Below are 65761 nucleotides of genomic sequence, written 5' to 3' on the forward strand. Positions count from 1 at the left end.
AGCGCCAACAGGTGAATTCTGAAGAGATGAATCCACGGGCTCCATGACCAAGCTGTCAAAGATGTTGTCAAACAGAGTTTACTAAGCTGGTAAGTGAAAGCTCTGTTTAAACTTAAGTTCATTGATGTTAAAATCTAATCTTTAATTTTCTTAAGATGCTGTATTACTATGGGCGCCTTGAAGTATCAACCCATGCATCAGAAGAGACAAAGGCTACCCGATGGCTTCTTCAGACACTTTTCACCAATAAGCTTGCCCGAACAATCAGCTGGGAAGGAACAAAAGAGACAAAAATAGCTCTGAAGCCCACTAAAATTTGCAAGCTCATGCTTTGTAAGTAATCGCCTTTATTCCACTTCCAGATAGCACACAATTATCTTTAGCGTTAGTGCAAAATTAATAAGCTGGTGCTTGATGTCAGAGTCTGTGTGCCCCTAATGTCTGCCAGTGACTCATCTTGTGGGGGGTAGAATTTACTGCTAAACATTAGCAGGGCCACAGACCCTTGCATGAAGAAAATGTGTATTCTGGGGACTTCGCCAATATACCAATTAAGTTGTGCACATGGCAATAACAAATGACTTTTTCTCATTGTCAGGTATTCTGAAGAAAACCTTCAGCAAATCCAATCTGATCATGGCAACTGGCCAAATTCAGCGTTGGTTCAACACTAGTTCTCAAAGAAAAGTTGAGAGCAGTAGTGGCGACAGCAGTGATGAAACAACAGAATGACTGATTCCTAATTTTTGTTAGTTTTTATTTTGCTTTATTTGTATGCTCCAAGTCATGTTTTATTGTGATTATTATGATACACATCAATTCAGTGTTCCTGGAGCTGTGACATGAGTTTTATTTTGTTGACTTTTGGGTGATCTCAATTTTTCATAACATGTATGTTAATGATTATTATTCTTAGTTTGTGATGGTATACATCAATTTACATTCAATGTTCCTAGATGAGCTGTGATATTAGGTTTTTGTTCTTTTTTGTTTAAGCAGCTATGAGCAACAGAGTGACTGTTTTCTTCTAGTATCCTAGATGTCTATATCATTTAAGGTTTACACTTCGTTATGTTTTTTCTTCCAGGCAAGTTATTTTGCTAGTTTATCAAAGAAAACTGTTTAAGCACAAATTTGCGCTTCTCAAATGTTTATTATTGTTATCATAATGAATGATCCTGGAGCTGTTTAAGTTCTTAAGTAAAGAAGTGTAATAAATACTGTTTCTTTTGAAATTACTTTAGAATTTTATTCCCTTGTATTCCTGCACAAGCTCTTTTAAAATTAGTTTTTAATCGTGAAGAGAGGCGCCCTCGAATGGAAAAATTAACATGATGTCAAAGTGATATCCAACTGACATCTCAAATTATTTAAGGGGGGGAAGTCAAAATGACATCAAAATGATATAACTGGAACATCAAAATCTGGTCCATTTTGATGTCATTTTGACTGGTTGTGTCGTGACCTGCATTAGATAGCAATATGATATCATTATGACTTTTCTGTTCTCCTTGGGAATGGAGACAAACTACAGTACTTCGAGCCAGATTTGTTAAAAATGTTACAGAAGCCACAACATTGAACAGAGTTCATCCACACATTCTAGACTCACTTTAAAAATGTAATACAGCTACAAGATACACCGTATTGATGTTCAATTTAAATATTTCAGAGCCCAAAATGGTATATCGACACATTTCAAAATCAAAATCATAATACAAACAAAACATTCATAGACAACACTCAACAGAACACAACACATTCAAAACACACTGTAGATAGTTAATTCCACTATTTGGCTGGCTTGGACATAGGAGTCTGACTAATGGAGAACTTTCATTTGCCGCTTACAACCAGGTTGGCACATAGAACTAGATAAATTATCACAAGAAGGTGATGGAGCCCTTCAAAAGAGAAACCCTAATCTTCTATGGAAAATTGACAGAGCAAAGGAGGCTGAATTCAGACTAGACTTATGGCTTTTAAAATCATACAACAAACAAACCATTCATTGAGACTATGGATTGCTAATGCAACTTTTTGACTGGCTTCTGACTAATGGATTTAACTTGGCGCTTACACTCAATTTTTACAGTAGAGACAGTTGAGGCAAATCTTAATAAATTGAGAGTTTCATTCTGACATCTCTTACAAACCTACATATTGATAGCTGACAATGTTCACTGATTGAAATCTTACCATGCAGAAAAATATTAATATGAAGTACAGTTATAAGTCCAGAATCAGTTGATAAGTTCAGTATAGATAGACACTGCACGAAACAGGCAACGCATTACTGTCAATGTGATTAAAAAGCATTACAAAAAACCATGGAGCACTGAAGTGGAACATTCGGTTACCATCACTACACTAAAACTTAATGAAACATATCATTTATCACTTAAAAACCTCAGTCTTGCTTGAGATCTTGAAGAACATGCATGTCTTTGTGCAGAGCACAATTATAATAAAATTTATCACACGGTTCGGACATGAACATAACATGCAAATGAGGATGAGTCAATTGAGTCAAGGGAATGGACTCTTGCCCTCTGAAAGACGGATCACACACTCTGATGTTAACTCTTGTCGTAAAGCAACCTCCATCATTTCAGAATTTGAATATTTCTCTTTAACAGCCTGAAAGAAAAAAGATAATTTTAACATCAAAGGTAAGATTATAGGCCCAAATTAGCTCCAAGATTCGTGTGGCTACTCACTTCATATTTCCAGGTTGAGGATTGCACAATCACAGCAGCCAAAGCCTTTGCACATTCTTCCACCTCTGGCAACTTGTATGAGGAGCAGTGTACCATCTCGGCATCCCAATTCTGCGGGCCAGTCTTTTTGTTCAACTCACAAATGCTGCAATGCAAGGAGAAAAAGTAGTAGTAGAAGTCGCGAGGCAAAGAAAGAAAAGGCAGCAAATTTTTAAAAATCCTACCACAGAGAAATGTAGAGGGCAGCAGCAGCAATAAGAGAGGGCCGAACGTGGCAGAGAGAATACTCCATCATGGCAAGTTCAAGGAAGAACTTGGAAAAGCAGTGATGAATGGGCTTGGCCTGCAGCAGAGAAGCAATGTAATTCGCAAGGTTTGCTTCAAGGTAAAACAATCAATATTATCATGAAAGATGTATACCTCCACAACTTTGCTAAACCGGCGAAGGAAGGTAAGAGAAGTAGGACGACTGAATTGGAATTCCAAAGTCTCAACAATCCAAGCCTCCACGTAAAGAAGGTCTTCCTTGTTGTAAATGTTGAGGACATTGAGAATTTCAAGAAAAAAACTTGAGTCTGGCATATTCGCTTCCTCATGCTTGCAAGCCACATACATGGCAGCCACTCCAAACAGCTGGAAGTACTTTATGCGAAGAGTTCGGACAACCTAAAATTTAAAAAAAAAGAAGTTGAAAATTGGGTGAAACAGGACAGGAATAATGGACAATTAATTGTGTAAAACTCACCTGAAGATACCTATCAAGTATTTGGACAGCAAGGTAAAGTGTCTCTTCTAACAAGCCATATTCCGATTGGACATATACAAGCCAATCAACAATTACTGTTCGCAGTCCAGGTGAAATATTTTGTCCATGCAAGAAGCCTTTTTTGATAGGATACTTCTCCTACAGACACAGGAAAAAAATGTCAGTGACATATCTAAGAGCAAGAAAAATATACAAAGAAGGGGAAGAAGTTACCTCTAGGGAGTACAGGTACTCATAGAATTCGAAAACGTAGTCGTCAACAGCCAATGGGTTGTTTTCATCCGCTTTGTCAACGTCCTCAATGAAATCTTCAGGCTGCACTGCAGCATCTTCCTCTGCAAACAGAATCCAGGTAATGACAGTCTAACAGGCACTTACTCCAGGCAAAAACAAGCTTGTGGCCGCTTACCTTTGACAGACGGTTGGGATTGAGGGGCAGGCAGTACAACCGATGCCACTGAGGTGTTACTGACTGTGCACTTGACTCTTGCTGTTATGTTAGGTCTGGGCAGCGGTCTCACAAAATCTTTGGAAGACTTTACATTTATAATACTCCCAGTTGAGTAGGGTCTTTGAATAGGTTTGACAAATTCCCTACACAAACAGGACATCAAGGGAAATTAATTTTATAAGCACGAGAAGTGAATTGAGTATGAAATTGACACTTACTTTTGACCTGGGAGGGCACCAGGCTCCAAAGTAGCCACAGCGGGGGGCACTGCGGGGGGCACTGCGGGGGGCTCAGTGGGGGGCTCGGCGGGGCGGCAGGCCAGCATTATTTCCTCGACTAGTTCGATCTGGAAACAGACACCAATAATAAGTGACCCATTTTGTAGCACCTTGTGAAGCCGAGCACCTCCACAACTCCGTAGGGAGTTGTCGTGTCACAATTTTTGAGAGAGATTTCCCCCTCGGGCGGGACCTTCCCTCCCTCCGCGCCAAGTTTTAAAGGCCCAAAGTTTTCCGCATTCTTCGCCCCAGGCAGGCAGGCAGCCAGACAGACAGTGGCGGGTACCGCGGGCAATAGAAACCCAGTCGGCGCTGATTGGTCAGTTCCGTGCACCACCCGTTCGGGTCTGGTGGCGAGACGCGCGGTCCGCCCGGCCAAGGTGCACAGGTCGCAGTTCGCGCGCAGCGGCGCCTGGTCCGCGCCTGGTCCGCGCCAGCCACGCAGCGTCAGCCCCCGTGCGGGCTGGCGGGAAGGGCCCAGCGCAGCGGCGCCAGTGTGGGTGTCAGCGAGGGTCACCCTGCCCTGTACTCAGTGCTTGTTGGAGAGTGTCGGCTAGTCCCAAAGGCCGATGGCGACGCCCATCGAGCCCAATGATAAGTGATAGGGGCAAGGCGAGGGCCGGGGGCCCTTTCGCCGGGTCCAGTGCAAGTGCCAGTGCCAATGGAACGCGACATCATCACCGGGGTCCGGGACAAACAAGAAGTGACCGTCCCGGAAGGGGTGTTATACTGCGCGCGGGCGCAGGGCAAGGGCAACCGGCTCCTCGAGGCCCTCGCGCACCAGGTGTCCGAGTGCCCCCTCCGGGGCCCGCCCCCGCTGGCGACAGCCCTGAGGCGCAGCGCGGCGGACTATCTAGCCCTTAATGGTAATGGTAATGGGTGTAAAATGTAACACGCAACGGGCGAGCGGGTTGCCTATGCTCGACTCGACGGGCGCGCCGGAATGGAGCGGTGCTGTCAGGGGCGGTCAGTGCGCCCCTGCGCCGCGGTTCACGCGTTTTTACGCGCCATAGCGCCTTCTCGTCACCGCCACGTCTTGACTCAACGGTGCGCGAGGCCGCGAGGCCGCGAAACCGCGAAACCGCGGCGCCAGGACTTCAGGACATCGCGACTTCGCGTCACCGCGGACGCTTAGGACTCCAGGACTTTAAGAATCATGGGCCCGCGACAACGCGAGGTCCTGGAGTCCTGAGGTGATGATGGACGCCCTCCGAGACGACCAGGGGGAGGAGGAGGACACGCACATGCTGTTTGTGGACTTCGCGAAGGCATATGACAGTGTGCACCGCCCCTCCATGTACGCGGCGCTGGCCAAAATCGGGACGCCGCGTGGACTGCTGGACCTAATCCGAGTCTCGCAGGAGGGCACGTCCTGCGCGGTGCTCTTCCGGGGCGCCCTGTCACCGTTCTTGCGCAGTGTCGAGGAAGTCCGGGCCATCAAGAAGGTGCCCTCCATCATCAACGTGATCCGTCGACTCCGCCTCCAGTACGCCGGTCATCTCCACCCCCCCCCCCCCCCCCGCCCGCCCCCGCAAACCTGCGCCGTGTTCGTCGCGCCAGCCCATCCGGTCGGCGGCATCCGGAAACGCTACAAGGACCAAGTGCATCGCGACGTCAAGGTCGTCCTGGTCCACGGCGAGGAGTGGCCAGGAGCGCTTTCAACTGCCAGTGGCCTTCCTTGACCCCTGACTCGCCCCCTCTTACCCCAATAAACCATCCTTCCAACCACCTTCCTCGAGACCCTTCGCCACTGAGACGCTACAACAGCGCTGTACTTACCATCTTGGCGGAGGGCGGCGGCAGGGGCGGCGGCAAGGGCGTGTCCGGGGGGTCATTCCGCCCTCGCGCCCCCTTCAGCACGGCCATCTCTAGCCAATTATCGATGATTCCATTGGCCTGGAGAAAAACACAAGAAACAGTAGAGAAATCAAATTTTTAAACAAGGAAAAAGCCGAGGGGGGTCAACTCTGAAATGTTTTGTACGAGGAACATGTTTCAAAGTAACATGAAGAGAACATGAAGGGAACATGGGAACCCTTCTGAACACCAGGAATATTAGAAATCCCAAGGAACATTCAGAATACCGGGAATATCTGGGCATATCAATGAACGTCTCGGAAACACTAAGAACACACAGACATTGAAGGGACCCTGGTGAAACTTTCAAGTAGGCTTTAAAATAATCCCAGAAATTTGAAACTTTGCTTACTTATTAGATTTATTTTGGTGAATTCCCAAAACAAAATTCAATCCAAAATGTTGAACGGTCTCTGAGGAAAATGCCACTAAAGTGTTTTTGAGAACGTTGAGGAAAAATCTTTCTGCCTCTTTCATTGGGACGGAAAATCGAAAACGGAAACGCGGAAACGCGAAAACGAAAACGCACTGATAAAAATTTTGTAGTAACTTAGCGACACATTTGTCGCTAATTTTTTTAACGACAAGATTTGTTGTGGAACGAATAGCTTGTTAAACCATAGTCGTACAGGAACTAAAGGATAATTTTACAACGACTAACTTGTAAATAACACATCAACAGTCCACTTTCAAAAACAAGTCGTTGACCATGTTGTAAGTCATCAACAAGTATTGTAAGTCAAAAAAGATTTGCGAACAAAATAGATGAATTTTCATAATTCTCTTTAATTGAGCAGATAATTGCAAAAGATGTTGTTTCCACACAAATTGTATCGTTAAGGGTGATAACAAGAATATTGTTCTTCAACGACAAATTGTCGCTGACATGAGTCAACGACATTTGTTTCGCTTTGGTTCATGATAAAATTCTAAGTTTTGGAACGACTAAATTTTCACTCATCTGATTGTTTCTGTACAACCATTTTCTAACAGTGCCGACCCTTCGGCCTGCCGGCACCGCGGCGCAGCACCGTGGCAAGCCGAGGGCGGGCACGGGCACGGCTCCCGAGCTGCGCTCGCGCTCCGCCCAGACGATTGCTGTCCGAACGAGCAATCCATCGGTGGGGTCACACGTTCGGTTCGAGTCCCATTTAGCGACTCTGGAGCTCGAAACGCGTCTAGAATTTTGGCCGCTCCACCGGTCTTCTACGGCCACGAAGAGAGCGCGGATCAACAACAAATTCAACAGACGGGCCAAAAGCTTACCTGTAATACTCTGTAGAACTGCCCACTCGGCGCAAGTTTGGTAATCTTTCTTTTCAGAGCTTTGCCCCTATTTGTCGGTTCTTCCTTTCCCTCCAGCCGCCCGATCTGGTTGAAAATGGTCACTAGGTCAGTACTGAAGATTTCATTGAACGTCCTTTTTTTACGTTCTAAAACTCTCTTAACCGCATGCACCACTAGGGGCACCACATGGTCTGGGTTGATCTCGACAGATTGGGCTCGCTCCATCGCACCGCACAGAAGGTGACTGACTGACAGACGGCGAAGGCCCGCCGGCTCGCCGGCGGCATTCGCTGGCTGCCAGCTGGCTGCGTCCGGCGGGCCTTCGACGTCTGTCAGTCAGTCAGTCAGTCAGTCAGTCAGTCACCTTCATCACCTGTGCGATGAAGCGAGCCCACCCCGTAGATATAAACCCAGACCATGTCGTGCCGCTGGTTTTGTATGCGGTGAAGAAAATTTTGCAGAATGGAAGCAGGACGTTCAATAATATTTTTAGCTCTGAACTTGTTACAATTTTTAATGAGATTGGCCGGCTGGAGGGGTACCAAGACCCTACGAATAGAGGCTTTCGAGACGGCCCCATTTTTTCTTGTCAACTTGTGCATATCTTTGACATGATAGCCCAGTGCGAGGGGCAAAGGATTATAAGTGTCGAGGTAAAGCTTTGAAGAGGAAGGTTACCAGTATGTGACGAAAAAAAATCTCTACTTAAATTAACGATACAGTACTTGAATGAAGCATAATTAATACTTGGTATTACAGTAGCCCCAAACATAGTATGGTGGCTTGTAGTATAAATTATGCTTGAGTTTAGCTGTACTAAATTTTAGTTTACTGGTCTGAAAATAAGGATGTAAAGAGGGCTGGTGTAAGCATCTAGATTCAAGAAAAGGTTGTATTGGGAGAAAACTACTACATCTTGACGCAATTAAAAAATTTGGTTGTAATGAGACTTATTGAGGCTTGAATTAAACAATACAAATGATGAAACAAGAATGATATTCTAAATATTTTTATTGGTTTAAGTACTTACTTCTACTTAGTACAAATGCATTACCAGCCTTAAAAATAAATATTGCAAAGTAAGTATAAAGTTCAATATAATAAATGTACGAATATTGAGATCTCACAGAGTGTATCACACAGGATACCTTAACATAACATACAATTCACCATTTTTGTGAACTGGACAGAAGGTAACCAAGTCTTTTTGATTCACAAAATTCCAGCAATCCCATGAAGTATCCTCCTTAACATGATAGGAATGAAGATGTGAATTGAAGCTAATTGTTACCAAATCCTTTGTTAAAAACCTGACTTCATGGTCAGTGACAGAAATAACTTCAATAGTTCCAAAACAGGGGAAAAACTCATCAAGACCAGTGACTACTACCATTCCTGGCTTGTAAAGAGTTCCATTCAGCTTTACCCAATTTACAACATTCCACGTTGCTATGCAGATCTCCTAATATTTTCAAAACATTATTGTTTACAGCTTGGAAAAGTAAAGCAGGATCAAACTGTTCACCTGACGGCTGATGAACATATGGATCCTCACACTCCAAAGCACGGGCTTCAGTTTTGGGTTCCACAGACACATTAAGTTCACTAGAATCTAAATCTTCTACATTATTCACAAGTACAAGCTTTTTGTTTCCATTACTGACTACAGATACAGGAACTCCTTGGTGACTAGCTAAATGTTTCTTAAAGTACTTCATTCGGTCAAACTCTCTTACACAGCCATTAAATTTAATTTGTATCTGTAGGGTCGAGTGGAGACTAATATGACCTACAAGACCGTCAGCTGTTGCAAAAGATATCTCACAAACAAAACAAGGAAATACTGAGGACTCCATCACAGCAAATGCCAATTAGACTAGTCAAAAGATAAAAAACTAAATTATTAAAAGTAACTGCAAATCCTAAATATCAGTAGGGTAAATTGAACTTAAATAAAGGATTGCATTTCTTTTAGAAAAATTAAACAGACATCAAAGTGAGTAAAAATTCAGCAGTAGAGTTGGGCATCTCTCCATCTCAAGCCATACAAAAAATCATGAAAAATATACCACAGATGTTTAGCTTCAGCAGGGTAGTCGATGCAAGCAGCATGGAAGATTTTGAAGCAGGTGTCAACAGCTTGCAGTACAGTGTTGAAGTGGTAGAGAACTCTGTCAACCACAACGTATGCAGCTGAAATGTTCCAAAACACAAAATATAAGAAAAACAGATAAGAGTTTGTGAAATAAATATATATTTATAAAAAATGGCATGTATTATTTCCACTAGCAAAATTTATGTTTGTTTGCAATCGTAAGAAGTAAAGAGCTTGTTGTAAAGAGCTCTGTTTGATACAGCAATGTCCTTAGCAAGCAAAGTCATAACAAATGAAAATGTTTTAAGTGTTTGACTTGTTTGGTAGGACTGCTGGGGGCACTGGTGGCTAGGTTTTCACTCTTGTTCTGTGCTGTCTGATGGCACTCAGGAAAAGAATTTAAACTAAGCAAACAGGGCTGCACGAGTCCAGCCAAACACACTTTAGGGCATTCCGATTTAATAATTTTGCATGCTGAGGGAATGCTGTTACATAAACCAATAAGCTCACATAAATTTGAACCATGGATTTAAAACATAAAATAATAAAAGTTTCAGAAATATTTCTTACTGTTGTGTTACAAATGAAGGACTCGACCGTTCCCGCACCTGAACCGCCAGGTCGGCGAGGGCTTCCTTGGAGTCCGCGAGCAGCACCAAATCGTCCGCGAACGCCAGAAGAAGGGGTTCCTGGAGGTCAGTGGGGTCCGCAGATAGACGGCGTGCCAATTCCCCAATGGCCGCCTCCAGAGCCAGGTTGAAAAGGAGCGGCGACAAGGGGTCGCCTTGCTTGACTCCAGTCGCCACCTCAAAGAACTCCGAGCGGCGACCGTCGGAACTACGTCGCCAGCTCCCTGGGCAGGGTTTTCTGGCCAGGGCCAGGCGGGCCAGGCACGCTAAGACGCACGTGTCTGTGCCGCTACCTGGGCTACCTCACGGCCTCCACCACCACGGCTCATCGCCCCCACCACCACGGCTTGTCCCCCTACCACCCGGGTTGTTCGAAAAACCCTCGGCACAGCCGCGACTGTGGTGCCATCTCTCGGTTGCTTTGCGGGGCGAGCCTTCAACGGGCTGGGAGCACCCAGGCCCCACCACTAGCCCCACTGCCGGCTTGCCCGGTCTCCCAGCATGCATCTCGGTTGCGCAGACCTATCTTCCATATGACCTTACACTAGACCCCTCTAGCCCCCCGGCCCGCAGGCCCCACCGGACGACGCAGAGTCACCTGGATATCCGCCGAATGTCGGGTGCAGGAGAAGCGGGGGATGCAGGAGGCACCAAGGAAGGGGCTGCGGGGCCCCAGGGCCGGCAGCGTTCACGCCCGCCACGGGACTCCTAGCTAGCACTTGGTGTTCACTTATTTCTCTTGGGGCAGCATAGTACAAAAACTAAAATAAAGAAAAAATTATGATCAGATTTTAAAACCTAAAAAAACACCATCAATAAGGGATTAAATTAAGAACATACCTTTGGCTCTCCAGGGAAAACCTTATAAATCTGTTCCCGAATAATTAAGAAATCATCCAAAGCAGGACTGCAATGCAAAATGGAGGAATCAGTTGACAAGAAAGTGTGCAAGGAAAACGTTGATTTAGAAGATAAATACCTGTTAGTATGGTTAAGAATATACTCTGCAAGTATAGAAGTCAGAAGTTTCCTATTGGATTTAGTTAAAATTCCATCCTTGTTGCCAACAAACACAACTTTTCTAGATTTTGTTTTCTCAAGATATGCTTTTAAATCCTAAATTAATATAAAACACAAGAAATGGTTAGACAGAATGCTGAACTAGGAAAATACTTAACTTCATTTAATGAAAACGCAACTTACAAAGTCTCTGAGAGTGTTCCGGGCTATGAGGGAGTTCCGGGAGGCGTGCGGTTCGATGGAGAGTCCTGGGGCCCTGCGGGACAGGGCCCCACCGCGTGCTGGTAATCCTTGTGGTAATCCATTGGTATGTACGCTGCTGTATGTACCTCATTCTACTCGAGGCGCGCTTGGTGAACCTGCCAAAAAAGACAAAACAATAACTCAAAAAGGCTACACATTGGAATCACTTGAACCACATCGACCTTTAGACTCAGAAGTCGATGAAATAGTCAAAAGAGATTCTTTTTGAAACATTTCATATTCTTCAGTAAAACCAAAGTTAGTATTGCTTGAAACCAATTGAGTCTTGTTGCGGTTTCGAGGAATGAATTGATCATGAGTGCAGTCACGTTTTGTTATAACGTTAATATTACCTTTTAACTTGATGCCGCACTCAAGTTTCATGCGATTCCTCTGCAGGGCTCAGAGAGTATCTCCTTGAAAAGTACCATGATTTAAGGGGGGGTCGAACATGGCGTCAGAATACGTGTACAGCGTTGCCACCCCCTGGTTACATTTAAAATTTTCTCAAGACAAGTTATTAAAAGAGCAGTGCTGGAGCTTGTTTATTTATAATGAAAGAGACTAGACTCTATGCAAAACCATATCTGAGACACCAACCGTATTCTCCACAGCTGTACGAGGGCTCTGCTACACTGCGAATCACATGCGATGAAATACACTGCCAGGTTGGGTCCCAGGGACAGCACAGAATGAAGAAACTGCAGACAAAGATAAAACAATGTCACACAAGGGAACCGATTGGGCATCATTGAAACCCCATGGACAATTTCACTGAAAATTCCATAATGAAGTAAAGGCAAGGTTTTAGAAAAATTTACATTATTCTTGAGTAGAACCAATGCCAAAACCAACAAGGCTATTTCTGCTTGAATGCACGTTGTTTTTACACAGACTTGGTTCAGAAGCCACACAGCCATAATAAAACCGTGACAATGTTTCACACTTTAACGATATTTGGTCAGAAGGTAAATATGTGAATCATTTAAGAAAAATTATTTTGATGTAAAAATGTACAAAATGTATATATGTATATAACTTACCTGGTCATTAGCACTTCCTTCATGGTCTCTGCGACATCTCCTCTATTCAACCGTTCTCCTGACTTGGACTGAGAAGAGTCTCCGCCATGGTGATGGACTCGGAGCGCAATAGGGAACCTACCAACAGGAAGAAAATATTGTCACCAAAAGGCAATCAGACTGTGATATCGAGAAGTTGATTTAAAAGAGGTTTGCAAAGAAGGTTTGGTAAGCAAGGACCGAGCTTCGTCTTTATGTCAGTTATGTAATTCACTTGAGAAGTTTCCAGACAGACTGCAAGGATTCGAAAGAAAAATTTGATGCCTTTATAAGCAGAGGAGGTGTCACATGGGGAGACATCACAACCAACCGTTAATCATAGTTATTGACTTTTTCAGTTCTGTCTTCGTTCTGTCAAAGGCAAATTTACTTGAAATATTGACGAATGTGCAGAGAGGGACCAGGACACATAGCACCAGGCGTAAAAGTAAACGATGTTACTGTACCGTTCCAAGCATGATCGCTGGAGCATGATGAGGAGTGCGGGCCGATTCGGAGTTTTCGATCTCAAACGTTTAAGCACCTGTGACTATTTAATTTAGTTTTCGCCAGCTGGCAATACGAAAACACATGGGAACTGGTAACCTACAAGGAGCACCTCAACCTTTATGACGGAGAGAACTCCGATAAAACCAGACCTTGCGAGGCACTAAAATCGTTTCGCCGGACGATTTTTAATCCAAATTTGCACGCATTTCTTATCTATAACTACGGTTCGGTTAACAAATGTTTGCATCAGTCTTTCTCTAGAACAATCCGTATGTGTCGGTCCAACCTCGACTCCCGGGAGAGGGCGCTGAGCGTTAATTTTCTCTCGATAGAGCATAGGGCTCGTGCATTGGCGTACCGTTATGTCACTGCCGGGTAAAGGACACGAAAACGTTCTCTCGCGAACTGAGTCTGGAGCAGCCGACGCCAAAGAAATTGATCGAATCTTGGAAATAATCTGCCTCTCGAGCAAAACAAAACGCTGTCTAGAAACAGAAAGTTTGGCTCTTTCACCCAAAGTGCTTCAGAGAGCTCATAGAGTAATGAACTCCGTTTATGAGAGACCCCACGGCCACGCTATTCCCCCACTCGCTCGAAGAAAGCAATATGGCGGTACTGGGCGTGACGTCACGTTCACATCCTTTCATACCAACGTACGATACAAAAACGGAATAAAATCGTGGGCATTTTTCTCCCAACGCTGTGTTTTTTAGTTCAAGCTTATTTTCGACAACATCAACTTAGGTACCCCGCTACTTTGAAGAGGAAAGATTGCCTCAGTTAATACAGTTCACAGTAAATGTTTTTATTTTAGTTTTTTGAGTTCTGAGGATGTTTTTCAAAATTCTGGCTGAAATTTCAGCGAAATTTGAGATTTTGGTATTCTTTTTGTTTTTGAGTCAACGAGGTAGTGAATTAAGGCGTGCAGAGGTGGTTTCGCTTCCATACTTGTCAACAACATAACCTCATCACGCACCAGTGCTGGGGCTGGGTGGTGCAAAAGATACATACAAATTGCGCAGAATTCAGTTTTAATTCTGAATAGCAAACAGACAAATAATTGAACAGGAAACCTCTCCTTGATTGACTAGTACATGGTATGATGACAAGCAAGAGAACACTCAAAAATAAATAAATTGACTGGAACGTTTAAAGTTCGGTCACACTAAAATAATAAAACAAAAGAAAGTAGTCAGCAGACAACACATAGTTCAACACTTAAAATATCATGAGAAATGTGGTTTGAATTCTAAACCTAACATACACACCTTGCAGACATACTTAGTATGTTTCCATGCACCAATCAAGGAAATTTCACAGAAGCAAGAGACAAATCCTAACTATTAAATGGTTCACACAACTAGAAAACTAATAAAATACTGAAAACGATAAAAAATGAGTAAGGTATGACGTCTCATCAAAAGATAAGACACAAACAGAAAATGAATACACATTTAAAGAACTGAATCTGCACCTTGAAGGAAGCGGTGAGCCGTGAAGTTATTCCCCTCCCTCCCAACAATCAATATGTAAATTTATGATTAAAAGCTCTCTAAGTTAGGGACCACATCCACAAAAAAGATGGAAGTGAGAAGCTAGGTCCGATCACAGATGTCGTCACAGATGTTACACAAAAAGTGGAACCTCATGGTTCACAAGAGAAAAATAAGAATATAAACACAAAGGTATCACATAAAATATTACAATTCGCAATCTTGACAGATGAAGGCAAAGTTTCTTATCACAAAGATGGTAACTGAGGTTCCACAAGATTTAAGACTTAGCCCATGCTACGAGGAAGTCCAAAGAGTCCCAGGGAAGGAGTTCTCATTGATTTGTACCGCTCACAGCTCAACTGCCACCCGCTGACATTTACTGCACCACTACCTGTAAGAAAATAAAATGGACCAGATTAATACTAAAACTGAGAGTGACAACCAGGACATTCTACATACAAATGTACTCAAGTCTCAATAAAACAACTTACCACTGTGCACCGTGGTGGCTCGACTTTCAGATTAGCTGAGATGGCACGAAGAAAACCTCTGTCTTCCTTGTGGCGGTACAAAACCAAGTTCACGAGCTCCCACTGGCTGTCAACTGCGAATTTTTCAGACAGAATTTTAGTAAACCCTTGAATTAATGTTAGTAGATGGAATTCTACTCACGTGACTCCCATGTGGGAGGCCTGAAAAATAAATATTTAACCCCTACAAACATAAACATGCTGCTCATAGAGCACCCGTCATGAACCTACGCAACATGAAATTTTAAGAGTAAGGTGGAGACTTGCGGGGGTGTTGCACTTACTTGGATCATCCAGAAAGTGAATGTCAACATTCATCTTTGAACCAGAGTCAGGCTTCAAGGATGCCTGCTGAGATGAACCTCCAGCATGCACTCCGGCAGCCGACACTTGATTGAGTCCAAGTATCTGAAGGGGTCTCGGAGTTGACGCAGACAGAGAAGTTTGAAGCTGACATTCACTGGAGTCGAGCTCCCTTCCACACTGATTCTCCTTCGCCATACTCTGAGGCCATTGCTCCACCAGTTCATCAGGAAGGGGACACACTTCAGGCGGGAATTGTGAAGGGACGGCAGAAGTCACCAATGTAGTTTTGACTTTGTTCTTCCTGATTTCGTAGTCACGAAAATGTGCACAGCAAATGAACTTGGCTTTCACCTGTTGGGTGGTGAGGGAAAGCAAGTACGTCGAGCCCACAGCTTTCAGCCATTTCCTGCATCTGAGAGGAAATTGCACTTAGAACAGCATGCTTTTCGAAACAATAAATATAAACAATTTATGTGCGGTTATGTTACCTAGGCAAGTCCGCAGCAGGAAACTTGAACAACTTGACGGTTGTGTTGAACCTGTCCGGAATCTTCTGGTTTACGCATCCTGGGACCCAGCATCTCGCAGTATCATAAGAACCACCAGTCGGCATTTTCAGAAAATGACCAAAAAGTCCTCCAATGTTGATGTGACGATGAGCAGCGCGGAAAAGGACGCTTCTTTCTGTTGCTGGAGCAACTCAAATAACGCAGTGATGCAACCTCGCGCATCACCCCGAACGACTTTCGAGTGATGGTTTTAAATTAACGTACACGATCATCACCTGCCACTTGAAATACGTGTGATCATTTTAAGATTCCAAAAAGCATATATTTGTATTATTTTGACTATTACTGTGGATTAAAAGGTCCGAGAATTGCAGCCTTGTTTTTTATTTAGGTTGGTATGAAAAGATAGGAACGTGACGTCACCCCTGCGCTCGAGCCACCGGCCCCAGCCTATCCCGTGCAGACCCCCTGAGAGAGCTTAGTTGATACTTTCTGAAACTAGGCTTGACAGAAAAGAGGCGCGGCAGTTCAAACGGGGCTGGAGGGTCAGGCCACGATTTACCACCTTTATTCGAACCTTTGAAGGAAATATTGAAGAATTAAGGTTACGGAGTACTGTTTGTGTGTTGAGGAACGAACTCTCAACATAGATCTGGTAAAAAATCATCAGGGTTTTTAAATATTGCTAGTTTTGAGCGTCTGCGGGCGTCGTCTGCTGGTCTCAGTCCGTGAATTTGTCATACTTTCGTACCGCCATATTTCGCGTAATGAACGAGCCCTATGGGCAGTGGGCTCTTTGAAAGTCACTAGCGGTGATGGGACCCAGAACGTTCTCTACTCACTGGGGATCAATCTCGCGGGAAGCTTGAATTTCGACGTCTTTCCTACGATATATCTACGATTTAAGCGGAGGTTATCACTCGCCCACGAATTTATTGGCATTCGTGCCTTACAGGAACATGGATTCATTGAAAATTTTAGGACTTCATCACGTGAAACAAATAAAAGCTATGCAGTTGGAGGTTATGGACGGTTGTGTACTGCTTGTTGCCTACCCAGCAGGCGCTATCGCTGGGGGTCCTATAGTCGAGCCAGCCAAAGGTGGCCCTTTTGGCGACCGTTGGAAATGCGGCGGCTGGCCGAAGCATTGGCGCTGCCGTCGCTCGGGCTACCCCCTCCACATCCCGACCGCCAATAGTGGCCGTTGTTTAGGCGGAACAACGGCTACTATTGGCGGTCGGGATGTGGAGGGGGTAGCCCGAGCGACGGCAGCGCCAATGCTTCGGCCAGCCGCCGCATTTCCAACGGTCGCCAAAAGGGCCACCTTTGGCTGGCTCGACTATACTTTCATTAAGGCCAAAGTTTGATGAAGCAATCTTAACACTCTCCAGCAACTTCTATGCGTGCTTCGATGCCTACCAATGCCCTCTAGGCATCTTTGCAACATTTATCTTCTTTCAGCAGTAAACACCATGCCTTACAAAAAGGGGAGCATTTGAATGATCCCGCTCAATGATCCCCAGTGAAACCTTCACTTGTCTCGATGTGCCCATGCCCTATGGGACTATTCCACCGTTTGCGACTTAGTAAAAGACTGTAGGACTTTTTTTTTATGTAGCTGTGTAAATTTCTCATACTGCGTGATACTGCGCTAGTCTCGTGGCAGGCTGTTTGTGATGTGGTTGGTTGGTTGCCGTGCTTTCAGAAATGTTTCGTTTGACACGTCGCTGATTTGTGTTCGTACGGAAATAGCCGCCGACAATAACAACAACAATTACCAGACGATACTACATTGTAAACAGTAAGTTTCCCGTGATATTTTTATTGACTCAAAGTGCCTGTAGGCTAGTTTTCCTGGTTCTGCAGGGACGGACATGGCCTGACTACTTGTTGTGTTTGGTTATGTTAGCCTTCTCCGCTGTCATTTATGTTCATTCACTGCACATTAAACGCCTTGTGTTGGTTTTTCCCTTGTTAATTTTTGCTTTTTCTAATAGAACGTCGTTGTTTGATGCGGCTTTACACTGCATTTAGATAAGCGTAACACCGCATCTGTTCATGTCAATATCATGTTTTTCCCATTTACTCATCTATCTGCCGTCTTATTGCTGTTTTTAGCATTCTTCAACTTAATGCTCGTCTCCTAATGTGTCAGGGACTGAAAATATTACTACTTAATGCTCGGAGCCCCCCGCCGGCATCGGCCGAATCGGTCTCAATCCTCATTCAAAGATTCAACAGTTCTCATTTCTCATGTTATAAATTTATGATTCTGGTTCTTAAATGTGCCATTTTTATTTTATTTTTCAGCTTGTGAGGCCTAGTCAAGAAACGACAATGGCGAACAGCATCGAGCAACCGTGTTACACCCTGATTGCAGCATCAGAATCAGAGCTTTACAATGAAATGACATTGAAAATGGACTTAATTAGGTGTACATCCGCTTGAAATTGTGTTGTGAATTTACCTATGATACGCAGTTAAACATAGTTAATGATTTCTTCTCTTGCAGAAAAAGGGGATGTGAAAGTTAAAATTGAGGCCTTGAAGAGGGTAATCAAGGTGATTCTGGCTGGCGAAAGAATACCTGGAGTATTGATGACGATTATTCGCTTTGTTCTTCCACACCAAGACCACATGGTGAAGAAATTGTTGCTTGTCTTTTGGGAAATTGTCCCCAAAACAACACCTGATGGAAAACTACTCCATGAGATGATTCTTGTGTGTGATGCTTACCGTAAGGTATGTTTCATGCCAATTTGAGCTCTAGTATACAGCCATACTCTGGGTATTTAAATGTTTTTGTCGCTATTTTTGTTTGTTTATTTTTTTTTCAAACTTTTGTAGGATCTTCAACATCCAAACGAATTTGTGCGGGGATCAACCCTGCGATTCCTTTGCAAACTGAAAGAGCCTGAACTTTTGGAACCTATAATGCCAGCAATTAGAGCTTGTTTAGAGCACAGACACTCTTATGTTAGACGGAATGCTGTTCTTGCCATCTTCACCATTTTCAAGTGAGCTAATGTGCTTCTTCCCTGGAGGGTTCTGCTTGAATCCGATCAGTTCAAAATTTAGATTTAAAACGTAATTTCATGTTTAATTTCCTTGGGTTTGAGTTCTAACAGTTTTTTTCCATGTTAGGAATTTTGAGTTCCTCATCCCTGATGCACCAGAACTTGTTGCAAACTTCCTTGACATTGAACAGGACATGTCATGCAAGAGGAATGCATTCCTTATGTTGCTGCATGCAGACCAAGATCGTGCTCTTTCTTATCTTGCCTCATGTCTTGATCAAGTGTCATCATTTGGAGATATCTTACAGTTGGTCATCGTTGAACTTATTTACAAGGTAAAATCTTTGCTCTAGCATTTTGATCGTTTGAATTCCTGCGGTTTCCATTCTTCTGTAGATAGTATGGTTGTCACCTTCTGGTTGCAGGTGTGCCATGCCAATCCTTCTGAGAGGTCTCGTTTCATTCGCTGTATCTACAACCTCCTGAACTCCACAAGTGCCGCTGTACGTTATGAAGCTGCGGGAACTCTTGTTACCTTGTCTAGTGCTCCAACTGCCATCAAGGTATTATTTAATTACTGGTTTCCCTATTTTACTGTGTGCAATTCTATTGTTGGTTTTAGCAGGACTTTATTCTGGTGTTTACTTTTCCTAGGCTGCTGCATCATGTTACATTGATCTCATTATCAAAGAGAGCGACAACAATGTAAAGTTGATAGTGCTGGACCGACTGATTGCATTAAAGGAGCACCCCACACATGAAAGAGTTTTACAAGACCTGGTGATGGATATTCTTCGAGTCCTTGCAAGTCCAGATATTGAAGTTAGACGAAAGACTCTATCCCTAGGTTAGTGTAGGCACAGATTCTTCTTTGAATGTGATTTTGAAAATCTGTCTATGTTGCTCTTTCATTATGTTATGATGTTTTCCATAGCTTTGGAACTGGTGTCTTCACGCAACATTGAAGAAATGATTTTGGTTCTTAAGAAAGAAGTCTCCAAGACTCATAGTTTAGTTGAGCATGAAGACACTGGCAAATACAGGCAGCTGCTTGTACGCACTTTACATTCGTGTTGCATCAAGGTTAGTCACTTTCCTGCCTGCCCATTATTAAGGTGCAAGCTGATCTTGCACACTTCTCTCACACATTTGGAGTTTCTGTGACAGTTCCCTGATGTTGCTGCAACTGTCATCCCAGTTCTTCTTGAGTTCTTATCTGACACCAATGAACTGGCAGCCTCTGATGTTTTGGTGTTTGTCCGAGAGGCAATTCAAAAGTTTGATCATCTCAGGCCACTTATTATTGAGGTATGGAGTGAAAACATGTGTGTTATCCTTTCTGTCAAAATTTTTACCTCTTTATGAAATTGTCTTATGTGTTATTTTCAGCGGCTTCTTGATGCATTTTCAAGCATCAAGTCAGTAAAAGTTCATCGTGCTGCCCTGTGGATCCTTGGAGAATATGCAGTTTCAGCTGATGACATTCAAACTGTCATGTCACAAGTCAGACAGACTCTTGGAGAGGTGAGCATAGTCAACTTGTTGTTGAGACCCTTATCTGCAGTGGTAAAGCTTTTTTTAAATCACATGAAATGGACAAAAGTCTAACACAAGTCTTGTTTTTTGCAGCTGCCACTTGTTGAAGATGAACTCAAGAGAGCGTCCGGTGAGAAAACTGATGATGATGTTAACACAGGTAGTGTGGCCACTGTTCAGAAGTTAGTGACCTCAGATGGAACATATGCCACTCAATCAGCCTTCAGCGCATCTGTGTTAGTATAATCTACACCCTTCTGCTGTATTATCTTTTCCCATTGAAATCTCTCTCTTCACTATGAATTTTGTTTCCTCAGAAATATGAAAAAAACTGAGGCCCGGCCGCCATTGCGTCAGTATTTAATGGATGGTGATTTCTTCATGGGAGCTGCTTTGGGTACAACACTTGCAAAATTAGCACTGCGGTATCTCACCCTTGTGTCTGACCCAGTTAGACAGAATCGTTTCTGTGCTGAAGCCATGTTGATTATTACGTCTGTCCTGCACTTAGGCAAATCAGGTGGGCAGGAAGTCCTCAAGCGCTCATTTTACCAGTCTTTTAAAACTGTCTTTGTCAACATCGTTTTTCTTTTCTATTTCAGGCCTTCCAACCAAACCAATTACGAATGATGATGCTGATCGCCTCTTTTTATGCCTCCATGTCTTATCAGACCGTTCTCCTGAGATAATTACTATTTTCAATCAGCATTGCCGGAATGCATTGTCCATCATGCTTTCAGCCAAGGCAGAAGAGGAAGCCTCTATTATCAAGGTTTGTTTCTGTCTGATAATTCTTATAAATAAAAGTATTCAACAGGCAAATTTTATCCTGTTTATTTTCAACACAGGCAAAGGAAAAGCCAGGGAATGCAGTGCAGGCTGATGATCCTATTAGCTTCCTTCAACTGTCCTCCCAGCGTGGTGACCAAGCTACGGAAAATGTCTTTGAACTGAGTTTGAGCCAGGCTTTGGCAGGATCTAGAAGAGATGGTTAGTTCATAATAATAGTAGTAACCAAGTGGCCGCTAAGAAATCATACATCACTTTCTTAATCTATCTTTCTTTGGTACTCAAGGAAACAGCAAGGAAATGGGAATGAGCGGTGCCACAAAACTCAACAAGGTTACCCAGCTCACAGGATTTTCAGACCCAGTTTATGCTGAAGCCTATGTTCATGTCAACCAATATGATATAGTCCTGGATGTCCTTATCGTGAATCAAACTGGTATTATAATTTATCCATTGTCATTGCCTGCTCTCTTCTATAGCCATTAAAAGTTATTAATAATGTAATTTTTAAATTATGCTGCAGGCTCGACTTTGCAAAATTGTACTTTGGAACTTGCTACTCTGGGTGATCTTAAGTTGGTTGACAGACCGCAACCTGTTGTTCTGGCACCCAAAGACTTCTGCAATATAAAGGCCAATGTTAAGGTTGCATCAACTGAAAATGGCATCATCTTTGGAAACAGCGACTGTGCGCGTTGCTGGACCAATTGCTGTTCACTCCTGGTGAGTCGCGAAATCCGTTGCAGGTAACGCAGGCTCCTAGAAAACGCTTAGTGGGCTGGAGGCGACCAAAATTCGGGACGCGTGTTGAGCTCCAGAGGCGCTAAACAGGACTCGAACCGAACGGGTGACCCCAGACCCCACCAATGGATTCCTCGTTCGGAGAGCAATCCATTGGTGGGGTCACACGTTCGTTTTGGGTCCCATTTAGCGACGGTGGAGCGTCTAGAATTTTGCCGCCTCCACCGGTCTTCTGGCCCGTTGTGAAAGATCTCACGAAGGTCCGGTCAACACGCGTTAGCTTGGAAAAATCTCCTATAGCATTCTTAGGCGATGCACTGATTTATACTGACCCGTCTTCGAGGGGGGAACACCTTCCCACATTCATTGTACAAAATTTGACCACATTCCACATTCAGGTGGCAAAATCGCCTGTAAGTAGGCAACATGTGTGGCGAAAACGCCAGATATCTTACACATTCTTGCACATTCACACAATCATTGTACGCCAAATTTTACAGTGGCTCACCCCTCGCCCGTCTTTGTCCAGGACTGGAGGCGATGGACGTGGCCGGCAACCCGTACGACGGCGTGAACGTGCCGCTGCCGGCGCCTCCCCTCCTGACGAAAGGCAGTGCCTCCATGTCCATGTCCATGCCGGCGTCGCTTCGTCGGGTGCGATTCGATTACTACAACAGCATCCTGGACTAACACCTGCACCTCATCCTGCAGTGGCATGCGGCCACACTGGAGGTGCGTTGACTTACTCGGGAGAGCACTGCACAGTGGGCCAGAAGACCGGTGGAGGCGGCCAAAACTCTAGACACGTTTTGAGCTCCAGAGTCGCTAAATGGGACTCGAACCGAACGTGTGACCCCACCAATGGATTGCTCTCCGAACGAGGAATCCATTGGTGGGGTCACACGTTCGGTTCGAGTCCCATTTAGCGGCTCTGGAGCTCAAGACGCGTCTAGAGTTTCGGCCGCCCACACCGGTCTTCTGGCCCACTGTGCACTGGCAGTAGCTCGATGTGCACTGACTGACTGTCCCCTCTGTCTGCCAGGACGTGTGCATCATGGGGGACACTCCGCGCGCGGCGACCCTGCTGTCCGCGCTGCCCGCGCTCCACACCCTCAAGTGCCCGCTGCTGAAGGGCATGCTGGCGCTGCTGCAGTGCCCCAGCCTCAAGAAGCTGGCCCTCATCCTGGACCTCAACGCGTGGACGCGGCCGCTGATGTCCGAGGCGGAGGAGCTGGTGCGCAGGGCGGCGACGCGCCTGGAGGAGCTGACGCTGGACTACAACCAGGAGAAGAACCCGGCCGCCGAGGCCGTGAACCTGGTGCTGTGCCTGGGCGCGGACGCGGCGCCCACGTCGCTGCGCAGCCTCGCCTTCGTCCTGGCCGACAGCGACGTGCCCCCGCCGGTGCTTCCGCCACTGGCCGCCGTCCTGCACCGCCTGCCGCTCCTCACCAGCCTGGACGTCAACTGCAAGCCCTCGGACGCCTTCCTGCGCGCCCTGGACGGCAAGGTGGTGCCGGCGCTCACCAAGCTCGAGGTCTGGCTCAAGGACGACGAGGACGAGTGGCTGGACAGCGAGCCGGTCCAGACGGTCTACGAGAGGCGAGTATTTATCTTGGAGAGCACTTGTGTGAAAGGCACTGCGCGAGGCTAGATGGTTCGGGACCCGAGCGTAACCCGAGCGAGCGCGGGAGGACCCGAACTGGCCGAAACGACTGACCGAACCCGAAGTCGTGGTGTTTGCTCATTTTATGTATTTCTTTAACTCTAGAGGTAAAAACAATGTTACCATGGGCATTTTATAAAATGGGGCCGCATAAGTGTTTTTTTAACAATTTGACAATATGTTGGAAAAAGAAAACAACAAACAACTCTTGCATCAAGTGAATTATGTGAACTGTATTACTCAACTTATTTTCCAAACCTTTTTAAATATTTGGATAAAAATTAAAAGATAGAACAGAATATTTTTGTTTAGCTTTTTTAAATTAGTCGAACCAATTTTTTTCTCAAACTTGCTAAAACAAGACTCCGTCAATGCAAGTGCCGAAAGTTTGCAGAGACGCAGAGACTTAAAATTCTTCGGACCAGACCTTGAGGTCAAAAAGTCAGTCACAAGAGACATTTTAGCTTAACGCTAAAATGGAATGATAGCTCAAGGTGAGGTGTGGGAGAAAAACAGCTATTAACACAAAATAAAAACAATTCGTATTAGTTGTCCATTGAATCCTGTACTAAAGAAGTTGCGAATATGACTAATGTATTGTAGAACATCTAACATGCACAAACAAAATTTAAAGAAAGTTGTAAGCTTCCAGTTGTCGTAATCTCTCATCGATTAGTTTAAGAGATTCCGCGCAACAGTTATGGTCAGGTCTAGTCTTCGGCCTGATAATTTATCTCTCTTTTTCTTCCGAAGTTTCTTAGATAGTTGTCAACAGAATTGAGAAGCGAAAATGATGCACTTGTTCACATTTTGGAACAAAAAAAGAAATATGAGGCCAGTAAATGTCACCATTTTTGTTGACTTATGGCAATTTTTCCCCATCGTATATTTTTAAAATATTTTTCCAAAATTAGTTTTGAGTTTGTGGCCATCCTTTCTTCTTTTCCCCAAGCAATATGAGTGACTTAGTGACTTTAGTTGCATGATCAGAATAATTGAAATTCATATGGCACCTTCGGCTTTGGCTTCGGGCCGAGTCGGGGCCTTCGGCTTGCCTTCGGCTTCGGGTCTCCGTTCGGTTCGGCACCTCCTAGCCTCTCGCAGGGCACCTTTCACACAAGTGCTCTCCAAGATGAATACTCGCCTACGAGAGGTACCCGGAGCTGGAATTTTGGTTCTGAGCGCGGGCTTGCCTCGCGGTTTGCATGCCTGGAACGCACAGTGGAGGCAGACAAAATCCCGGACGCGTTTTGAACTCCAGAGTCGCTAAATGGGACTCGAACCGAACGTGTGACCCCACCAATGGATTGCTCGTTGGGCGGGCAATCCGGTGGTGGGGTCAGTGGCTCGGTTCGAGTCCTGTTAAGTGACTCTTGAGCTCTAAACGCGTTCAGAGTTTCGGTCGCCTGCATCGGTCTTCAGACCCAATGTCGAACGCATTGCGATTCAACTTCATTTGTGCCAAAAAAATGTTTGCAATAAAATTGTCTTTGGCACTATTTTTGGACTTTTTTTTTAAACCCCGAGGTTGAACACAGTTTAGACAGCGGTACGCTGTCAAATATAGAGTCGCAGAGCTCCGAAGCTTCTTCGTTAAATTCGAACCGAACGTGTGACCCCACCAATGGATTCCTCTTTCGGAGAGCAATCCATTGGTGGGGTCACACGCTTTGTTCGAGTCCCATTTAGCGACTCTGACGTCGAAACCCGTCTAGAATTTTGGCCGCGTCCACCGGCCTTCTGGCCCACTGTGCGCCTGCGAGTCGCCTGCGAGCGTCGGGTCGAGTCGTCTCAGAGCGCCCGACCACGGGAGGTTAGGCAACCCCGCGTACTCGCATGCTCTACGGGACCATTAACATTACCATTAAGGGCTAGAGCCCGCCTGCACTGCAAAACGAGACATGGCCTTCCTTACTAAGGTGGCACTTTATCCCGGCGGAGAGGCGCTTGTTTATTTTTCTGAGTTTAGGCACGTCACTTGACTGTATAGCGGGCAAGAGCGCATGACACAAACAACAAAGAAACAATTATGTCGTCTGGGTTCGAATCCCAGACAATTGTATGTTGTCATCAGTTTACCACTTGTGGAAGCTGAGTCGAACCAGAAGAACCAGGTAACCACGGGTATCAGTTTGGGTGAGAGCGGACCGTGTGATTAGGTGGCTCAGGGCGCAGAGGTAGCGGCCGCCCCGAGAGAAGAAACTGGTTCAAATCCCAGGTGTGGAAATGTTTTTCTCAGTTGAACCTTGAACCCGGTAACACCAGTAACAACAACGGCGAATACACTGCTAATGCCGTCGCGCGTGTCTAATGGGTGGCGGCGCGGCTCTATGCGATGTGAGGGCGCGCATTCCCCTCTAAGATGCAAAAGAGTTCCCGCCGTCGTCGGCCCCCACCCACCCCCCCCTACCCCCCCTCCCCGAAGGAGAGCGGAGTAGGGGCAATCATAAAGGGTTGGTAACCTGACCTGGCTGGTGGCGAACCAGGTCCAACGGGATTTCCGAGCGGAATATGTCGCTGACATAATGACCGTAAGTATGTTGGCAACTTTCAAAAAGACAATCCGGAATGTCGGCGATCTCGTAATCAGAGTTCTGATGGTGAACCTTGACCTATTCTGGCCGGGATCGAACCCTCGAACTCCTTGTTGGCACTCAGAGGCTTTGCCACGAGACCACCGGGCCACCCGAGGAGAAGAGGCCAGAGGTCTTCTCTTGGCTTGGAAAGCCTCGCTATATAGAGAACACACAGATTACTAATGTAGCGAATATTGTTCGCTTGTCCAGCAGAAATGTTTGTTGGATGGCACGCAAAAGGTAATCGCTCGAACAGCATTCAAAAGTTAGCGCACATTGTTCGCTTCTCCAGCGAAAATGTTCGTTGGATAATAGGTAATAAATTATCGGTAAAACAGCAAGTGGAAGTTTGCTACATCGGCGTGCCAAAAGCACTGGAATAGCGAATTTGTTTGTCATTCCAGCAAATTTTGCTCTAGCGAACAGATGTTCGCTACAATAGCGAAATTATTTTTTTCCGTGCGGCAAGTTCTGCCCAACTGCCAAGTGCTTTGCCGTTCATGTGACAAAGTCATGCCTGAAAACTACTGGGACGATGGCTAAGGGCCTTACGAACGAGATTTCGTGGTGGCCTGCAACATGTGGAATGCGTCTGTACGAGCATCGGAGTCATCGTAGCATCGTCGCCAGCTCGCTAATCGAGACATATGGCAATTATTTCATGTCAGACTTCGAATCTCTTCGACGTCACACGTCACTTGCGCTTGCTTATGATTCAGAAACAACATATAATTAAAGTTGCATATTATTTTAGATTGTTAATTTTAAGCCCCTTTTGTTTAGTATAGTTAAAGAAAATTTCATGGCAGTTGCGACGGTTTGTTATGCGTGGGTACAAACATCATGCACAGTTTTTGGTATCCCACTCAAGAGCGGGCTCATGGTTTTCGCTGGGAAGCTCTGCAACCTCTGCAACGCATGAAAATCGGACAAAAAATGACCACTTTGAGCCAGTTTGAAGAAATTGCAATTTTTAAGAGTGTAAAATTTAAATGCCAATTCCGAGAACCCCCGCTCGAAGAAAACACCCACCCCTTATTAGAGCTCTACTTCGGGTAGCGCTCTGCCCCTCGTGAGGTCTTGCGACCCTCAGTGGCAGCCGGTGCCTACCTCGCAGGTGGGAAGGCCAATTTCAAAACACAAATTATTTCGGTATCTAGACGTTTGCACCCACTAGTTCATCGGTGAAAAATGATCTCCAGGGGATGCCCAAGCTGCCTACAAAGTATTGACACATTTGAGAAAACTCATCCTGTTGATTGATCGCGCTACTCAGTATCACGGACAGGATGCCTGACAGAATCGATCGGAATTAAATATGCGATTCCCGTCGTTTCTCATGCAGCCACCATTTCCTTCTAATTTCTCCCTATTGTTGCACAGCGCCGGGAAGCTAGGCCACCCCTTCGACACGTCTTTGCAGAGAATTGCCTCGCTCCTTGAAGGTGGCCACCTTTCCCACTCCCCTCCCTTTCGACCCATGTAATTACGCCCCACAATGTGGCTTTAAATCGGCTTGCTAGATGCCGGAGTGACTTGCTGACTCGAACCGCTAAAGGTCTATAGAGCAGAGCTCTCAAAAAACGGCTCCCCAGGCCGGCCGCCGAGGCCGCACGCGGCCTGCGGCAGGCCGCTGGCGAGCAACCCTGCGCCTGAACGGACAGTGCCGGACTTGTCCGCATGATGTGAGGGCGCCACGTCTCGGCCACCTCCCGGCTCCCTCGGTCGCATCCGTGAACCCTATTGGCTGCCGGCAGCCGGCCTCGTCAGGCCGACGCGCGGCCTGCAGCAGGCCGCAGCGGTCGGTCTGGACGAGGCCGCGACCGAGCCGTCCCAGCGGCCTGTCCCCTGCGTGCTGAGGCCGCACCGCGGCCTGTTCGGCCGGCCCACGGTGTAGAGAGTCTCTCTACACCGTGGGCCGGCCTCAGAGGCCGCTTTTTGAGAGCTCTGCTATAGAGGCCTAACAGCGTTGATGATGATGAGATGGAGATGAGGACAGGGTCAGTGAATCACTTTGGTACAAATCTTTGCATTATATATTCTTTTGTAACAAGAACAATGTATCTACAGAATCTGGAAGAGCTGGGCTACTTCAGTCAGTACCACATTCTTAAATTTATTAAATACAGTACATAGTAGCCTGTTCACCTCGTCGTCGTGTGGAGTGGGCAGCCACGGGAACACCTGCCACCACGAGGTTGTCGTGGCCGCGTACTCCGCGCCGTCCGCGACCACGGCGTCAGCCGGCGCAGCTGTCCCGGGGGTGTGGGAGGGCACCCCGCCGCACTGCGTCGCCGGCCTACCCGTCAAGTACGTTGGGCTGCCCACCACGTTGCCGCCCTCCTTGTAGTTGCAGACGATGAGGCGCGCGTTCAGGCCGCCGGCCGCGATGTAGTCCGCGAAGCCGCAGCCGAGGCGCGTCGACCGGCCCCACACCAGGTTGGTGTAGTGCCACGTGGGGACGTGGTACCTGCAGCGCCGCGCCGTCAGAACGTCAGCGGTTCGACTCCCGGCAACGGCGTCGGTTTCAAAACGGCTTTACTCACGTGTAGGGCGCGCTGCTGAGGTGGCCGTCGTGCTCGTTGACCTCGTCGAGCCACTTGTGCACCGCCATGGCCGTGCTGACGGTGGAGTGCTGCGCGTGGCCGAGGGGCAGCACCTGCATGTAGATGTTCTGGCCGACCGGGGTACCGTCGGCTGCCAGGGGCAGGAAAAGTCGACCGGGAAAGTGTTGAAATGTTCGACGATTCCCCCGGAGGCTCGATGCTTACCGCTGGTTCGGCAGGTGTCCTGGTCAAAGACGCACTGCGACGCCCAGCGCCGCGCAAACGCCGCCAGCTCTTCATCCCAGTGCTGCGGAGTGCGGAAGGCCAGTCAAATGACATCGCAGGATTCCCTCATTGCCTCACTGCCCTCGGCTCGGGCCTGCTCGGGGCGACGCCGGCACTGGCGCGGTCCTTACCAGGCGGTGCATGTTGGCGGCGGGGGGCTGCGGCTGGCCGAACCGGCCGCGCCGCTCCTCGCCGGCGGCCACCTTGTTGCGCACGGCGTTGTGCGTGTGCAGCGCGGCCTGCGCCTCGTCGGGCGTCAAGTCGCGTGAGAACAGGCCGTGGCACCGCGACGCGGGGCCCCCCGAACTCTGCGAGCAAACGGCCCAAACCGATCGAGTGGCTGGTGTTCGAACCCGCCTCCCACGTCGCGAGCAGCGGCTGCCGCACCTTGTAGATGCACATGGTGTGCTCCGGACAGATGCTGCAGTAGTTGGCGGCGTGCGCGGCGTGCGCGGTGAGGGCCCACAGCCACAGCCATGGCAGCGGTGACATAGGCGTCACGGCGCGGCCGCGAGCACCTCGGCGAGCACGCCGTCGGCCCCGTCGGCGCGGAGGATCATGGCGGAGGCGAAGACGGCGAGGAGGCGGCCCACGCGCCGCGCCGCACTGCGCCGCCGCGACTACAACGAGAGCCTTATCGCCTGCCCCCCTTTCCCCCACCCCGACCACACCCCGACCAGCCTACACAGCCAGGGCGAGGAGGGCGAGGAGGCCGTCGAAGGCCCGGCATCTGGCTTCGGGGCTGCACCCAATCTGCACTCGAATGTCATCTATCGACTGCAAGTGGAAACATTTCCTTAGATTCTTCGAATGGTTCCTACCTAATTGCAGCTCAAAACCGGCGCATCGCTCGCATCTCCTCCTCAGCTGTGTTGACCGAGACTGTAGAGGCGTTTCCACTCATTCTTTATTTCGATTCAATGTTTGTATTTAATATTTCCGCCCAGCATTTTCCCTAGTGGATGGGTTAACTGAGAGGCAGGCCTCCTTCCTTACAGTGTGCCGCCCTATTGGTCTGTCGGTGCCAGCGCTGTCAGTCTGCGCGAGCCGCGAGCCCTCCTCGCCTTCTGCAGGCCCTGCAGGCCGCTGAGCCGGATGGCGCGCTGCATGCGGGCGCTGATCCTTCCCCCTCTCCCTCCCCTCCCCCTCCCCTCCCGCGGCCCTTCCGCGGCCCTTCCGCGAACGTGAGCCGGATATGAAGTGCGCGTCAGTCTGTCAGACTGATTCCGCACCGTGCCTTCGTCGCTGTGTCTCTCTCGCACTCATGAGGCGTCGCGGAGGGGTGCGAGAGAGACAGCGCGGCGCGACGGCGCCCTGATTGGAACCAGACTACGTACTGGGCTCGGGAGGGCAGCCAGGGCAGCCCAGGGCACGGCAGCCCCGCCAGGACAGGTCGCAGGTATTAAGGACGAGGCCCTGTGATAGGCGTGCCGCCCTGGCGGCGTGGCGCAGTGCGCGTGTCGCCCTGCGTCGCCCTGCCTGTCCCCCGGCCCTGGACCTAGCTCCGGCTGGAGGCGCCAAGAAGGCACTCGCGCCTGACTGCAGCCGCGACGCGAACGCGCGAACGCCACGGGCACCGCGGCCCCCATTCGCCTCCGCCGCGCCGAGAGTCTGCTTCGCCTGGTCCGGGAATGGGTGTCCGCCAGCACAGGCCGCACAGGTACAGAGGGCCATGCTCCGTGCGGACTCACATGTAGTGTGGGTGCCGTGTCGTGACTTCCCCGGAGAGCGTAAGTGTGAGAGGTTTGAGGGGCTGGTTGGACTCCTGGCTGCAGCCTGCATGCACCTGGACTCCGGACTGCGAGCCCTGGGGGCTGGGGGCGCGGCGGGCGGGGCAGCCCTTGGGGCAGCCCTTGGGGCGGCCACCGAGGTGCAACACGGTGAGTGGACGCCGCGTTCTTCGCCGGCCTCACCCCTCCGTCGTGCCCGTAGGGAAGTCCTCGCCGTGACGCTGCGGGCCGCCGCCGTCGTCGTCCTCGTCCTGGTCCACGGCGGCGCGGGCGGCGCGCGACAGCCGCCGGACTTCCGCAGCCTCGGCAGCCGGCGGCCGAACGCGTCCAGCCAGGCCCTTGGCCAGGCCCTGCAGGCCAAGGGCTTCTACAACTACTGCAACCTGTGCGGAGACCACACCTTGTGCCGCTACTACGTACGTGTCTGCAGCGACTGATCCCGCTCATCTCCGTCGTCGCTGTCTCTTTCGCACGCTTGGGGCGTCCCTTGGGGTGCGAGAGCGACAGGGCGGCGAAACGCTGTTCGGATTTTGGAATCAGTCTGCAGCTACACCGTAGTCCCCCGCGCCAACGCGTTCCTTGCCCCTCGCAGAGCCAGGGCCAGGCGTGCCGCGCGGGCAGCTCGTCCGTGTCGCGGCCGCTGAGTCGCGAGGACCAGGACACCGTCGTGGCGGCCCACAACACCATGAGGTGGGTCCTGGCGACCGGCGAGGAGTACCGCGGAGGCCCGGGACCACAGCCACCCGCCGCCGACATGAGGCTCATGGTGAGTGTGTCATTGCGCTTCGTCTTGTGGCGCCTAGAGTTGTTGGCGACCTTGCGTCTCTGATTGGCGGTGGTCTTCGCTGCCCTGCAGTGGTACGACGACGAGCTCGCGGCCGTGGCGCAGCGCTGGGCCGACCAGTGCCAGTTCAAGCACGACACGTGCCGGAGCGTCGGTAAGTAAGGTTGCGCACTGCATGGCTGTGTCGCTCTCGCCACCCGATGGAAGTGCCATGAGTGCGAGAGCGACAGAGAAGGACAGCGCAGCTCGGAAACAGCCAGCCTCCCTTCTCCGCTTCGCAGAGCGCTTCCCGGTGGGTCAGAACATCTACCTGGAGCGCACGAGCCGTCCCCTGAAGCGGCCCGACTGGGAGGCCGTCACCAACAAGTGGTTCGATGAGGTGGCCAAGCACAGCGGGCGCCAGACGCTGTACCCTTACAGGTACCCTCTTCCCTTCCAACTTCTTCCCTTCGCAAAGGAAGCAAACCCTTTGGAGTTTTTTTGCCACCAGACTCATTCCGAAAGTCGTTTACGTCGCTGTCACCCTCGCACTCATGGGGCGATAGAGACAGCGACGAAAACGACACTCGGAACCAGTCCACTCGCCGCGTTTGCCTCCAGGTTCTCCGCCGTGACGGGGCACTTCACGCAGCTGGCCTGGGCGAGCTCCTTCCTCATGGGCTGCGGCGTGTCGGAGTACACCGAGCTGGCGGCCGGCCGGCGCTGGTACACGCGGCTGTACGTGTGCAACTACGGCCCCTCGGGGAACGTCATCGGGGACTGGATGTACCGCGCCGGGGAAGCCTGTAGCGGCTGCGGCCCGGAGTCGTACTGCTACTACGGCCTCTGCGTCTGAGTCTGAGCCCAGGTCCCCAGGTCTCGTTCGCACTAGGATTTCGAACGCGTAGAGCACGATGTACGCACAGATCAAATTTCAAGATTCACCCCGTTTACGACTTGTGTTCCTTTCGTTTCCCTCTGTTCACGAAGCGTTTGTTGTGATTTTCATTTTGTTGACTTATACTTTTTTTTTATATCTAATATTTTACTTGCCTCAAGGAACGACTTATCTAGAGCCAATTAAATTTAGGATGTAACTGGTCGTTTAGATCAGATTCTGAATACCATGCTAAAATGGGAAGAGAAGGGAAGCACTGAACCAAACAAAATATAAATGCAGAAGATGGTTTATTAATTTTTTAAATGTACAATCAGTAGAACTTGCACACTTTAAGTGTCAAGTTTACAATCACATTTTCCCCACATTGTAAAAAACATGTTAAGTATTTACCAGATTTTTAGAAATCTCAAAAACAACATTGAGGACACCATTTGTACATGCAACCCAAGAAAGGAATTCCAGAGATTAGACTTTCTTCTTCCTTGAAAAGTCCTGGAATAGATTCCAGATAAAAATACAAAGAGAAAATTCTCTAAATTCATTAAGAAAAAACAAAAAAAAAAACAATAGAAGGTTTGAGCAGAAAACAATACAGGACACAGGACTTGGTAGACGACAGATTGCTGGAGAATATTGATTAAGAGCACATCATATCATGAAAATGGACATTGCAAGCACTTAAAGCAAGAATTTGGCACACACAACTGGCTGCAAGTCAAGACATTGCATAAATTACATTGCACCTTTAAGCAACCAGTCAAACAAATTAAAATGATAGTGCTCCAATTACTCCACCCAATGAACACGTTCACTCCAAAGTGAAATTAAAGGGATGGGAATCGCGGCAAGGGACGAGGACGCCGTTCTCGTTCCAAAGCGACCGTGTCACAACTTCAAACCGAAATTATGTTAACGGACATTTTTGTGCAACAAATAGCAAAGGCATCTACCATGTCCCCTTGTGACTTCAACAACAATGATAAAAATGTCTTTTGACCATGTCATAACAATACAGACTAAGAGATTTGAGAGAACATCAATAAAAGGAATTGTCAAACAATGGAAATATTATACCAGAGTACAGTACATTTTAAGAGGATAACTAGATACAGTTGTATTCATATTTTCAATAAACTTAAGTTTTCTACACAACATTGCTGTATAAATAAATCTTCAGACTAGAAATGCAGTTATTTTGGCATTAATCTCAAGCAAGTAGTTGAATGTAACTGGCAAAAGATGTAAGCAGGATGCTTACAATCTGAAACTTATCTAACCCCCAATTTCCTGAAATTTGATTAAACACCTATACTAATTTTCAACCAAACAAATAGATATAAAAAATTTCCACACACGAAATTTAATTTAAAGATGACAAATGCTAGCCAGAATCAGGAAAACAAAGACAAAATACCAGACTAAAATAAATAATTTTAGAACAAATTCTGAGCTAATAGAGACCATCTTGAGATGGTTGGATATGATGCTACACACCACAATCATTTCACAGCAGAGCAAAGAAACAAAAGGATAGAAGTAGAATAACATTAAATTTAAGAGGGGATTCAGTTTTATGTAACAGGGGTCCTATTTAAAAAGATACATTGTCTTGAACTAGTTTTGCTCCACTTCAGGAGCAACTTCACAAGGTATTTTCTTTAATTTAATCTATTAAATATTCAGTGAACAATATATAGTTAAACCTAAAACCTTTCTTAATATGGCTTTCAGAAGATGAATTCTGAAAGAAATAATATCACAATACTGCCAAGAATGCGGAGGAAAACTACCTTTGTAGTGTTGCTATGCCTACCAAATTTGTTTTCAGAGATGGAATCGGTAAGACTGGTGGACATTGCAAATTTGATGTGCCAAACCAATTAATTCGGAATGAGGCAACAAACACAGCAATTAAGTGAGAGGAAAAATTTTTTCAGCAGAGTTACCAAAATAACAGGCTGAATCCCACAAACCACTGAAAGTTAACATACACAATCATTCATTCATGCCCACAGGCAAATAATTTTATGCATAGTTTGTAACCATTTAGATAACTCACATAATTAAGTACACCTCTTTTTTTTTTTCAAATTATTATCCTTGTTCCGTCTAGAAGTGTTTGTGGTTATACCTTAGATGAACAACGTGACAGCAAGTAAACCTCCTCCCAGTGGGAATTCAGTTATTAAATGAAATAGCATTAGGGAGACATTCTGGCAAAATTCAAGACCCTAGTATCACAAACTTCTCTCAGCATAAAGCTACCCAAGAGGACGAATTACAATATTTGCTGCATCCCAATGGGAGTTGATCTTCCCTACAACCCTGTTGACAAGTCCTAAATTAATCATAGGCATAAGTCTCACGGTCAGCAGCCCTCTTGTGTCCACAAACACACGAGGTAACGGCATTCCTTCGATGTTTTTTAACTACCGAATGACAGGATTCACCCAGACTCACCAGCACGATTTAATAAACTAGATGTCTTAGATTTCACACCCCCACAAACGCTCACATTCATACAAATACACACTCACACAATTGCACAACCTTTAAGATCTCTTTTGATAGGATCTAAACAAAGGTAAAAATAGATTCAAGCAAATTAAGAAATTGCATGAAAAACGATGTATCACATAAAAGCAGGAGGGACAAATGCTATAAATCAAATTCATAGTTGTTACTGTACAAATGAGAGATGAAGAGAGTCCATAATATATTGATGGCCCTACATGTCTGCTGAGTTTTCATTAAAGTTGCAAGTAAACAAAGTCATACAGTTATATGAGAGCAGAATCAATCATGATGACATAATGAGCATCTTGACAGAAGACAAATATTTCGATAAAAGAATGATAAGAATGACATCAGTCACAGCAGCATGATATTCAAAACCCTAAATCCAGCCAAACTGAGATTTTTAGGAGTTCAGAATTTTGAATTATTACAATGATATAAAAATAAATTATCTTATAACACATTCACATTAAATTATAGCTTGAAATTTTCTAAAGACAAATGTATTATTGGCCCAAATAATATTACACAGTCGAAATTAAAATAAATGCTTTGAGGGAAGTAGATGAGATCACCAACAAAAAACATGACAAAGCATTTTGGAAAATGTTGGGATGGTTGACTGAGCACAGCCAGAAAATAATGTGAGCGTGAATGGCTACAATGGAATGAATTGCATCATTGACACATTTCTATGCAAGATAAATAGTAAAAAAGCATAAATAATAAAATATTTAAAAGAATAAGCTGTGGGATTGCCTAATGTTAACCATAAAACCCAATTAAATGCAAACAATGCAGTACAGTAACACCACTTTAAAAAGAAGCCAACCGATCAAAACATTTCCCCCCCACATGAGAAGCAACAGAATTAAGCTAAAATTAAAATTGCTACATTCCAATGTTAGACAGAAGGTCCCTTTTAGTGAGCACCAGCAGTGAACTTGAGCTTGCTCTCCGAGTGGGCAAAGACTAGGGAGCCAATCAGGCTCACAACTGTGCGATCCAGCCAAGTGACGGGATTAGCGCGAATGAAGCCTCCTTCGTAGAAGCCAAGGTGACCTCCATGGGCAGTTTCAACATGAAGAATTTTAGGATGGTTAGCTGCAACAGTAAGTTGTTTTTCTTATTCAAGTAAAGGTAGGAAGAAAAAAAATAAATAAAACAGAGCAACATATAAATACAGTATCTGTCCACTTACAGGCAAATTCACGAATCGGTTCAAGCATGTTTTCTGGCACAATTGGATCGTCACGGGCATTGATGAATACCATAGGAAGCTTGATGTTTTGGAGGTAATACTTGGAGCTACTCCAACGGTACATTTCACTAACAGATTTGAAATTGTGCATTTTCCTGAAATAAGGAAAATTTCATGTAAATGTCCAGCTGAACAGAAAAATACACAAGCTTATCTAATACATACCTGGTGTAAGCTTCATCAAGCTCTGGTAAAGTAGCTGCTGCAACAATATCTCTTTCATTCAGGCCAAATGCTTTTTTGACAGGATCTGACAACAAGACACTCCGGTGGCGCAAGATGATGGTTTTCATCGTCTCAGTGATCACATACAGGTAGACGCGACGGAAATTCTGCCAATTCAACAAATACGAGCTTCCACTAGAACATAAGAGGAAGATTACAATTAAACACATTATTTTAAACATATAAAACAAATGAGTACAATTCAGTAAATGTAACTAACTTGAGGGCACAGTATCCTTGGCAGATGGAAATACCACCAATGATGTTAGCAGGCAAGATTCTTCCAGGCTCTCCAAAGTATTTGGTGACAAGATTACCCCCCAGAGAAAATCCAACTGCCACAACCTCAGTTCCAGGATAGCGAGTAACTAAACTACACATCATGGAATGGAAATCATCGGTGTGACCTGTGATTCAGGGTGACAAAAATACATGTAAATTGTTTGACAACAAGCAGCATCAACAATCACACCAGTATGGGAAAAATCTCACCATAGGTAAAAACTCTAGGTGCAGTGACAGGAACACTTCCAAGAGCACCCAGATGGTTCAGAACAACACAACGGTAGCCATGGCACTGTGCATAATGCACAAAAGTCCGAATATAAACACTTTCAGAGGTGTTTCCTATGCCTGGACAGATAGCCAGAGTAACGTCATCTGAAAGGAAAAGTATATTATAAACAATTGTAAATAAAACCAAGACTACAAGCAGAATAATGAACATACCTTCGTAGGTTTGGTTCAAAGCCTGATACAAGTCATAGGTGAGAGTGGAGCCGTCTGGCAGATAAAGGTAACATCGTTCCCCTATAGGCCAAGGGCACTTCAAACGCCCAAGAATGCTGTGGACCACAGTTTGGACATGCCCACTAAAGCCCCACAAGCGGGTTGGTACATAACTGAATAATAAAAACACAGAATAAAAAAGGTTAAAGACATTAGGAAAAGAAAAATAATTTGACAAAATGTGTCGCCTCTACTAGAACATTCTATGAAAACAATAAAGGAGGTAGACACACTCAAGGACAGTGTTTCGGGGAGGGATACTTGTGTTTAAAAAGAACAAAGGTTTACAGCGAATGAAACGAGGCTACTTAGGATCCCAGAGTAAACCTTCGGTGATGTCCCTATTTACCTACGGTCGCCATTCAATTGGGATGGGCGAAGGGCGCTAACCTGGAACTCCCAGACACTTACGGTTCTGAAACGACGGATGAGATCTTGGAGACGGTGTCGAGAAAGTTTCTGTCCTTGCAGAACAAGGTTGGCTTTTCGGCGTGGCTGTTAACATTGAGGATACGAAAGAGTATGCAGAGAAAGACGGCGATGAGAGCGAGCAGAGCGGTTGACATCTTGGCAGGCTAGGCTAGGCTAGGCTGCAACCACTTGGGCGGCGTAGAGCACTGCTTTCAAAAAAGAACGGACAAAGGCGACCGCCGCACTTCTGGCTGTGAAAATGTTGACATAAATAGTGCTTGATGAGCAATTCTTGAAAAGCTATTGACAAAACATGGGCGGGCGGACGAAACGGTCGCCGCTTCTGACTCACTCCCACGCACTACGCAGAGGAGGAGGAGAGGGGGACGGAAGGGGAGAGGGAAGAAACAAGAGAAACGTTCTGTCTTTCTAAGGCTGTGAACTGAACTGTCTGTGTGTTGGTGTGTAGGTGAGTCTGTCTGTTTGTGTGTGTTTGTTGTTCGTTCGATGATTTGATCGGCTCAATATGAGTGACGATTCTACCGATAAAAACGTCGAAGAGCCTTCAGAAGAACTGCCACACACCTCCAAGCTGCTTTCGTAAGTCTTATTTGCTGAATGTCATTCATCAATTGATTTGGAATTGTGATCCGATGGAGTTAACCTTGTTTGAGGATATGAATCAATCATTGTGTTTTAACAAAAAATAATATGAATCATTGGTTGATTATGTAAAATTTCCTAGTAACTAATCTTCTATATAGGCAGATTTTTTTTTGTTTGAATGACTTCAATGTAGCTTTACAAATCTAGGTGGTAGGTGGCAAACATTCACTGTCAATCACGTCTCATTTTCTTTTCAGTGGAAGTTCTCTACTTCAAATTCATGTCAGCACCGGAAAAAGCTTGCCAAAAGATGGAGTCAAAGACTTCAGTCCGACGAATTCGTGGATGGAAAAGAAACAAATACAGTGTGCGTTAGATGAGCGCAAAGAATTATTGGATGAAGAACGCGTTGACAAATGGTATGGCTAATTTAAACCCTTTTCGTATTATCTTATTATGCACTTGCTGATTTTTTAAAAATTGGTTTTCTAGGAGTTGTTTGGCTGGAGCTGTATGGAATCACAAAAAGAAACTTGCTGAAGTAACAAGGCGAGCTGGTAAACATTTTCAAACTCTTGGGTTTGTAAAGGAAGGCACACTGTATTTGTATCCTGAGGAAGCATTGTATATGTTAGAGACGGTAATTTTTTCTCTGTCTTTTGTTGCTGTTAATCATTGTTTAACAAGTTTTTCCACTGATTTATGTTTTCTCCTCTTTCAGAATAGCCTGGAGCTAGATTTTGGAGGAGTCTCAGTTAGCATTCAACAAGGATATTCCCTTCTATTAGGACCCAGCACAGGGTGTGATTTAAATGAATATAGAACATATTCACATCTTATGCGGCAAGGGTATAGACTTTTAAGATTTACAAATCAAATAGTTCATACGAGGTATGAGCGTGCCATACGGCTTGATCAACATGCTCCTGTTAAACGCAACCACCCAGGTCAGACAGGGAAAGACAAAAAAAGTAGGTCCGACACACCAAGGAAAATTGAAACAATGAAGGTTGAAAATCATGACACTTCAGCTGTAGAGCCAGTTAACAATCTTTCATTACTTAATCGAGAGGACACTCCATGTGCCTCTGAAGAAAGTGCAATCTATGGTGAAGTTTCAAGAACAGCAGTGATGAATGAGGGTGAGGAATTGGAGCAGCTCCAGCCTACAAATCATAAGGAAGACTCAACGCCAAGTCTTATGAATAATTCTCCTCAAAAAATATGTGAAAATTCAAAGGACCCTAATGTTATTGAATCTACAAATAATGACAAGCATGATGAAACTTGGGATGAGAGTGGAAACCAAGAGCCTACTGCTGATGCTGCTGACCAATCAGCAGTTGACAAAGGGGAAGAGAGGCAAGATGCAGAGATAAGTGACAATGGAGAGAAAAGTGAACAAAGTCAGCAACCAGATAAAGCAAATTCCAGTGCCGATGGATTAAGAACCAAAGCATATGGTATAGCCGAAACCTTGCTGTCAATGGGTAGTGCTCTAGTACGTAATAGACCAACTGAAGAGAACAGCAGTGGTGATAATACTAATACACCTGAAATCCTAGCTGCAACTCTCCAGTCAGAAATAATGAAAATTCTAGGTGCACAACTTGATTCAGGCGTTTCAGAAGAAGCTCTTGCCACAGTTGCTTCTTCTGCTGCCGACACTATTTTGTCTCATGTGTCAAATAGTGGAAATGAGATCTCAGCAAAAATTTCTGGCCATGAAAATATTCTTGAAAGTGACAAAACTGATTATGATGAAATTCAATCTCCCAAAGAGAATAGTGTTTCTGAGGCTGCTGACAGTAGATGTGAAGACTCTCTGACTATGGAGACATTTGCTGATCCCAGTCTTTCAATAAATAGTACAAATGTCGGGCCAGTTTGCACAGATTCAAACGATAGCAATAGTGACATGGTTTGTCTATCAATTGATGCTGATGGGAATGAAAATGGTGCTCATTTTCAACATTTAAATGACCAAAATACCGATTCAAACGATAGTGGTAGTATCATGGTCTGTTCTTCAAATGATAATGCTGAAATTGGAAAAGAAGCGGGTTCTCAACAATTAAAACGCCCTGCAACTTCAGATGAAACTGACCAGCTGTCTGTCTGCAAGAAAGCAAAAGTGGTAGATGAAGAAGACATAGAAATATTGGAATATGTACCAGAAAAAAAGCAAGTTGAATTAGTTGATCTTTCTGATGAATCATCAATGGATACATCAAATGATAGCAAAGTTAATGAAGCTCACAGCAACTCCATTGAGGTAATTGATGTTGGTGATTCTTCAAGTAATGGTAGCTCTGAACTCACAAGTTCCGACAGCAATGACAGTTCAGTGATATTAGAGGAGAAAACAAGCAGTAACCAAGGGTACAGTTGGAATATAGAACGTAGGAAGATATTGGAAATCATCCCTAACATGTACAACCTTCCAGAAATGACTGTGAAGCCACCTACAGCTGACTTGCTTCCTAAAAATGTTCAACCACAACGTTCCCTTTATCACATAAACCGCCAAAGGCTTGTTGAGGATGGCAGAGAGGATGGCGTTGATTCCTCACACAGCCTATCTGTTCAAGAGGATCGCTTTGGGAATTCAAATGTTCCCTCCAGTGATACGCTTTCTCCCAACTTTATGAACCAGGGACCTCAAGTCCCTTTCGCTGCACATGGAGGCATGCCCCAGCAATTTTGGCCAACCCAGTCTGGCATCCCCATCAGCCCTGTTGAGGCGGTCCAGGCCGTAGCCCGCATGGTCCTGCCCATGCTAGGACTCCCACCAAATGTCTTCCCGCCTGAGCAGATGGGGATGTGGGTGCCCAACAACGCGTGGTTCCCTCACCGCCCCTGGGGCCCAGGCCCAGGCCTAGGCCCAAGAAGAGCGGGCCCCTGGCGCCCTCGCCCTGGCCCACCTCGAGGCGTTGGAGTCGGGATGGGGATGGGGCCACGGTTCAACCAGCACGCTTCTCGAGGGAACAACTTCCAGCGGTCCAGACCACGGCCCTATGCTCACAGGCGTTTCGCACGCCGGTATCCTCATCGAGGTGGGGCAGGAGGTTCCAGCCAGATTTGGCAGCTCTCACCACACGCTCGTCGAGGCGGTGGGGGCGGGGGTTCCAGCCAGAATTGGCAGCACTCGCCTCATGCCCAGGGGCAGACTCTTCTGCCAACAGATAACTTTCCAATGAATCAAGTGATCCCACTTCAGTCTACATCTCGTCCTCTTGAAAATGTCTCTGAGAAAACTGCAGGACCTAGCTCCTGGGAGCAAGTGAAATCTAAAAAGCCAAGATTACGGGGAATGGGGAAAAGGTATTTCAACCCACCCAATAACTCCAAGTACAAACATATGCGTACATTATCTGACAAAAGTCAAATTGAGGGGCAGATGTCTGATAGTTCATCTGATGATGCCAACAGTCCAAATATTAAGACTGAATCAGATTCCAGTGATGATAATAGCACAAGTGAAGATATGGAGCGAAATGAAAATAATTCTAGTATGGATAACACAGATGAAAGCTGTAGTTCACCCTCTGAGGTGAAACCGCTTCTTTCCCCACGAGAATGTAAAGACTTTGGTGAGTGGTTCCTTCTGCAGAACAAAATGTTTTTTGATGTTTGAGTTTTCATTGTTCATCTAATTCTCTCTTTTTCCTTGTCTCTATAGAGTCTGTATTCAAGTCAGTGCAAGTGATAAAGGAAGCTGATACTCCAAGTCTTGTTTCAACTACCTATGAACGTCAGTTCAAGCCTCAATTTGACTTGTTTTTGCCTAGCAAGCCATTCCGGAAAGGGAATCCCCCTGTGCCTGACTTTCATCTCTGTATCATGAGGTAACTAATATTTTTATTTTGAGTGCAAATTACAGCAGTTGTTTGTCATTTGAGTTTCTAATTTTATCTGTGTTTAGGGCGAGTGATGCAGTACCAGCACCTGGAGAGATAAGAGTTTTAATGGAGGCTTTGGGTGATTCTGTGCCAGTCATGTTTGCAGTTGTGAGTCCAGATGCCATTAGTTTCTTTCAATTCTGTGATGTGAGTCTTCCATCAGTCACTGGTAGCTGTTAGTCATAAAGACTTAATGTACCTAAATATATTTTTTTAAATAAAAAGGTAAAAACCAGTCTTTTTAGATATATTTTTCATTAATTCGGCCAACATGAACAAAAATTTTGATTTTTCTGGACGATGGGGGTAATAATATGAACTAAAATACATGTAGCATTCTTTATTAAACGATCTTTGATGTTCCACCCTTCTTGTTCAAAGGCTTCCTACAAGTGTCATAAAATATTAAAAAATAGTAGAGTACAAAGAAGGTAGAACTCTGTACCATATTACTTTATGCTTAGGATCTCAGGCAAAAATACTTCCAGGAGCTCACTGCCAATCACAACATAGTAACTCCTCATCTAAATTTTGAAATAGTTGCATCTGTATCACTCTCACTTCACATTGATTTCTGCATGTGCTATACTTGGCTCAGCTACTGTTAGATTCTAGAGGGAATGACAGAGGTACACAATTTCAAGAATCAGGTCAACCCCTTCAATTTTGAAAGAGTAAAGTAAGTCGAAAGTGCTGCTAAGCCTACACGCAGTCTACTTGTCAAACACAATGTAGCAACCTTGAGTAAAGCTGTCCCCCTTCAGTACAGTAATTTCATGGAAATACACTAACAAGAATTTTACCCTCGTCTTGCAAATAAAATGGCAGAGCCGAGTGGCTTTCAGTCACAAACATTCATACAGTAGTACAAATAAGTGCTTTAAGAATATCACTTCTTATGAGCCAATACAAAAGAAATTGATTTGGTATACATTGGATAAATATGCTGCAAACCATTCCAATGAATTTCTTACAACAGTTTCCAAAAACTTCATTTCACCTAGTAACAAATGCTGCATCGTTTGTGCAGAAAAAAAGAATCCAACCAGATAATGTATGTACTTGGCAAACATGAGTGGACAGACCAATACATTTGGTGGTAGTATATCTACTCCCACTACAAGAGAGAAAATAAATCCCATACATAAATAGTACAACTAGGACACTAAATTAAGTTGAAGTACTCTTGAGATGTGATGTAAACTTGAGAACTGCAGCTCACTCATAGAAAAGCACGGCCTTTTGAAGATGAGCATTTTGTCTTTGAATACACCCAGAGGTTGGCCCCAGAAAGCTTCTTGATTGCTCTAGTCCCAGAGAGGTGCAACAAAATTACAAGTGCTATTTTTGCAGAGTAGAAAACATCCTGAGCTGTGATTAGAAAATAATTGTACAGAAAAAAAAACAACTGGCAAGATTTCATTTTAAAATCATGTATTTAAACACACAGTGTATACCTCGAGTTATGAAAATGCACATCCAATAACAATGAAAATGCTTACACCAGAAATTATGTCACATGTTTATATAACATTATTTTCATCCATCCCATTGGGAGCAGAAGGCACAATGTGACTTCAAGTCAACACATCATATTCAGAAAGCTGAAGTAGTACAAAGAATACATTTTGGTACAAGTCACCTGTTAAAGTGTGAGGTATACAGGTAAGAAATAGAAAAGGAAATTGTAACACACAATGTAAAGAACATGACTGATCCCAAATGGGAGGAATAACCCTGAACACTGCCAACATTCCCTGATAAATTTACAGTTGACTCACTTTAAGTGTCAACTGACTAAGCTGCTTCAACTTCAAAAAATAATTAGAAACAGGAAAATTTCATTCTAAAGCAAGGGGGTTGTAACGTCTCTTGGCTCCACTCCACCCTGAAAACTCAAGTGAAAATAAGGAAACTACGTATGACAGACAACTATTAACTAAAAATAAATATACAAATGATCCCTCAAGGCCGGAGGGGGAGAGGAGACAGAGTAAAAAACAGTAATTATCACTAGAGGACATTGCCAGTGATACATTTAATTCCCCTGAAGAGGAACAAAACGGCAATCCAGATGACAGTGCAGGCAACCCGCAATACACAAACCGTCTGCGTGACCACATCAATTAATTCATACCAACCCACACGCAAATGGAATGTTCATTCAAAGAAAGAGGATGGGCTAAAGCAAGACTTCCAAAACAACTACAATCACACACTAAAAAATAAATAAGCATTCAACAATGTTGACACAGGTGTAGCAGAGAAGAAATTTCATACTTGATTAGCGCCATCAAAATTGGCTAGCTTGAACGGTCTGAGCATACATCTCTACAAGAGAGGGGTCAAGACAAAGATAAGAGCATACAAATCATTAGCACCTGCTGTTAACACAACCCTCCTTAACAAAGTTGTTGGCTTCAACAAGTATCTACCCATGGTACCAATGATGGATAGAAATGTGACAGTAAAATGAACTCCGACCTAATGCCATGATCAACTAGCAAAGAAAAGTGAACCAGCACTTTCAAATTGCTTCAGAATATTAAGACAGGAAAAAAATTGAAAGCTACAGGGTCAATTAGTTCCTAATCAAATCCATAAAATACTGCTGAAGAGAAAAAACATTGAGTTTTCCTTGGGGTATGCACGAACAGCTGTTTAACATAGAAATACAAAATCATTGTGGAAAAAGGGCCGAGAAAAGAAGCCCAATCAAAACATAAACCTAATTAAAATAAAAGCCTGAACACAATGGAAAAAGAAATCAATAATATTGACCAACTGTACATCATTTAAAATGAAGATACAAAGGAAAATGCCAGTAAAAAAATTTGCAACCTAATGCAAAAGTAGATTAAGGAAGTCAGCAGCATTTAACTGACCAGTAGAAATTGCTTTATATCTGATCATGCTAGGTATCTGTCATGTAAGGTTGAAATTGCTTATCATGAATGTATCACATCAAACATTAGCCACACAAACATAGAAATATTGCCTCTTTATGAATGTCACATGAAATTCAGTCGACATGGTTGAATACCGTCTTAAAATGATTTAAGGACAAAAATTGTTTAAGAGTGAAGAAAAATTCCACCCAACAGCCCCACTTCAAAAATTAACTCAGTAGAGAAAAGATATCTAAGCACCTTCCTATATTTATATTTCAACTAAAATATCCGACAAGTGGTTTTTAGTTGGAATATAGAATAGTTTGTTCTATTACACAACCACACTGGTCAGTAACAAAAATCATACTGGGCCAATCTTGTGCCTCCTATGACATTGCCACAATCAAGTTCTGGCTAGATATAAAAATATGTTGCCAGTTTTCAGCCTTCAGAGTTGATGAGATGTAAGCTGAGCGTGTGCAGACCGTTCACTTAAATTATCACTGTTTTAATACGTAGATATAATTAAATCTCACCACGAGCCGTCACTTCATACAAACATGATTTTCCTTATGAGGAGACTGTCCAAAAAGCACTACCAATATTAGATTACAATCAAGAGAGATTCACACATCCATGTTGCTTGCTCAGAGAGGAACACAGTTCTCTTACAAAACTTTTCCTATACAGTTAATTTAAAAGGGGGAAAACTCCAAATCATGTTAATTCCATATTCGAGTTCCAATTCTTGGTCTTCCTCACTAAAGAAAAACAAATAAAATAAATTCAAGTTGTTCCTACATAGTTTAGAGTGACAAGTCCTTTGAAAATGTCACTTGGCTTCTTCTGCAACTTCTGCATTGGTTTCTGTTTTCACATCCTCATCCTGTTCGGTTTTCGCCTTTTTAGCCACAGGAACCTCACTATCATCTGACTTCCTTTTTTCGGCGGGCTCAACTTCAACCGCAACATCAACATTTTCATTTAAACTTGCAGGTTCAACACTGTTGGAGCTCTCTTTAGCTTCAATGACACTGCTTCTTGACTCTTCCTCTTCTGTAGCTGATTCTTGGCTGAACTTAGCTGTTTCTACGACGGTGGAGTCATTTGTAGCCGAATCTGAGGTAGCAATAGAGTCGTTCGTTTCCTCCCCACCAGCACCATTTGAGGCCGATTCTGGAGCAGCCGCACCTGATGCCGGAGTCAACGGTTTATCCATTGAATCTTCAGTAAATGAAGTCGTAGAATTTTCATCAACATTGGTATCAGAAGCTGCTACTGAGGCGGAACCAGATTTTCCATTAGCTGGGTCCAAGTTGCTATCTTCTGAGCTGGGATCTATCACCTGATAACAATTGAAAGACACATTAGATTTGAAAAAACTTCCAGATGCTTCACACAGAGAATTTCATTGAATAAATGACTTACCGCTGTTTTAAGGTCTGTCGATCCTACATCTCCATTTTGATGGGATTTACCGTTTTTGACAGCAGAAGGAATAGATTCTAGCAGTTCTGGCTTCAATTCAGTTGCCACATAATGTGTCCACAAAGCCAGTTCCACATTGTGGGGATTCCATGACACACTGTTACCTACAATTTCATACAAAGAATCAATAAAAATGAATCTTGAAGCATAATTAATGGGGCAAAACCCTTATCTTTCAGCAGATAGTACCTTCTGAATTCAGCCGCTCAACAGTCTGCTGAATATGCTGCACAAAATTTAGGTACTCCTTGGTTGTGTAGTCAATACCCTCAATTTCAGGAATAGCCATCAAGCATTCATCCGCCATGAATGGAGCCTTCTCAGGAGCAGCCGCAGCAAGCAAAGCTAATTATTTATAAAAAAAAAATTAAATGATTAAACGCTTTTACTTAACAATTTATTGTACCACTATTAAGACAGGGAGAAATTATTTACCAGAGGCCATTGTAGTTCCAACACCCTTCAGGTTACTCAATGCTGTGATAGCTTGCTCCAAATTGGGAAGCTTGCGGAAAGCTTTCTTTGTTTCCATCATGACAGCTCTTGGTGTGTTTACTTTCACCAGGTATGATAATTGAGGGTAGAATTTCCCTCGCTGTGGAAATTAAGATAAAACATTTAAAAATATGATAAACAAGAAATACTGTCAACTAGATGTTGAGTGAAGAGACTTCTTCAAGCATACTGTGCCAAAATCATCATACCAGTATGAAGAAGCAGGAGGACATTTTTAAAAAATGCAGTCAAAGTAATGATTTAAGTGTACTACTATCATGTGTAATGCTGTAGTCGTCAAAGATAATGTCTCGCACAACAAACACACAACCATTGGTTTGAAAAAAAAAAAAGGTTTCGATAGAGAACTGGAACAACCCAGATGGAAATTAACGATGTACTCACTGTTTGCTTCCATTTCATTGTTTGTACTAATTCTTCGTGGATCAAGTGAGCATCCTTCCCTCTGGATTTTATTCTCTTTGGCAGTTCATTCTGGTACCTTTAAAAACAAATGACAAAAAAAAGGTCAGTCTTATAAACATTAGAGACTCACAGGACGCACAAATAAATTTTAGATTCAGCTTATATTATTCTCTAAAAAAAAACAAAATGATTAGTCAAAAGATGGTAGGTCAAATTACAATTTAATGAATGACAAGAATGAGACTTAAGGGGTGCTAGCATGTTAATAAAATTACTAGGGTAAACTTAGAGGGGGGAAAAAAATTAAAATTCTGTGTGACTAGTTCGGTAATCAACAAAACATGTATCCAAATAATATTAATCAAAAGAAAAAATTGAATGGGGGAACCAAATGGGTGTAAATAACAAAGCTATTTCTTCCACACAGAACTGTCATGAAAAATGACAGGATAGACAAATTGAAAATTTTCTGACATTTAGGAATAAGCAGTTAACAAAAATGAAACAAATTCATAGCGCAAAGAATGGTACAAATATAATGTGGAACTGGCACGGTTAGATCACACCGCGTTGACGCGTCTCGTCTTAACCTCTGTGACGGTCTACGGTCTGTGGCTGAGCATAGCAGCCCGTCCGTCTGCTTGGCCAACAAACACCAGCCAAATAATGCTTTAACGGATTTCCAACATAACAGAATTTACAAAAACTCTATTTTAAAGTCCTCAACGAAAAGGGAATAAAATTCTGACAGGCCCAATTTTCAGACCTCCGATAACAACTCTTTGTTCGCGTCTCCATGTTGGATTTTCAGGGATTGTTTGGAAGTGGAACATAACTTGAAAGACTTGGCAAGACCAACCCACCCCTAGAAAAGACGGCCCGTGAATTAAATTAAAAAATATTGAAAAGGCTTGTCTGGAGCCCAGCATGATAAAAAATGTCCAACAGAATAGTTTCCGAAGAACGAACTAGAAGCGGGCACCCCACTCAAGGCAAACGTCAGCGCAGCGGCCCGACATGACGCTACACCAGAACCAGCCCGACCTGCAAGCCTCGACGCACATCACTAATTCAGGGCATTTTCGAGCCGATTCGACAAGGAAAACTCTCCCGACTACAAGGGCCAATACACTACTTGTCGTTCCACCTTAATCACTGTTCAAACTGCCCAAGAAATCAGTTTTATAAGGCTTCCCAGGAGAGCGAAATACAAAGCAAGGTTCAATGACATCCTATACGGATTTTCCGAGACCGTTTTCGTCATGAAATACTCACCAATTGTCCAATTTAATGAGTTCTTCGGGCTTCTTGACCTTCTTTTCAGCCTTGAGTCTAAGGGCTTCGGGATATAATTTCAAAACATGTTCAAATTGGTTTGAAGAACCCTCAGTGAAGAAAGTTGCTGTGTCTCTTACGGAAGCCATTGTGATAACTGTGGAGAGCAGCAGTTTGCCAAACCGACGCAAGAGAGCACTAGTAGCGCTCGTACACAAAAACACTCTGGATATTTCTTATTCCATTTAATTCTAAACGTTTGAAATGTTCTTCAGAACACGGCATTAATCTAAACACGATTGTCAATGAAATGAAAGGTTTCCTTCGTTTCTTTCTAGTCCTTTCAGAGAGTGCGCGGACGTTGAAGCCCCTCCCGCGCTGCGACTGCGACGCGGCAAGGTTGGGAGCAGTTGCGAGCGCTGCGCGCAAGAAGGGGTAGAAATACCAGGGTATTGAAAAGGCTGTACGGCCGTCCCGTCGCGAAGGCTCAAAATTTGAAGATCGCGCGATAATTGGGCGATAGTTTCGGTCAGTTTTTGGCCCATTCAGAGCCTTGGGCAGCTTGGGGGCTTTGAATGGGACCTTGGGTTGGTGGATGTGACGACACTAGCGGTCTGGTGGGGATAGGGCGGACTTTGGAGGGGATGCAGTTCGGGACAAGAGGGGCAAGTCCTAGTCGAAAGAGGCGAAAGAGGGCGAGAGGGTGCGCCAGCCGGCAACCGGCTTCGGGGGAACCGAGGAAAAGACTGGCAATGAGGCGCTCGGACCGAGACGATTCTGAGAGGCCAAGCCCGAGAGAATTGGGAATCTCTGATGAAATGGTTGGGGCCGTAGCAACAATCGTTACTTTTCCGTGCTAAGATAACGGCGTCTTGGCACCTTGGGTCATGATAAAGCCCGCACTACAATTGTGTTTTTACTTGCCTTCCAAGGCCTCTCGATTATTTTGCTCTTTGTTTTTCAAACATCCTTCACAATCTTTTGTGGAATTTAGTAGGAGAAAAAAATGAGAAATTAATTATAAGCTGGTGATCCTCATACACTTCCCTGGAGGGGTCTAAATTACCATTTCCCACACCGTACCAAAAAAGTTTTTTTTTTTTTAAATCGAGGTTTCATTCTTATTTACTATTTTATTTTAAAAATTCATTCTAAGTGGTCTAAATTTCAGTATTTTTTAATCTTCAGTTTATTATACAGGAGTAAAATTTATACAGTAATGCATTTAAAAAATTGTTGGATGAGCCACACTGTATTGTAGACACGATTGGAATACAGGGTGTTAATTTTGAGATCAATAAGCTGTTCCAAAAGATTGATGGGGCTACTATTGAACATTTAAACGGATCACAGATAAAATAGAAACAAATGCAAACTATTCAGCTTCATTTACAGATGAATCAGCTTTTCCCCCATCCTGATTTAAGTGTGCATATAACTTGGCAACTTTACTTCCGTTGGGCCCTGATTCAGAATTTAATAATCCATGAAATTCTGGTCTGGAATAAAGAAAATGAAATAAACATTACTAATACTAAATATAGTTTTTTACCAAGCCAAAAGATTTAAGATAAAATAGGTGTTTTACCTGGTAGCTTTGGAATCAGAAGTTGTAATAAGAAAGTCAAGGACTGTGCGGGGACCAGAAGAGTAAATGCTGTGTGAAGATGTGCGTGAATGACCTCTTGAGTTTGAAAGTGGCAATGTGGGACCAGACATTGCGGGAGGTGACATAGGCGAGTCTGTTGTTGCTCTTATCACACTTACTCTCTGGCCATTCACTGAAGGGTTTGGAGATGCAGACATTCTGAACATTGAATGAGAGAAGGATAACGATAAATAATTTAACCTAATAGAACAAGCACACACCAAGGTGAAAAGATACTTACTGGTCCAGTTCTCTCAAAGCTTGATCAAGTTCAACTTTATCATCTTTACGCTCCAATTTCGCCTTAGGATCATCATCAGCCCGATTACGACAGTCAAGGAGACAATTCAGAACTGCAGTATGTTGATCAGAACGACAATGTGATCTAATAAGGCTTTCAAGCTCCGCAAACATTTGTCGGTACTGCTCATCCCTACATTAGGAACAAATAATTGTTAATCATCTTCTATTATGATACAAAAATAACAAAAACAACAAAATGTTACTTTTTCTTTTTTTAAAACAATATTTTTTGGATAAAACTGCAGTACCTTTTAGGGCCTTTTGTTCGTTGCCCACTTGATGATGGTTGCAATGGCTCATTTCTTGTTTCTTGTGCAATGAGACTCAAAATAACCTGTTTACACTGAAGAACTTCATCCTCTGATATAGTTTCTTTAACTATTGCATTTAACAAAGGATCTAGCTCCTGTGAAGAAAAGTATTAATATTAATTCACCATGTTATTTCAGATTGAACCCCAAACAAGACAACAGGAGCTAAGAATTTATTTATTTATTTAAAAGAATATCCAAATAGAATTCAATGTGTTACTCACAGGTCTAAGATTAAAAACACTTGTAGAAGATATTGTGATTGGCCATTGTTTTGTATATCTCTCTAAACGTTGACGCATGCGGTCCAAAGGCATTATGACGTCTTCTTTTGAATCCGAACCCTCAGGTCGTTTCCTCTTTAAAGGTAATAGTTTGTTCTTTTTCATAAGCTGGCCAAAATCCTGAAAATTACATTTGTTATTGTTACACAAATGAATACATTTTTGACTATAAGGCTCACTTAAGGTTTGCTCAACCACAAGTTCAATAAGTGACTTAAAAACTTACTGGAATCCTATAATCAGTGACTCTGCCTCCAGGACCTTCACTTATAGACGGAGGGTCTTCCAAGACACTGCGAGATGTGCCAAGAGTGTGAACAAAAATTTCACCGCCATGAGCAGCAAGCATATGAGACAGAACTTTGCCACCACTTTTGCGAGGCATTTCAAGCATGACTGATCGGCCATTAAGGAGGAAGTTTATTAAACATGATGAAGGTCGGCTGAAACAAACAAATATTGGTCGAAGCAACTTCCCACACACTGAAAAGCATAATCAGAGAGAAGAACATACCTATTGACATCAACAGGTGTAATTCTGTGCATTACAGTACAGTGATGCATTTCTGATGCACTTGCACCGCGAGGAGTGCACCACTTCAGAGTAACTGTATCATACTCACAGCCTTCCCTTAGAGTGCGAACTAGAGCTGTGTCCTGGGCATTCCCTGAGGAAATGATTGGCAAAAATAGTAACATTTAGAATTGTGATTGTGGTACATAAATAGTACAAGAGTGCCTTGAGGCCTGGCAGCTACAGACATTATTTAATAAATAATTATTAATGTTGCATCTGAAAGTTGAATAAATGAAAACCACTCTCTCTTTCAAACAAAGCACAATCCTACCTCTCAGGTATCCTTCAACTTTGCATGAAATGACAAGACAAAAGAAACAAAAGTTTGAATACAAGATGATAATATGAGCATCCTCAAGCAAAATTCGGCTGCATCATAAGAAGCTAAATGATTACTTCAGCAACAAAATTAGACATTTAATAATAAAATAAAGTTACACAAAAACCTTTTAATATTGATGCGTGTGCCTCAGAACGGTGAAAAATCTCCACATCATAGTTGGCTGAGGAACTTGCATTTTGTTCTTCTTTCATTGGAATCCCTGTCACTGTAGTTGAAGCTAGGTCATAGTGCTGAAGGATCAAATGTGAAAGTTTCACAGCAATGTTGCCATTTGGAAGAACCGCATGAACTTCTGAGGTAACAGTTGAAGAAATCTAGAGAGGAAAAACTTATTACCATCAGTGTTATTATTGACAAGATAGATGGAAAAAATTGTATCAGCCACACTTACATCTGTTGCTGGCACTGGATTCACAAGACATGGCTCACCATTTCTTGGAGTCACATTTAAAATGACAAGGTGGCAGTGATTGATTGGTATCAACCTGTAGCATCCAAGCAAAGCCCATGAAAATGTAATTATTAGTTACATTAACAAAAAAAAATATTACAAACTTATTTCTCTGGGGGGGAGGGACTTACGTATCAGAACTTGCAGCCTTTTTGTTTGACTGATTTACAAATTTAATGAACATATCTTGAAGATTCTTTATAGACTGGTTATCCTTTTGAGTTGTGATGCATATCACTCTTGATCTATTAAGGATCTGAATTGAAGAAAAGATCTCACAATTATATGTTTGGACAAAGAGATTTTGGAATAATTAAAAATAGAGCAGGGGGAGCAAAAATATCACACCACACCTTATTAGAATTGTCACTAAGAGATGTCCTCTTTTCATGTTGAACATCAGTACATTGACAAATGGCATCTACAGCAGCCTGTAATCCCGGGAAAATGGAACTTTCAGACTGGACAGAACGAGAGGCAGGAGCAGGCACTCCAATGAGACCCAGTTGGTTTTGAATCTGTTCAACAAAGAGACAAGATTTTTAAAAAAATTAATTCAATGCTATCCTATTGTTAAAACTAAGTTATCGAGTCAAAGTATTCTCCTTACACACGCCAGATTTTGGTGACCAGGACTCCACGAATTCAGTACTTGCCCTCGGGTATCGCTAACAACAAATCGAACCTGCGACATAAAAATATTTATCATTGAATTTTCAGTAGAAAAAAAAATTAAGAAGTATTTTTGAAAAACTATCTGCATTACAATTTTGTGTTTAATACTCTAAAAAATTTATTAGATTTACAAAGTGTACATACGTATTTTTTCTCTGGGAACAGATCCCACACAATTCGACAGTATTCTAAGGCAGCTTCAACACTCGCAGTCCAAAGGCTTTTGTAAATAGGTGACAGTGGAATCATACTCAACCCCCGAGGTTTGTTCCCCATATCGAGTTCAACAACAGAATCATAAGAAGAGCCAAACTGTGGTGTATGATCCAACACAAAAACTGTTTTGTGATTGGCAGGGAACATTGTAGACGTTTTCTTTCTGAAAAAAAATTTAGAAAAAACAATTCAATTGAAGTGAGAGAAATGTTTGAGAAGCTTAATCAGGGTTTGATCACCTGGATACAAATTGTCCCTGCGCTAAGTTAAAACTACATGAGACATCCATAACCTCATCATTCCACACTTACTGGACGTGCAGTTACAAAATTGGTTCAACACGGTTGCCAATTATCATAGAGGGTCAAAGGAGCAGCCCAATAACAGGATCTCCATTTCATTCAAAAGCAGGAAACCTTTTCATCATTTTGCTTTCAGGGACTGTTTGTTTTCTTTCTGATTTCAAACACGGCGTCTGCGAGTTGCAACGCAGGCTTTCCATTATTCAGATTCAGATCGGGTGGGTGGTGGGGGGCCTTATTGACATCCACATTCAGCCGGAGGGAGAGGGGGAAGGGGAAAGGGGGGAGGGGGGAAGCGGCTTTCCCTGGTCTGGTACTCGTAACTTTCGTTTGAAGCTGGTCCATTTCCCCGTTTTCTTCAGAAAATTCAGACGGAAAAAAATCTTGCTGGGTGCCTTGGAACATTCTTCTACATTTACGCGGATTGCCATTTTGAATCGCTCCTCAGCTTTCCTACGATTTGAAAGGAATTACGTTACTCACACCTACTAGCTTGTCTGTCACAGAAAGGGGGCCGAGCAGAGGGCATGGTGCCACATGGTGCGCGATTCTGCCGGCGATGCGGAGACACTGGTAGACGCTAGTTGCACAATGCGACCAAGGATTCCAAGGACCACGGGAGGACGCGTGCGTGCGCGTGCGACTGTCGCTGAGTCGCGAAGGCGTGTATGTAACCGAGTAGGTAACAAGAGCACGCAGCACTGCGCAGCACGCAGAGGCTCCAAGTGCCGGGAAGGGGTCGTCTCGAAATCCTGCCAAGGCCACCCTTTTCTAAACGGTTCTACGCCGGCGGCTACCGCAGGAGTCGTCTAGCTAGACCTTGAGCACAAGTACGTGTAGACCCCACCAGCCCCTCGCCAAATTCAACAATTCAGCAAAGCTCAAATTAAAATGGAAACATCGAGTTGCCTGCAAGGCCAGGCAGAGCAGTGGTCTGTGGTCGCTCGACCTCGTGCTGCTGGCCCCAGCCGACCCCTTTCAGTGTAGGCAGTAGTGCAAGCCCGTCACTCATGTCACACGCCCTAGAGGCCACACCGCCACGTCCACTACACGGCACTGCCAGGGGCCAGGTCGTCCTTCACGCCATCCGCCGCGACAAGTCGGGGGTTCGAATCCCGTCCGCTGCCGCCGATTTCGGCCCTTCGTCCTCCCGGTCCTTCCCCATTGCGTGCGCATGCTATGCAGGGCCCGAAACGCAGCGAGCGCGGCAGGGCCGGCGGGGCTGAGGACGAGTGCCGTTTGGAAATGATGTCTTCCTGCGTTTGTGTCGCGGCGTCGCGCGGCGTGGCGGCGAAGTGCGTGGCCGTGGAGGCGGCGGGACAGGCAGGGCAGACAAGGCAGGTCCAGCCGCCGCCACTTCGGCCGTTCGGCTTTCTTTACCAACCAAATGGACACATTGTGCACGGCGTGGCACGGCGTGGCACGGCGTGGCACGGCGCCGAGGTCGGTGGCCGCGAGTGGCCGCTGTCACCGATGTCGTCGCTGGCCGTGCTCGCCGTCAAGACCCTCCCCACCTGCTGCCGTCCAGCCGCACCATGGGCTCCAAAAAAAAACTAGAGTCCCTGAGTAGGACCAGAGTTGTAAAGCATGTCCTAAATGTCCAATTCACCCCGGGGACCACAGCTGTTTGCTTTGCAAACCACCATCATATCACGTCAGGATCGCGCTCACTCCCAACCCCAGACTCCGCGCAGTGCACTGGTCCGGTCGCTCCGTCTCTCTCGCACCCCTGCGGAACGCCCCTTGAGTGCGCAAAGGGTAGCGCGACGAAATAAGCCTGCTGATTGGCCAAGAATGGCACGCGACGCGACGGCCCGCCACCGCCACCGCGCCGGACGTCGGACGTCCGAGAGCGTCCCCCCGCGTCGTGGCCGCGGGGCTGCCGAGCGATTCAGGAGCCGTTGCGTCGCTCTGTCTCTGTCACACTCCTAGGGTGCGAGAGAGACAGAGTGAGGGTCCTGCACTGCAAGGCCTGGAGGGGGGCCCCCCTCGGTCCCCCTCGGCCGTCGGGGTATAAAGCGCCTCGCCGCCCTCCGCCCCCACCAGACAGTGCCAGTGCAGTCAGTGTAGTGCGTCGAGGACTCTCGCCGCAGCTTGTCTAGTGAGTGCAGTTCCAGTTCCGTCGGGAGTGCGTCTCAAGAAACGTGCTGGTTGATGGTTGATACTGTGCAAATTCACTCTGTGACGAAAAACACTGCGGCAAGTTTGCCGCCTTTGCCGTGACAGAGTGTTCCCCTTCGGACTTTGCCAGGCGGGAAGGGCTCAACGGCGTGCTCCGTGTCCGGCAGGTCCTCCAGGTCCTCGAGGCCACCAAGGCCATGATGGCGCCCCTCTCAGTGCTGCTGGCGCTCATGCTGGCGCAGGCGCACCCCGGCTCCTCCATCATCTCGGGCCAGCAGGGCCAGTCGCCGTCCGGAAGCCGCAGCCTGGACAAGGACTCGCAGGTAGGCAGTGCCCCGTCGCTCCGTCCCTCTCGCACTCACGGGGAGAGCGCCGTTGCTGGCTTCCAGTGTTCGAGGTTCATAGTGTCATGGTGCCGTCCTCTCATCTTGCAGTCGCGCCGCATCGGCGTGGGGCTGGCCGTCGTGCCGGGGCCGCGGGTGGCAAGCAGCGCGGCCACGGAGGAGGTCCGCGAGGCCGAGGAGACCAAGAGAGGCGCACAGGGCCAGCTCAGCGGGCAGGCGTCTCACATCCACGGCACCGTGTACGGCGGAGGTAAGCGCGGTGCCCGCACAGGCGCAGACAGCCCCGCGAGCAAAGTCTCACGCGACGTTGTTGCAGAGGGCTTCGGTGGCCACGGAGGCTTTGACGGCGGCTTCGCCGGCCACCACGGCGGCAGCGGACTTGGATTCTACGGAGCTGGAGGCGGCGTCGGCGGCGCAGGCGGTTTCGGCGGCGACGGCGGCCTCGACGGCGGGCTGGGGGGCGGGTTCGGCGGCGGCCACCTCTCCGAATACGACCACCATCACCTGCACCACGACTCCCACTACCACAAGGCCCTGGCCGTCAAGAGTCTGCTCGTGCCGCTCGCTGGTAAGCCCTGCTGCACCGCGCGCGCCGAGTCTAGCGCCGAGCGGGGAGCGGGGAGCGCCGTGAGGGTAGGCAGCACAGCGGTGCGTCGCGGCTCTGCGTTGCCTGCCTCGCAGGCTATTGCTCCCGATCACCGATCCGATCCCTTCCGTTGCAGGCGTGGCGCTGCTGGGCGCGGCGGCCGCCTTCGTCACCAACCCCATCCTGCTGCAGCTGGGCGTCATCTCCGGGCGCCGGCGTCGCCGCGGCGTCGAGGAGGGCCAGCAGCTGTCCCAGATGGCGCGCATGGCGAGGCAGCGCGCCGGCGACCTGCAGCTGCTGGAGAGCTTCATGTCCCAGGTGCGTGCTTCGCAACGAGGTGGCGTCGCGTCCCGCGCCGTCCCGGACGGCGGGCACGGCGGGCACGGCGACGTCGCGCTCCGGTGCGCCGTGCGTAACAATAACAATGCGACGCGGCACGCGGCAAGACGCACCGCGAAGCACGCGGCGCTAACAATGACGGCGACACGCCTCGCGCGGACGCATCGGAGGAGGCGCCGCGTCTTGTCGCCGCGCGCGGCGCGCAGTCGTGCCACACAAGCAGGCGAACATGCCGCGGTGCCACCAGCGCTGCACCAGTAACCAAACGAACCGCAGACAAGCAACATCAGGGGCATGCTCTGGAAATGCTCTTGGTCTGGCAAAGATCGCCAGTCGCGACACCACGTGTCCCCAGCCGTCTGATTCCGAACACTGCTTCGTCGCTCTGTCTCTCTCTCACCCCTACGGAACGCCCCATGAATGCGAGAGAGACAGAGCGACGAAAGCAGTGCTCAGAATCAGACGGCAGGCACTAAGACGCGACCCCAGAATATTGTTGACCGCAAGGTTGAGAACCGCTGCCCTGACCCGTCCTTGAATCATGTCACCCATGCCAATACTGTCCGCAGATCCCGCGTGCCGAGGCCCGCGCGCAAGAGCAGCGCCTGCTGGCCTCGTACTTGACGTGCACGGGGATCGTGCCCGCCGCGGCGCCGACCCCGTCGAACGAGACCCTGGCGGCGGCGGCGTCATCGGCGTCCTCGGGGTACCCGTCGCCCGCCTGCCTGGAGAGGCTGTCCTGCGAGTTGCATCAGCCCGGCGGCGACGCCGGCGGCACCAGCGCCCTGGAGCGGCACGTCATGCGAGTGTGAGTGGCGGCGGCGGCGGCGGCGGAAACGGAACAGGACGGTCCCTTGCGCTTGGCGCCTTGTGCCGCCGAGGCGTGGCGCGCGCAGTGTGGCAGCACAGTCACATTGCGTTCCCGCCACGCAGCGCTGCGTGACTGCCGCCGGTTCGAATCCGCCCACCTGGCCCGTTTTTGTGAACCTGCTTCGCGCTTCGCCTTTTGCAGGGTGACGGGCGAGATCCTGTCCAACGAGTACATCCCGGAGAGCGTGAAGCGCGGCGTGGAGAAGGCCGTGTTCCGCGGCAAGCAGGGCGACGACTGCAGCAAGTACTACCCCTGCCAGGACCTGGACGACCACGACCACGACAAGGACAAGGCGGAGTGAGCGGGCGGCGCTAGCGCAACCACCACCTGGCTCCAGCCGCGCCGCCGCGCCGCGCCTCGCGCGCACGGGGTATCGCCGTCGTCTGTGGGACACTGTGGGACGGCCGGCCGCGATACTCCGCGCGCTCCGCATCCGCCGCATCTGCGAAGAGCCGCACCGAGTTGGCGCGCTGGCCGACGGAGGTCGCCACAGGTCCGCGGCTCCGCGGCGCGCGAAGCAGGCACCAGGCACGAAGGCGGGCGGCGGCCCGGCCGTTCAACCAGCGACGCTAAGAGACGCGCAAGAGGCAACAAGACGTCCTCTGAATCCACTTGGAAACATTGTCGGAGCGCTACGTGCTACGCGTTACGCCACACGCCGTTTTGGACGACGCGCAGCGGGCAGCGCCATTCCGTTTGAAGGCAAAAGACGCGACCGCCGCCAAGGGGCGCAGGAGGCAGGCCCAAGGGACGTTCGGCCCGATCGGGCCCGCTAAATTAAACGCTGTTTTTATGTTTCCATCGCGTTTCATTTCAGGACGAACGACTGCCCGCCTCGCCTCCCCCAGCAGCGGCCTTGCTTTCGACACCTCTTTACACAAACTTGTGTTCTCACGACGAGAAGGCCCGGCAGGCCGGGCAGCCCGCATGTGTCCTGTTGGGCTACGGGTGACCTGCTCGGCCAGCCTGCCGCCTCGTTCCGAGCAGCGCGTTCGTCGCTCTGTCTCTCTCGCACCCACGAGGTGTTCCAGTGGGAGTGCGAGAGAGACAGAGCGACGTTCGGAATGAGCCTGCTGTTTGCTAATCAGGGGCAGCGTACCTCCCTCGCGCCCCATAACTCGCCCGGCCGCTATGCACAGCTAGAGGACGGGGAAGATGCGGCCGATGGAGACCAGTTCAAGCGGACTCTCCTCTGATGACGTTTGAGCCCTACAGCCCTCACATGGGACTTGAATAAAACACATGACGAGGCCAATGGGTTCCTCGTCGGAAGAGCAATCCGTTGGTACCGTCGCGTGTTTTATTCGGGTCCTATATACAGACAGTCCAGCTGAAAACGTGTTCCGGTTGGTGCCCTTTCTTTTTGAACTGATCCTCCGTCTCACAGTGTGGTACGAGTGAGAGGCCTGCTTTCTCGACGGAGTCAGGAACGCTGTTGCTGTTCGGCGATGGGGGACCGGCGCCACCACTGGCTCCACCACTGGCTCCAGCGCTGGCGCCACCAGGTCGAGGGACGCGAATGGAGGCAGGACAGGTGGCAGGTCCGCGTTGTAGCCGGGCCATCCATGCCGACGGGGCCGGGAGGCCAAAATGAAAGAAAGGAAGGCTTTAAAGCCGGGCCGGGTTCGATAGATGAAAGCAGCATGCCTCTCCCTGCGCTTCCAGCCGCTCCCAGCAGCGGGGCTTTCAGCGGGGCTTTCAGGGGGCATCGCGTCCACTCCATGAGCACGGCGGCCTTCAAGGGCATGCAGGCTCGCTTGCCTCAGATGAAATCAACTGTTATGGCGGGCAAAAAACCGACAAAAAATCTCAAAGCAATAGCGGAGGTGAGCGAAAACACGGAAGAGTGGTCGCAGCCAAAAGGATGATGTTTAGGGCCGGATAGCGGGCCTGGCTGGCCGGGTCAGGCCGGGCGAGACCGGGCCAGGTCGGGCCAGACCCCCGCCGGAATCCCTCAACTCTTTTGCCCAAATTCATAAACACCTTTGTCTAAAAACCGCTCACGAGGTCATACGAACAACAGTCCCCGCCCCTCCGCTCCCCTCCGCTCTCTTTCTCCTTAGACCGATCCACGCCGATCTGGGCCCGGCCCAGCCGGCCCAGCCCGGGCCACCAGAGCCGCTGACGTCGCGTTTTATTCAGATTTCATTTCCCTTCCATTTATTTTGATAATCTTTTTTTTCTCTCCCCTTTTAAATTCCTTCTCCCTTTATTCCGTTTCGCGGTGTGTGATGGGCTTGGGAAAACGGCGCACAATATCATAAGGGCTCAGCGAGGTCGAACAACTTTCCACCTGTGCGCCTATTGTGCCTTTTGTGCTCACGGCAAAGGCTTTTGTTCCGTCCGTCTCTTATCATTCATTCCCTCTTTCATCCAGCTTAGAATAAGAATGAGACGACGACATCGAAATTTGTTGAAATTCGCGAATATGAGACACAAACGCTACAAAGCAACTTCTCACCGCAACTTGATTTGAATCCGCCTATCATCATTTATTCGCGTCAGTGCCCAGTTGGCTCTCATCTCATTTTTTGAAGGCGAGCACCGTTCAGCTTAAGATTTTGAAAGGCCGTCCGGCCCGGCAAAGGGAAGCCCCTCGGGGCCCACGCCCCCCGCGGGGCACCGGCCGCCACCGGCCGCCACCGACCGGCACACCGACGCAACCCAGAGGCAAACCCACGACCCAGGGCGGCCCAGGGCCTGCTTTGGTCGCTCTGTCTCTCTCGCACTCGTGGGACGTTCCCGTGGGATGCGACAGAGACAGAGCGGCGAAAGTACTGTTCGAAGTCAGCCTGCTGGGGCGTGAGGGCGTCTGTCAAAGAATCCGAAGGCACCGCGAACGGCGCCAGCCCTGGGGACGCGCTGGAGACACTGAGAGCTCTCAAGAAGGCGGCGCGCTGCGCGTGTCGGGGGGTCCGACGGCGGTCCCCGTCTGGAGAGGGCTGCACAGTGGGCCAGAAGACCGGTGGAGGCGGCCAAAACTCTAGACGCGTTTTGAGCTCCAGACTCGCTAAACAGGACTCGAACGGAACGTGTGACCCCCACCAATGGATTGCTCTCCGAACGAGGAATCCATTGGTGGCGTCACACGTTCCGTTCGAGTCCTGTTTAGCGACTCTGGAGCTCAAAACGCGTCTAGAGTTTTGGCCGCCTCCACCGGTCTTCTGGCCCACTGTGGGCTCCACGCCGCGCCACGCAAGGCCGTCCTGGCCGTTCTGCTGCGGCGCGCTCACGAGGAAAACGGGCCAATCAGCTCGCGGACTCCGATCGAAAAATGACGAGTGCGTCTCCGTTTTGTCAAGACAGTCAAGACGAGGCGGCATCATGCGACCGCCTTTGGGGCTCTCTCTCCCTTCCATGAATACGAGATTTCGCGCGGACGGCTTCGACTTTTCGACACCGCGACGCAGTCGCGCTGCCCGGGTCACCGTCGACGCCAGGTCGCCGTCGTCGGCCGGGTCGCCGGCCCCGAGCAACATTTGCCTGGGACGCCATGTGACATTGCTGGCTGTTCGATAAGATTTTCAAGCAATAATCCTAATTGAAAAAGGAGAACCAATAAAAAGAGGAGAGCAAGCCATCTCCGTTTTAGAGCACAAGGGTTGTAAAAAACAGAAGAGAGAGAGGCGAGCGCGCTCGCCATGAGGGGGTTGCTGCGGGGTGTATGCCCTCCACCGGGAGGGGAGGGCGCGTCACTAAGCCACCTGAAAGGCGTGGCGGGGCGGGGCGGGGCGGTGCGTGGCGGGGCGGGGCAAGGCGGGGCGGGGCGGGGCGTGGCGGGGCGGGGCGGGGCGGGGCGGTGCGTGGCGGGGCGAGGCTGGGCGGGGCGGGGCGTGGCGGGGCGAGGCGTGGCGGCAGAGAGGCGTGGTGCCGTCTAGTTTTAAATAAAAAGAAGGAAGAACTGGACGCGCGGGACGCTGAAACGGCAAAGTGAAGCAGGCGGCGGGGCGGGGCGGGGCGGGGCGGGGCGGGGCGGGGTAGATTGGAATAAAAATGCGAGGAGGACGAATAGAGAAATCCTGGCCGCAAATTTATGGGTGACCCCCTCCCTCCCCCGCCCCGCGCGCCCCGCCCTAAGCCGAAAGAGTGGGCGAAGCAGGCAGCAGCTAGGCCCCGCCGCCCGGCCCGGCCCGGCCGCGGAAGCAGACGCAGGAATAACTCATAGCGAGAGGAGAGTAGACACGCCGTACGAAAAATATAAAAGGGATGGAAGGGAGGGACCGCTTCGGCGGCCGCGGGCCGCCAGGCAGCTCGCCACCGCGCCGTTCTTTCGCCCACTATTGACGAATCGCCCAAAATTTTATGGGAGGCTTAATGACCAGGCAAGGCGAGGCCAGGCGAGGCCAGGCGAGGCCCCCATTGGCTGAGCGGCCAGAGCGCCCAGCCGCGGGACGCAGGCGTAGGCAGAGCCGGCAGAGCGCACTGTACCCACAGGCCAGCCCGCCAGCCCTGCAGGCTGATTTCGAGCAGTCGCTCTGTCCCTCTCGCACTCATCGGCCGTTCCGGGCGGGTGCGAGGGAGACAGGGCCATGGCTGGTCGATGAAGCGAGTTTAAATCTTACCCGGACCAACCCTCCCCCGAAAACCGGCCGGGCACCCGCCCGCCGCGCCGCCCCGCGCCGCCCCCACCGCCCCACCACCCACCTGACAAAAAAAAATGAAAAAGAAAGCGGAGGGAGGAAAAAGTTTCCCCTTTGATTCAGAATATCACAGATAGGTTGTAATGGGGAAGCGGCAAGGCGCGCTGCTCCACTGCTGGGGCGGCCAGGCCACAGGGCAGGCGACGCGGCCTTCTCCAGGAGGAAACGGCGAGTCGTGCTACAAGTGCGAAACGTGCTATAGTTGTCCCTAAGATTACAAGGATTCGACCTGACGTACTTTGCTGCACGCTGCGGGGCTGCAGCAGGCTGCACTGCCACGGTCATGGCCAGCAGGCGGCAGCAAGGCAGGCGGGCAGGCTGGCTCTCCCTCTCGGCCTCCTCCTCCGAGACGGGACACGGGACGTCGAGCAGAGGGAAGTCAAGGTCAGGGAGAAGGAGGAAGAAGGGGAGGGCGCCTCCAGCAGCGTGCCTCCAGCGTGCTGCCCGCTTCCAGGGCGCCTTGTTGAGGCGGCTCAGGCTCGGGCCCAGGCCTGCCCTGCCCAGGGGATGCAACGCCGCCTCGAACGCCGCCGCCACGCTGTCTCTCTCGAACCCCTGCGGCACGCCCCACGAGGGCGACAGAGACAGAGCGACCGGGTTTGGAACGGAGCTGCATCGTCTAGTCCTCGGCGCCGCCACCACATCCGCGACTTTCTCCAACTCTCTGACGAGTTCGGTAACTGTCCGGGAACAAGTTTTCGGTTGGGCAGTGGTGGCGGCGGTGGTCCTCGATAGGCATACGTCGTGCGTTCGCTGGGAGTCGGTGCGCTGCGCTGCGTGGATCGCTAGAGAGGCTGAACCCCAAGCTGAACCCCGAGGATCCAGATGGGCAGCTAGTTAGGCCCGCGCGGTGCTGCGCTGTCCGCCACGAAGGCCGCACGCCGCAGGGCTACGCGGGGCGCAGGCAGCTTAGCCCGGACGGACTATACCCGGGCCATCCCCTCCCCCGGGCGCGGGCGGCGGCGTCTCTGCATATACGTCCATTGCGTCGACGCAAGCGTCACCGGCTATGAGAAATAAACAAAACAGATGCCACCATCTCGAAAAAAGTAGAAGAGAGAAAAGAAGAGGAGAGAGAGTGGGGGAATGAGGGTGGGAGCTAGTGCGGGTGGGAGAGGGAGGGGAGAGGGAGGGGAGAGGGAGGGGAGAGGGAGGACCGGCGCACTTTTTCTCCCTTCTTTCGCCCCTCCCTTGACGCCCTTCGGTTGCCTTCGGCTGCTGCCCTCTGCCGCCTCCCCGCTCGCTAGCCCCGCTAGCCCCGCTAGCTACGCCGGGCTGGCCAAGCTACGCGAAGCGCGGAGCACAGTGGGCCAGAAGACCGGTGGAGGCGGCCAAAACTATAGACGCGTTTTGAGCTCCAGAGTCGCTAAACAGGCCTCGAACCGAACGTGTGACCCCACCAATGGATTGCTCTCCAAACGAGGAATCCATAGTGGGGTCACACGTCCGGTTCGAGGCCTGTTAAGCGACTCTAGAGCTTAAAACGCGTCTAGAGTTTTGGCCGCCTCCACCGGTCTTCTGGCCCACTGTGCGGAGCCCCGGAGCGAAGGCCCCGCGCCAGCCAGCCCGTACCCTTCATTTTCATTCCCCCTCCCCCTAGTTGGCGCCCCTGCCTGACCAGCAATCAAAAAAATCCAATCAGTTTGTGTCCACGGAATTTTCTTAAACTGTTGGCACAGAGCAGGCGATTTGCTACTGTCTAATCCGCCATCACCGCGCTCCGTTTTTGCGTCCTTTCTCTTTCCTCTCTTTCTCCCTTTTCCCTCGCTGCCGCCGCGCGTTCGGAGCGGCTCGAACATTTCCCATGAAGACAGACTGCACTCTCTGTTGGTCCTGCAGATTGGACCGATGGTCGGTGCTACTTCATCCCCTTCATCGTCGAGGCCGAGGCCGAGGCGGGCTCGGTGCTCACCTGGGGATCTTCGTGATTTAAAACCTGAAACCCGCGGGCCGAGGCCGAGGTTCGGTATGAAGGAGCTGTCCGATAAACGAATGCCATCCGTGTAAATGACCCCCAAGACCCGCGGACCTTCGGGCCTTCGGGACTTCGGGGGTTGTGGGCCTCATCGACAGACCGTGGACAGACTGTCGCCTCGCTTCGATATCGCTTCGCGTGCGCTTGCCTTAATGAGCCACTCGTTGAGATCGTTGAGCTCGTTCACGTGCAGGCTCAGGCTGATTCCGAACAGTGCTCTTCGTCACTAGGCTCTCTGTCGCACTCATAGGCGTCCTGTAGAGGTGCGAGAGAGACAGCAGGCCGACGGTTCGGAGTCATCCTGGTCCCCGATGGCCTGGCGACGATAGCAGGCGACCCTTCGAGTGAGTAGCGTCCACCCCATCTCTCGCGGTGGTTTATTTCTTAACCTTTGACCCCCTTGACCCGCATTCCTGGAGCCCCGCGGCCCCTTGACCGTCGACCTTGGCCTCGCCTTGGCCGGACAGTGAATCCTGGAGGTGCAGGAGGCCGTCCTCGAGGAGAGGTCCGTCCATGCCCATCATCCGCGTTGGCCGCGAACACGAGGGGTGACCCACTGTAAAATTTTGTGTACAATGATTGTGTGAATGTGCAGGAAAGATTTCTGGAGTTTTTGCCACACATGTTGCCTACTTACGGGCGTTTTTGGCTCCTGAATGTGGAATGAGGTCAAATTTTGTACAATGAATGTGGGAAGCTGTTCCCCCCTCGCGCGAGCATCACAGGACAGGCGTGCTGTGGCCGCACTTCTTGACGCCGAGCAGGTGACCTACTCGCCCCGCAGCCACCCCAGCGCGCCCCGCCCCGCCCCGCCCCACCACGCCCCACCACGCCGCGCCACGCACGACATTAATTTGGTTTGGTTTATACACCTGTCCGATGCAGTGAGCCGGGCCTGCTCGACCAACGGAGCAATGTGCTAGCTCACATCAAACGGGCAGCCCCGGCCCGCCCTGCCCCGCCCCGCCCCGCCCCGCCCCGCCCCGCCCCGCCCCGCCCCGCCCCGCCCCGCCCCGCCCCGCGCCGTACCGACGCACTCCCTCGCCTTCCGCGGGGCTCGGGCTCGGGCCCAGCTCACCGCATATTTTTGTTTCTTCTTTTAGCGACAGGCAAAGATGAAAGTTATTCTGCCGGGAATATAATTTTCTCCTTTTGCTTTGCGCGCTCCCCGTCCCTACGGCTTG

At 47.8% G+C, this 65761-nt stretch overlaps 11 protein-coding genes across 12 annotated transcripts; 5 read left to right on the forward strand and 6 right to left on the reverse strand.

Moving 5' to 3' along the window:
- LOC117646107 lies at window positions 1–1076 on the forward strand. 2 transcript variants are annotated; one of them, XM_034386815.1, is made up of 3 exons: window positions 1–89; window positions 156–333; window positions 599–1076. In XM_034386815.1, exons 2-3 carry the CDS (start codon window positions 156–158, stop codon window positions 730–732), a joined length of 312 nt encoding a protein of 103 aa, XP_034242706.1. In that variant the 5' UTR covers window positions 1–89; the 3' UTR covers window positions 733–1076. The 2 variants fall into 2 exon arrangements, with proteins under 2 accessions (XP_034242706.1, XP_034242707.1); XM_034386816.1 differs by having other exon boundaries at window positions 8–333.
- Window positions 1077–1227: 151 nt separating this feature from the next.
- On the reverse strand, window positions 1228–7610 carry LOC117646106 (G2/mitotic-specific cyclin-B2-like). The gene is made up of 10 exons (XM_034386814.1): window positions 7339–7610; window positions 5995–6111; window positions 4156–4283; window positions 3896–4080; window positions 3700–3821; window positions 3466–3624; window positions 3141–3386; window positions 2945–3063; window positions 2721–2865; window positions 1228–2640 (listed from the first exon to the last, which is right to left on the reverse strand). Exons 1-10 carry the CDS (start codon window positions 7582–7584, stop codon window positions 2530–2532), a joined length of 1578 nt encoding a protein of 525 aa, XP_034242705.1. The 5' UTR covers window positions 7585–7610; the 3' UTR covers window positions 1228–2529.
- Window positions 7611–14143: 6533 nt separating this feature from the next.
- LOC117645937 lies at window positions 14144–16208 on the reverse strand. The gene is made up of 4 exons (XM_034386505.1): window positions 15738–16208; window positions 15228–15661; window positions 14905–15017; window positions 14144–14804 (listed from the first exon to the last, which is right to left on the reverse strand). Exons 1-4 carry the CDS (start codon window positions 15860–15862, stop codon window positions 14790–14792), a joined length of 687 nt encoding a protein of 228 aa, XP_034242396.1. The 5' UTR covers window positions 15863–16208; the 3' UTR covers window positions 14144–14789.
- A 1192-nt stretch (window positions 16209–17400) lies between these two features.
- On the forward strand, window positions 17401–22554 carry LOC117645938 (coatomer subunit beta). Its single transcript, XM_034386507.1, has 17 exons — window positions 17401–17559; window positions 18069–18184; window positions 18269–18500; window positions 18606–18775; window positions 18903–19110; window positions 19201–19338; window positions 19430–19622; window positions 19710–19858; window positions 19943–20083; window positions 20165–20299; window positions 20405–20547; window positions 20629–20831; window positions 20914–21083; window positions 21160–21301; window positions 21387–21536; window positions 21624–21823; window positions 22371–22554. The coding sequence occupies exons 2-17, from the start codon at window positions 18096–18098 to the stop codon at window positions 22413–22415; spliced, it is 2508 nt and encodes an 835-aa protein (XP_034242398.1). The 5' UTR covers window positions 17401–17559; window positions 18069–18095; the 3' UTR covers window positions 22416–22554.
- Window positions 22432–24328, forward strand: LOC117645939. Its single transcript, XM_034386508.1, has 2 exons — window positions 22432–22573; window positions 22884–24328. The coding sequence occupies exon 2, from the start codon at window positions 22896–22898 to the stop codon at window positions 23490–23492; it is 597 nt and encodes a 198-aa protein (XP_034242399.1). The 5' UTR covers window positions 22432–22573; window positions 22884–22895; the 3' UTR covers window positions 23493–24328.
- A 3770-nt stretch (window positions 24329–28098) lies between these two features.
- LOC117646017 (venom allergen 5-like) lies at window positions 28099–29418 on the reverse strand. The gene is made up of 5 exons (XM_034386641.1): window positions 29299–29418; window positions 29043–29219; window positions 28852–28933; window positions 28627–28777; window positions 28099–28550 (listed from the first exon to the last, which is right to left on the reverse strand). Exons 1-5 carry the CDS (start codon window positions 29401–29403, stop codon window positions 28145–28147), a joined length of 921 nt encoding a protein of 306 aa, XP_034242532.1. The 5' UTR covers window positions 29404–29418; the 3' UTR covers window positions 28099–28144.
- Window positions 29419–31326: 1908 nt separating this feature from the next.
- LOC117646442 (venom allergen 5-like) lies at window positions 31327–32854 on the forward strand. The gene is made up of 4 exons (XM_034387366.1): window positions 31327–31407; window positions 31498–31579; window positions 31707–31845; window positions 32026–32854. The coding sequence occupies exons 1-4, from the start codon at window positions 31327–31329 to the stop codon at window positions 32258–32260; spliced, it is 537 nt and encodes a 178-aa protein (XP_034243257.1). The 3' UTR covers window positions 32261–32854.
- LOC117646441 (abhydrolase domain-containing protein 2) lies at window positions 32576–37874 on the reverse strand. Its single transcript, XM_034387365.1, has 7 exons — window positions 37509–37874; window positions 37038–37210; window positions 36801–36968; window positions 36529–36715; window positions 36249–36443; window positions 36024–36178; window positions 32576–35926 (listed from the first exon to the last, which is right to left on the reverse strand). Exons 1-7 carry the CDS (start codon window positions 37661–37663, stop codon window positions 35745–35747), a joined length of 1215 nt encoding a protein of 404 aa, XP_034243256.1. The 5' UTR covers window positions 37664–37874; the 3' UTR covers window positions 32576–35744.
- A 57-nt stretch (window positions 37875–37931) lies between these two features.
- LOC117646438 lies at window positions 37932–42262 on the forward strand. Its single transcript, XM_034387361.1, has 6 exons — window positions 37932–38108; window positions 38372–38533; window positions 38607–38754; window positions 38836–41707; window positions 41797–41962; window positions 42040–42262. Exons 1-6 carry the CDS (start codon window positions 38035–38037, stop codon window positions 42194–42196), a joined length of 3579 nt encoding a protein of 1192 aa, XP_034243252.1. The 5' UTR covers window positions 37932–38034; the 3' UTR covers window positions 42197–42262.
- A 79-nt stretch (window positions 42263–42341) lies between these two features.
- Window positions 42342–48975, reverse strand: LOC117646440. Its single transcript, XM_034387364.1, has 6 exons — window positions 48592–48975; window positions 47296–47392; window positions 46831–46990; window positions 46585–46740; window positions 46336–46499; window positions 42342–46252 (listed from the first exon to the last, which is right to left on the reverse strand). The coding sequence occupies exons 1-6, from the start codon at window positions 48738–48740 to the stop codon at window positions 45740–45742; spliced, it is 1239 nt and encodes a 412-aa protein (XP_034243255.1). The 5' UTR covers window positions 48741–48975; the 3' UTR covers window positions 42342–45739.
- Window positions 48976–49752: 777 nt separating this feature from the next.
- Window positions 49753–53912, reverse strand: LOC117646439 (integrator complex subunit 13). Its single transcript, XM_034387362.1, has 14 exons — window positions 53711–53912; window positions 53328–53562; window positions 53119–53193; window positions 52862–53026; window positions 52640–52764; window positions 52449–52542; window positions 52161–52371; window positions 51652–51805; window positions 51364–51580; window positions 51078–51257; window positions 50791–50948; window positions 50481–50672; window positions 50180–50398; window positions 49753–50090 (listed from the first exon to the last, which is right to left on the reverse strand). Exons 2-14 carry the CDS (start codon window positions 53544–53546, stop codon window positions 49967–49969), a joined length of 2133 nt encoding a protein of 710 aa, XP_034243253.1. The 5' UTR covers window positions 53547–53562; window positions 53711–53912; the 3' UTR covers window positions 49753–49966.
- Between the last annotated feature and the right edge of the window lie 11849 nt (window positions 53913–65761).

The sequence above is a fragment of the Thrips palmi genome, unplaced genomic scaffold (genome assembly GCF_012932325.1).
Source record: "Thrips palmi isolate BJ-2018 unplaced genomic scaffold, TpBJ-2018v1 HiC_scaffold_19, whole genome shotgun sequence".
In the NCBI taxonomy this organism is placed as follows: domain Eukaryota; kingdom Metazoa; phylum Arthropoda; class Insecta; order Thysanoptera; family Thripidae; genus Thrips; species Thrips palmi.

What these genes read in the sequence shown, in the direction of transcription:
- LOC117646107 (XM_034386815.1), top strand. Translation starts at nt 156, where the DNA reads ATGCTGTATTACTATGGGCGCCTTGAAGTATCAACCCATGCATCAGAA. An exon ending in AATTTGCAAGCTCATGCTTT is followed by an intron (nt 334 to 598) that starts GTAAGTAATCGC and finishes TCTCATTGTCAG; the next exon opens with GTATTCTGAAGAAAACCTTC.
- LOC117646106 (XM_034386814.1), bottom strand. Translation starts at nt 7,584, where the DNA reads ATGGAGCGAGCCCAATCTGTCGAGATCAACCCAGACCATGTGGTGCCC. An exon ending in CGCCGCCCTCCGCCAAGATG is followed by an intron (nt 4,284 to 5,994) that starts GTAAGTACAGCG and finishes GTCTGTTTCCAG; the next exon opens with ATCGAACTAGTCGAGGAAAT. An exon ending in GGTTTAGCAAAGTTGTGGAG is followed by an intron (nt 3,064 to 3,140) that starts GTATACATCTTT and finishes TCTCTGCTGCAG; the next exon opens with GCCAAGCCCATTCATCACTG.
- LOC117645937 (XM_034386505.1), bottom strand. Translation starts at nt 15,862, where the DNA reads ATGCCGACTGGTGGTTCTTATGATACTGCGAGATGCTGGGTCCCAGGA. An exon ending in CCTGCTGCGGACTTGCCTAG is followed by an intron (nt 15,662 to 15,737) that starts GTAACATAACCG and finishes ATTTCCTCTCAG; the next exon opens with ATGCAGGAAATGGCTGAAAG. An exon ending in TCACTTTCTGGATGATCCAA is followed by an intron (nt 15,018 to 15,227) that starts GTAAGTGCAACA and finishes AAAAATTCGCAG; the next exon opens with TTGACAGCCAGTGGGAGCTC.
- LOC117645938 (XM_034386507.1), top strand. Translation starts at nt 18,096, where the DNA reads ATGGCGAACAGCATCGAGCAACCGTGTTACACCCTGATTGCAGCATCA. An exon ending in ATGACATTGAAAATGGACTT is followed by an intron (nt 18,185 to 18,268) that starts AATTAGGTGTAC and finishes TTCTTCTCTTGC; the next exon opens with AGAAAAAGGGGATGTGAAAG. An exon ending in CCAATTGCTGTTCACTCCTG is followed by an intron (nt 21,824 to 22,370) that starts GTGAGTCGCGAA and finishes GTCTTTGTCCAG; the next exon opens with GACTGGAGGCGATGGACGTG.
- LOC117645939 (XM_034386508.1), top strand. Translation starts at nt 22,896, where the DNA reads ATGGGGGACACTCCGCGCGCGGCGACCCTGCTGTCCGCGCTGCCCGCG.
- LOC117646017 (XM_034386641.1), bottom strand. Translation starts at nt 29,403, where the DNA reads ATGTCACCGCTGCCATGGCTGTGGCTGTGGGCCCTCACCGCGCACGCC. An exon ending in GGACACCTGCCGAACCAGCG is followed by an intron (nt 28,778 to 28,851) that starts GTAAGCATCGAG and finishes TGCCCCTGGCAG; the next exon opens with CCGACGGTACCCCGGTCGGC. An exon ending in CTCAGCAGCGCGCCCTACAC is followed by an intron (nt 28,551 to 28,626) that starts GTGAGTAAAGCC and finishes GCGGCGCTGCAG; the next exon opens with GTACCACGTCCCCACGTGGC.
- LOC117646442 (XM_034387366.1), top strand. Translation starts at nt 31,327, where the DNA reads ATGAGGTGGGTCCTGGCGACCGGCGAGGAGTACCGCGGAGGCCCGGGA. An exon ending in CCGCCGACATGAGGCTCATG is followed by an intron (nt 31,408 to 31,497) that starts GTGAGTGTGTCA and finishes GCTGCCCTGCAG; the next exon opens with TGGTACGACGACGAGCTCGC. An exon ending in CGACACGTGCCGGAGCGTCG is followed by an intron (nt 31,580 to 31,706) that starts GTAAGTAAGGTT and finishes TCCGCTTCGCAG; the next exon opens with AGCGCTTCCCGGTGGGTCAG.
- LOC117646441 (XM_034387365.1), bottom strand. Translation starts at nt 37,663, where the DNA reads ATGTCAACCGCTCTGCTCGCTCTCATCGCCGTCTTTCTCTGCATACTC. An exon ending in ACCTAGAGTTTTTACCTATG is followed by an intron (nt 36,716 to 36,800) that starts GTGAGATTTTTC and finishes CCTGAATCACAG; the next exon opens with GTCACACCGATGATTTCCAT. An exon ending in ACCGATTCGTGAATTTGCCT is followed by an intron (nt 35,927 to 36,023) that starts GTAAGTGGACAG and finishes TTACTGTTGCAG; the next exon opens with CTAACCATCCTAAAATTCTT.
- LOC117646438 (XM_034387361.1), top strand. Translation starts at nt 38,035, where the DNA reads ATGAGTGACGATTCTACCGATAAAAACGTCGAAGAGCCTTCAGAAGAA. An exon ending in ACGAGAATGTAAAGACTTTG is followed by an intron (nt 41,708 to 41,796) that starts GTGAGTGGTTCC and finishes TTGTCTCTATAG; the next exon opens with AGTCTGTATTCAAGTCAGTG. An exon ending in TTTCATCTCTGTATCATGAG is followed by an intron (nt 41,963 to 42,039) that starts GTAACTAATATT and finishes ATCTGTGTTTAG; the next exon opens with GGCGAGTGATGCAGTACCAG.
- LOC117646440 (XM_034387364.1), bottom strand. Translation starts at nt 48,740, where the DNA reads ATGGCTTCCGTAAGAGACACAGCAACTTTCTTCACTGAGGGTTCTTCA. An exon ending in CAATGAAATGGAAGCAAACA is followed by an intron (nt 46,991 to 47,295) that starts GTGAGTACATCG and finishes TAATTTCCACAG; the next exon opens with CGAGGGAAATTCTACCCTCA. An exon ending in CGACAGACCTTAAAACAGCG is followed by an intron (nt 46,253 to 46,335) that starts GTAAGTCATTTA and finishes AATTGTTATCAG; the next exon opens with GTGATAGATCCCAGCTCAGA.
- LOC117646439 (XM_034387362.1), bottom strand. Translation starts at nt 53,546, where the DNA reads ATGTTCCCTGCCAATCACAAAACAGTTTTTGTGTTGGATCATACACCA. An exon ending in TGTTCCCAGAGAAAAAATAC is followed by an intron (nt 53,194 to 53,327) that starts GTATGTACACTT and finishes TTTATGTCGCAG; the next exon opens with GTTCGATTTGTTGTTAGCGA. An exon ending in ACACCTGTTGATGTCAATAG is followed by an intron (nt 51,581 to 51,651) that starts GTATGTTCTTCT and finishes TGTTTGTTTCAG; the next exon opens with CCGACCTTCATCATGTTTAA.